Source organism: Panthera tigris, chromosome D1, assembly GCF_018350195.1.
Source record: "Panthera tigris isolate Pti1 chromosome D1, P.tigris_Pti1_mat1.1, whole genome shotgun sequence".
Classification (NCBI taxonomy): Eukaryota; Metazoa; Chordata; class Mammalia; order Carnivora; family Felidae; genus Panthera; species Panthera tigris.
The window spans coordinates 10,303,661-10,374,477 of NC_056669.1; the positions used below are offsets into that span (position 1 = coordinate 10,303,661).

General features: G+C 44.1%; 2 protein-coding genes and 1 long non-coding RNA gene across 6 annotated transcripts; 2 read left to right on the forward strand and 1 right to left on the reverse strand.

The window, feature by feature from the left end:
* Nucleotides 1-1,541: 1,541 nt before the first annotated feature.
* PTS (6-pyruvoyltetrahydropterin synthase) lies at nucleotides 1,542-8,176 on the forward strand. Its single transcript, XM_042957883.1, has 6 exons — nucleotides 1,542-1,653; nucleotides 3,380-3,459; nucleotides 4,653-4,675; nucleotides 5,040-5,096; nucleotides 7,006-7,076; nucleotides 7,270-8,176. Exons 1-6 carry the CDS (start codon nucleotides 1,565-1,567, stop codon nucleotides 7,391-7,393), a joined length of 444 nt encoding a protein of 147 aa, XP_042813817.1. The 5' UTR covers nucleotides 1,542-1,564; the 3' UTR covers nucleotides 7,394-8,176.
* Nucleotides 8,177-8,195: 19 nt separating this feature from the next.
* On the reverse strand, nucleotides 8,196-30,852 carry PLET1 (placenta expressed transcript 1). 4 transcript variants are annotated; one of them, XM_042957881.1, is made up of 4 exons: nucleotides 30,242-30,852; nucleotides 24,810-25,011; nucleotides 21,873-21,934; nucleotides 8,196-8,440 (listed from the first exon to the last, which is right to left on the reverse strand). In XM_042957881.1, exons 1-4 carry the CDS (start codon nucleotides 30,519-30,521, stop codon nucleotides 8,385-8,387), a joined length of 600 nt encoding a protein of 199 aa, XP_042813815.1. In that variant the 5' UTR covers nucleotides 30,522-30,852; the 3' UTR covers nucleotides 8,196-8,384. The 4 variants fall into 4 exon arrangements, 3 of the variants coding, with proteins under 3 accessions (XP_042813815.1, XP_015397988.2, XP_042813816.1); XM_015542502.2 differs by lacking the exon at nucleotides 8,196-8,440 and adding an exon at nucleotides 19,529-19,926; XM_042957882.1 differs by lacking the exons at nucleotides 8,196-8,440; nucleotides 30,242-30,852 and adding exons at nucleotides 19,529-19,926; nucleotides 29,706-29,737.
* On the forward strand, nucleotides 19,977-29,712 carry LOC122231037. The gene is made up of 3 exons (XR_006208145.1): nucleotides 19,977-20,112; nucleotides 21,271-21,372; nucleotides 29,592-29,712. It is a non-coding gene; the product is annotated as an uncharacterized LOC122231037 (long non-coding RNA).
* Nucleotides 30,853-70,817: the final 39,965 nt, after the last annotated feature.

Here is a 70,817-nt window from a genome sequence, read left to right on the forward strand (position 1 = left end):
AGCCTAGTGACTTTATTTTAACTAATTATATCCGCAAAGACCCATTTCCACATAAAGTCATGTTCTGAGGTACTGGGGGCTCAACACACTAATTTTGGGGGGACATGATTCAACACATAACAGGATCACTGACGGTGAATTTGGTGAATACCCTTAATTTAAAAATGTAGAGCAAAGGCTCTGCAAATGCAATGCCATATTTTATTTAAGTAATTGAGTACAGCAATTTCTCAGAAATTCCTTTTGCTTTGTATTTTGATTCCTAAGACTTCATTCAGAAAGAGTCAAGCATTTGTGTAACCATTGACCATTAATTAGACTGCTTATCTCCAATATGGTCAATGCCTGCCAAGTACTGTTTTACTGTAAGTGATCTTGTATGAGTAATTCACTTATATGGGCCTGTGCTTTCTTTAAATTTTTTTTTAATGTTTATTTTTGAGAGAGAGAAAGCAAACAGGGGAGGGGGAGAGAGGGAGACACAGAATCTGAAGCAGGTTCCAGGCTCTGAGCTGTTAGCACAGAGCCTGATGTGGAGCTTGAACTTGTGAACTGCAAGATCATGACCTGAGCTGAAGTCGGACACTTAACTGACTGAGCCACCCAGGTGCCCCTGGGCCCATGCTTTCTTATCCATGAGAGGACTGGACTAGAGTGTTTATCTCAGAAATATCTGAAGTTTAATTCTTTGACGTTTTTACAGCCCACTGGGGGATATAATAAAAATATTTGAAAACATACTAAAAATGTTTGGCTACATGATAATGCAGAAGAAGAGTATGGAGCTGGAGACAGGAGACATTTGAAAGAAATCACGATTTGGGGCCTGTATGCCTGTTACTCTCATGATTTAATCTATCCTTCCTGGAACACTTCCTGGAACTGTTAAGTAGTGTGGATACTCCTTATAAGTAGATGTGGGGAAACATGATCCGTTTACTCCGGAAGTGTCAACATAGGACAGAGAATTGCTAATGTGTGTGTTCATGACTGCATGTGTTCACACTGTGATAAATGGTTTTATGCATGTGTGTGGATGGTAAGGAAAGCTTGAGAATTTCCCTTAGTAAGAAGAATCTTTACAAACAGTCCAAAGGTAATGTCATTTATGAAAGTCAAGTGCTCCTACATGTGCCCTGAAATTCCCGCTCCCTTTTAAGTAGGTTGGCCTTGAGGCCCACCTCTGAGTAACCAGCCAGGGGAGGTTATTATAGCCAGGGCTTTCTAGAAGTGAGTGCGAGGAGCATGTCACAGAGGTCCTTCCAGTATGCAGTGTGGCCAGGCTGACCCTCACGGCCCGAAGTGGCCTGAGGCTGAGCAGACCTTGGAACGAAAGACACTGAGACCTCACCCACGTTTCCTGACTGCTGGTAGGTTTACCTACCTTATCCCCGCTCTTGCTGTCCAAGAGACTGACGGGACGGGACGCTTTACTGCCTCCGGGCCAGCAGAGGGAGCCAGCCGCAGCGCGGAGCCGAGAGCACGTCCCAGGGCGCCGGCCGCACTGCGCAGCCGCGGAACGCTCGGCCTATCCCCGCGGCGAACCGAACCGGGAGGCAACGCGATGAGCGCGGCTGGCGCGGGCGTGGGCGGTCGCCGCTGGGCGCGACTGTCCCGCCTCGTCTCCTTCAGCGCGACCCACCGGCTCCACAGGTGGGGTGTGCCCACAGTGCCCACGCAGGGGGGCGGGGCTCGGGCGCGGGAGCGCAGGTGTGCGAACCGAGGCGCGCTCCCTGCTTCCCTGGCGACCGCGTGACGGTGGCAGCTGGAGTCCAGCGGAGGAGGCCGTGGGCGCGGTGGCACGCGGAGCGGACCGCGCAGGCTTCCTCGCTGGCTCCGAGTCTTGGAGCAACTTCGGGGTTCCTCACATACCCCAGTAGAGCGCGAGGGGTTGCTGCGACAGTCGGAGCAGTGACACAGTGCTCAGGTGACACAGTGCCAGGCACGTGGTGAACATTCCGTAAAAGTGAGCTGCTCCGAGGTGCCAGGAGCGCTAGCCACGTAGCCAGTACAGCTACGACAACGCAAGTTTACCCACTGTTCACGGATGTCGTGAACCCAGGCGATCCCTTTCGTTGAGGCAGCTCTGAGAACAGGGAGCGTGACAGGGATTTGAACCCAGAGCATTCACGACTGCTTGAACGCACCGAGGAGTTGTTGTCGAGGCGCGTTTTGCCTCTCCTTAGCAAGTCCCGCTCTCAGCATAACGTTTCCCGGGCTGTGAAACGAGGATAATCATTTCTAACAAGGGTCATCCGTTCGTTTACTGGGCAGGTATTTGGCCAGCTTGTCAGGTGACAGGTGTTGTGTTAGGCAGCAGCGATCAACACTCACCTGTCCTCGCCTTCTGTCCGGAGCGCGCCATCTGGCCAATCTTGTGGAGGACACAGGGAGGGAATTTTGTGCAAAAGCTTTGTGAACTGTAGCATTCTAAATGTCAGTGGGTGAGCAGGAGGGAATGGGGGAAAATAACAAAGAGGGTCTCAAAAAGGAAGGGGTGGTATAATAGGGCGTTCACATAGGAGGCCTCGTTGAAGATGCATGAACGATTGGACAGGTGGAGTAAAAATTCGTGAAGAAAATTGTTTCCTGGGGGCCCCTGGGTGGCTCAGTGGGTTAAGCATCAGCCCACCGCTCAGGTCTCGATCTCACCGTTGGGATTCCAGTCCCCAGTCCCGCTCTGTGCGGACAGTTCAGAGCCTGGAGTCTGCTTCAGATTCTGTGTCTCCCCCTCTCTCTATCCCTTATCCCACTTGTGCGCGTGCGCTCTCTCCGTCTCTCTCAAAAATAAATAAACTTGGAAAAAATTTAAGAATGAAAATTGTCTTCTGCCTGGAAGAACAGCTGGGTATTGTAATTTTAAAGTTTCACCTAATCTGAATACCCCTCAATGGATTGGTGACGTTGTTTGTGGCAGTAGTTAAGTAAGGCGTTATAATGCAAGGGTGTTAAAGAGGAGCCGCAGTAGGTCACGTAATTATTTTTAAGGAGAAATGAGGTTTTAAACCACGTGAGGACAGGCATCTTTTATGATTGTATGTCCTTGCTTCATTCAATCCATGCCTAGAATGTAATAGGTACCCAGTAAATGCTTGGGGAGTTGAAAAATAGAAGGGCCTTGAGCAGATCAGTTGGAGTCTTACTGTGGAATGAGGGTGTGGACTTTGTTTATGCTAATTTATATGGTACAGTAGCCTAATTAAGGGGCATACACTGGTTCCTGACAGCTGAATAATGAAATCAGAATGATTTATGACTCTCCATTTGGTGAGCTAAAGTAATAATAAATTGTGAAGCTTTTCAAAAGCTAGAGCAAATAATGTAGGGAACAGAGAAGGTATCTGAACTTGTGACGTGTTGATTTTTTTTTTTTTTTCAGCAAATGTCTGAGTAACGAAGAAAACTTGAAACTGTATGGGAAATGCAACAATCCAAATGGCCATGGGCACAATTATAAAGGTGAGGGAAAAGGTGATGAAATTTTAGCCCTTTCAATAAGGATGTAATCGGCAAATATAGTCCTAACGAGTCAGAAACCTTATGGGCAAAGCATGAATATCTTGAGCCTTGAATATGCAGTTACATGGAAGTTCAGAATGAAAAAAATCTGTTGTCTTGGTTGGATGTGTCTTAAATTTTACCTTGTATCTGCTGTGTTAGAGATAATGAATGGTTTAAATAATATTTTTTATCCTTGGCCTTAGTGTACATAATGAGATTTTTTTGGCACCACGTTTCCTCCTAATTAGGTATTGTTGAGGCTAACGTTAAAATTACACCGTATTCTTTGAGTAAATAATGACAGACAAAAGGGAGATACTGGTTAGGAACCTGCTATATGGAAGGAAAATAACTTGGGTCTAAAACTTTGCCAGCAATGTTCCAAGAAAACAATTTATGCTCTAAACAGGTATGAGAGATGCGATTTTTTGAGATAAAGCCGGTATCTCAAAAAACAGCTACGTAAGCCATTGCATATCATGGCATATAGTATGGTAGAGTAAAAAGATTAGAAAAGGTGTCAGAAGATCAGACTTTCTAGTTTAGTTACTGCCTCTTGATCTATGATATTTGTTATTCTTAGTTTGCTCTCTTATCACATAATACCTAATGGCGTTTGCACAGAGCTGAAAAAAAAATATATGTTATTAAATTGTAAAACACTCTGAGCATCATTTTTCAAATGCTTCGTTAACTTACAGAGCATTACCGTAAACTGGATATGTTTGTGTCAGTAAAGGCATCAGAATTTTAGGCCCATTAGTGGTTTTGCTTGCTCAGAAAGGTACCACCCAGCATTGGGCCACCTCGGTGTGTAGCTGGACTTCTTTCTGTACATACTCTGCTTTTACAGGCAGTGATCAAGCGGCATCTCCATCCTACCTAGTGGACATTCCTACCCAGTGCCTCAACCTCATAAATAGAATTTACACCCTTTCTGCCTTTGGCCAAAGCTCCTGCTAAGCCTCTCTGTCTTGGTTGAGTCTTGCTTTCATTAATAAAGATGTTAACTAAAAGACCAGCTGTCTTAGGGAAAATATAGAGTTTTGTAGGGCAGAGATCTAATACTTAATTTATGTTGCTAACTTGTGCTTGGGTGTTATCTGTTGAAATTCATGTGGTTTTTTGGTATTCTGTTTTCTTTCCCATAGTTGTGGTGACAGTTCATGGAGAGGTACGTGCTGAAAATATCTGTGTGCTTTGCGCAGATTGCTGGGCCTTCTCAGCCAACATGATGGATTCTGTGTCGAAAAATTCTGTTCAAATCAATATTGCTTCATTGTTGGCCTTTGTGTATGGTGAGCTGCTGTCATTCCAGACCTTTCCTCTCCCAAAGGGTTATCTTTAATCTGCTATATGTGGACAGATAGAAGATCAGTGGTACCATAAAATGGATACCTGGAGCACCTGGTGATTGTCTCAGAGATGAAGGCAGATGTGGACGCGATTTCTGCACATTGTACAGCCTTTAATAACTTAGCAGAGGTTTAAATATGAAAAGCATATCATACTAATATTCACCTTTGTTTATTCTTCAGATTGATCCTGTTACAGGCATGGTTATGAATATGACCGACCTCAAAGAGTACATGGAGGTAATGTCATGTTGGGTCCTCTAAGTATATTTGATGGCCCCCCTTTTTACTTTCCCAACTAAGTATCTTCAGAGGTTCCATGACCTTGTGAGCAGAATTGGAGGAGTAGTTGGAGGAACTACTCTCATATTTTTCTAAAGGTGTTTGGGTGATTTAAAGGAAATAAGTCACAGTTGAATTGCAGTGATAGGAATACCTGTAACATGCTCATCTTGTATTCCCTGCTGCCATATCCTGATTTCCTCCAGTTAACAGGGATCACATAACAGGAGTTCAATGAAGGACTTGCTGACTGTATCGTTATAGAAGTCCTGCAGTGTCAGAAGCCTTAGAGATGATCTCAACCAACTTCTTCATTCCCTGGATTGAGAGAGGCTGAACTTGCTTTAGGTTGTGTGGTTAGTCTTTTACAAAGTTGGGAGTGGACTCCCTTCAACTCAGCTTTGGTTTTGTTATTATACCATGTCACCTGTCTGTTCAGTTCCACTCTTAACCTCTGCTTCTTATTCTTGTTCTGAAATCCGATATCTGTCTTATAAAAATGCTACTAATGATCATCATTTCTTCCATATTACTTATCATTCATATATTCAGCAAGTTTGCCTACTCCGCATAAGTCTTTGAACTAAGCATCAAGGGTACAAAGATGAGTGAGACACAGCCTTTACCCAGAGAATGCTAACATGACTTTTTCTAGGAGACAAAGAATACTAGGTGCTCAGTAAGTTTCAGTTGGATAAAATGATTAAGAGATTCAGGGAATGAACAAACAGCAATGTGTTCTGAGTACATTAGGAAAGCTATAAAGACAGAGTTTTTGCATTTACTGGAGATTTAAAATATATACACAGAGTGTTGTACAATACAAGACAGCAGTATGGGAAATTTGAGGCGTCTCATGCATGCGGATGGCCAAATACTGGAAGACAGGTTCTCTATACTCTTCGCCACTTTTGTGTACCCGAGGGACACCACATGGTCCCCTTAGTAGAAGTAACTCATCATGGCATGTAATAAAGTTAGATGGGGCCTGTGGAAGAAGCTTCAGTGGGAAAGTTGGGACCCGCACTGGAATTGAATAGGAAACAGTATTTATTTTCTTGATGTCCATGTGGAACTGCCCTTAATTTGATCTGTTTTAAAGGCTGTTTGGCTTAAGGCTTAACTCTTTTTCATATGGTTCTGGTTTTGCTCAAAAAATGATTGCTGTTATTATTAATGTACCCTTCTTGGAACCATACCACTGGAAAATTAGATTGTTTCACAAATGTTTGCATTTTGTACCTTAGCTAAAAGTAAAAAGTTAGAAAGAATAAGGCAATTGCTATTCTTGCCACCAACAAGGGAAAACGTTATGTTAATATATATAAGCATTAGGAAGCAACGGTCTTTATATATTTATATTTTTTCTCCTCTAAGAGTCCAAGATAATTCTTAAATTACTCCTCATAGCAGAAATTTAGAACTACTTACATAATTTCATTCTCAGTCGGCTTTATAAAATGTAACCCTCACTGGATCCTCGTCCTGATGACCTTGTGGCATTGTGCTGAAGCTAAGACTATATGGAGAAGTATTTTTGGTAATTTTTAGACAGAATTCACGAAGTGTTAAACTGAATTCTGAATCACTATGGCTGGTTACAAGAAAGCTGCAGTGAATTTTCCTGTACGTTTTGATTTCTTACATCTTTGCATTTAGTAATGAGGAGAACCAGTCATTATGGAGATTTGGGCCTTGCTTCATTTTCCAACTTTAAGCTTTATTTTGTGAGACACAGATGGAGTCCTTACAAGCACTGAGTTAGTGACTAACTGATAAGGTAAGGCTTCTAGAGGCAAAGATAGAACACTTTGGAATTTGAGTCATAAACGGAACCAGTGATATTTTTCCTTTGTTTTATCTACAGGAGGCAATTATGAAGCCCCTTGATCATAAGAATCTGGATCTAGATGTGCCATACTTTGCAGATATTGTAAGGTGAGTGTGACCATCTTGCCTTATGTAAATAGTAGGAAAGAAGAATTGCTGTTAACATTTTATCTGACTGGTAGGTGGTCCTGAAGTTTTATTTTAACACTATTTTTTAAATCCAGAATTTCTATTCTCTGTAAATATCAAACATGAAATTTTGTTCATTTGCCTTTGATCTTCTTTCCTTTTTTTCCTACAGCACGACAGAAAATGTAGCTGTATATATCTGGGAAAACCTCCAGAAATTTCTTCCTATGGGAGTTCTTTATAAAGTAAAAGTATATGAAACTGACAATAATGTTGTCGTCTATAAAGGAGAGTAGCTTTTAGGAGTTCATACTGTAGAAAGATTAATTTCTTTCCACATTTGAAAAAGGTCTTTATCCTCTTGAACTATTAAAAAGTCATCACAGAATTGTTAGAGCTTCACCTTGTGTTCTGGTGCCTCATTTATTGAAATCATTGTGTGTAAGACCTGTTGTGTATTCAAATATATTTTAAAACAAAATTTGTTAAAGACATTCTGAGTGTCATTTAGAGAATCCTTTATAGATTAAAAATCACTTCATTTTCAGTAAAATGTTATGGTGTGGAATTTAAAAGCAAAATAAATCAATTTTTGTTTTTCCATTATCTCATTTTTTAGTATTCATTTTTTCCTTGGTATAAATATGAATGGCAAAAATGTTTGTAAGACTTACAGTAGGTGAAGCTTAAAAAAAATATATATAGGTGTCCACATAGTCCGGAAACAGACAACATACACTTCTTGATTACTTCTCAGGTGTGCTAAGGGCACAAGATTATTCAGTGAAAATAAGGCATACAATCACTTTAGGTGATGCATTGTAAGTGCATATACAAGGATTGATGGAAATACCAGTTTAGTGCACACTGTTCAAGGCAGTTTTGCACAGCTTGTTGAACTATGAATTGCTAGTGAGGAACAGGACATTCATTGAACATTTATTGGAATATCAGTAAACTATTTATTATGTATAGTTGTCTATGTTTCCAGACCTTATGGCCACCTGAACAATTTTAATTCAGAAACCTGAAGAATAATCATATGTATTAAATCCTATTAAAATAATCAACATGAAAAGGATATCTTACACTGTAACTCATCTCTTACATATAGTTTTTCCTAATGGATCCCATTTTGTTCTTAACATTAAACTTACCTGCTTCAGTTGAACTATATTCTTGGCACCTGGTATCTTTTCTTCATGACTAAATCCGCAAGAAAGGATTTGCTTGCTTCGCACAAAGAAGTGTTCTCATTTGTATTCTAAACTTCTTAAATGTAGGGTTTTATTTCACTCTCCACATAGCAACTAGCACACAATGGATTCTCAGAATGTTGCTACCTGGAAATAGTAGAAAAAAACTTGTGCAGTGACTACTAGAAAAATTTTCAGAGAGGTACCCTTTTGTTTTGGACAGTTAGTAACTAAAGGATATTTTGATAAATTTTGATAGTAATGCCATGCCCATTTAATGATATTTGAATGTGTTTTAGTTATCAAGCACAATTTTTGTTACTTATACTTGTATATTCTGTATTGATTATTTAAAAGACAGGATTTTAATTTCCACAAATACCATGAAAAGTGGGTATTATTCCCATTTTACAGATGAGAAAATTAAATTTCAGTGAGTTTGCTTGCCTAAGATCACTCAGCAAATAAACAGCAGACTGAATGTCTGACACTCAGGGTCTGTCTGACTCCTGAACACAGACTCTAAAAACAGGGTAATGGAATAATGTATGTATATTTCAAGTTTTTTTTTTTAATAAATCTAATTTTATAGATCTGATATCATATTAGAAAAACATTACTTTTCATAGTAGGGTAGACATGGCAGGGGTTTGTCGTTCATAAGTTGCTTCAAGAGAACCTTTTTTTTTCTACTTACTTTCCTTAGGAAAGCGAGAAGTCTGTCTGTCTGACTGTCTATCACACTGAATGGGTGAGTGAATGAGGGCAGGACCAAAGATAGTATATAGGTGGTTTTCTTCTGTCTCCCTAGAACCTGCTGTCAGAGACCTTATCAAGCTGTTTTGTAATTGTTGCTTTACCTTTTTGCATTTTTCACCGCCCTGAATTCCTTGTGGACAAAGTCTTTATTCGAAGCAGAGTATCTAGTAAATAGCACTCAGTAATTTTTGTTTGATTAAATAAATGAATGGCAGATTGGTAGGAACTGTTGAAATTTTGTAGTACCTTATATATAACGGCCCCTTGGTAAATGTTTCTAGAATTGAATAACACGAGAGTTTTGAGGCTTGAATCCTGGCCCTTGTGCTGCCACTATTCAGCTGTGTCCCTCTCATCTCAGAGCCTCAGATTCTTTGCCCATAACATGAATGATTCGACCTGAGGCTTTCTGAAGTTGCTTCTGCCTGTTCTCAGATTTTATATCTCTGTGATTTTAAATACCAAAGAAGTACATAATAAATTAAGAGAAAGAAGAAGATTATTCTGGGGTGGTGACATTTGGAAAAGCTTAGGGAGGTCAGTCCTGAATGGTAGTGAAAGTGATAGGGTAGGAGGGTGGCCTTTGGAATCCAGAGAAAAGCAGGAACACGTACTGAAGGGGCACACATCCACTCGTGGTGGGAATGGACAAAGTGTATTTGGGATGAAGTGAATAGATTGATCTTAAATAGAATAGTAATGAAGTGTGAGTGTGTAATGGGTAGCTAGCTTGGAAATACAGAATGGGGACAGTCTGCGGGCCTTGAATATCCATTTGGTTTCTGTCCTTTGAGCAATAGGGAGCTGTTGAAGTTTCTCTGCTTTTTAAGGAGAATCACCAGCTCGACACAGGGAAGCAAGGGAAACCAGTTGCAGAGCATTTGTGGGGATCCAGACGGGAGGTGATGGTGGCCAGATGCTCGTGGAGCAGGAGGGATGGAGTGACAGGGAGGGAGGGTAGAGCTAAGGTGGTGCACTGCCTCCTGTGGCCTCAGGCATTGTGCTGAACCCTTTCTATTTACCTCACGTTATCTTTGTGACCACCCGGCAGGGGGAGTGGGCTAGTTATCTACTGTAACATAACAGATTACCCCACAGAAGGGTTCAAAACATGATTATCTCACAGTTTGAATGTGCCAGAAATCTGGAGGTGGCTCCCCTGGGACCTCTGGCCCAGGGTCACTCACAGGCTGCAGTCATCTCGGGGATGGATTAGGAAGGGTCGGCTTCTGGCTCACTCGCTCACGGTCACGGGGCTGTTGGTGTGAGGCCTCAGCTCCTTCCTCCCTTGCCTGCCATGGGGGCGCCTGCATAGAGCAGCTTGCTTCCTCAGCACGAGCAGGCCAGAGGGCAGGGAGGGGTGTGCCGCCAGTGAGCACTCTCACCAGCACAGTGGGGGTCCCAGTCTGGTAAGCAAGTCACATTTCTAGATTCTGTTACTTAACAGCAAGTCACTAAATCCACACCACACTGGAGGGAGAGGACTCCATGTACGTTCTAGTGTGTGAAGTATGACGAGGAGGAGAGCAGGAAAGGAGGCTGGGGAGCTAGGCAGGGGCTGTCTGTCATGCTCTTTTTGACGGCAGGGGAATAAAGCACATTTCCTTTTGCAGGAGTGAGTATCAGCAGTGGTTGTTTCCAGTGGAACTCGTGGGTTTTGTGGGTAGATACATATAAATGCCTTTATTTTTTTAATTAAAAAATATTTTTTTCATGTTCATTTATTTTGAGATAGAGATAGAGGGTGTGTGGTGGGAGGGGCAGAGAGAGGGAGACACAGAATCTGTGTGACCATCCTGCAGGGGTAGTGGGCTGGTGACCTATCTGCCTGAAGCAGGCTCCAGGCTCCCAGCTGTCAGCATAGAGCCCCACGTGGGGCTTGAACTCACAAACCGTGAGATCATGACCTGAGCTGAAGTTGGATGCTTAACCAACTGAGTCACCCAGGCACCCCCATATAAAGCTCTTTGAAGCACTTTAAAATTAAAACCAACTCTAAAGTGAGATGTTGAGAAAAGTTACATTGACCATATCGCTATGAACAGAATGACCAGAACTCAGCTATCATTTGTGTTGCCTGAATGGACGCAGTCGCCACCAATGGGTTGTAAAAATGGCCAGAATATGATCAGTTGTGCATATGAGGCCACTAATAGACTAGATCTATGGTAAGTGTCCGTTTTGTTTTTTTAAACTCCAAACTTGTACATTCCTCTTGGAAATAGAATTATTTTAAAGACGGGAAACAGATTGTGCTCATTTTGCTTTTGTTATGTCTGGGATATTTCTAGCCTCCCTTGCACACAGAAAAATCATTGTTAGTTTCACACAATTTAACTTTATAGCAAGATTCTGTTGCAAGACACTTTTGGAGAATGTCCCAGACAAACGCAGTCTCCACATAGCTGCAGAGAGAACTGCTATCACCACAAAAGAAAAGTGAGGGAGTGTGGTTCGTGCACCGCAAGGGTTTTCGGAGCAGCAGTGAGGCTTTCACGCAGCTTGTCAGTTGGTTTGCTTCCTTCAGAAGCCAACCACCTGCCCCCACTGCATTCTGTCACCGTCAAGATGGGAGTATTAACCATTACGAAAAGAATTAGGGGCGCCTGGGAGGCTCACACGGTTAAACATCCGACTCTTGATCTTGGCTTGGGTCATGATCTCACAGTTCGTGGGCTTGAGCCCCACATCGGGCTTTGCTCTGATGGTGTGGTGCCTGCTTGGGATTCTGTCTCTCCTCTGTCTGCCCCTACCCAGCTTGTGTGTGCACACACTCGCGCTTTCTCTCTCAAAATAAATAAACAATAAAAAATAAAAGAAAATAAAGAATTAACATACTGCCCTGTTTTGTCTTCTGGTTGTCAGCTAAAGAAACACCATCCCAGGCTTACATTCTTAAAGATGCCCAAGAAACAAGTTCTCTGTACATCAGCCCAAGGTCAGCTTTGGCCAGCCAGTTTATTAGTGAAAACTCCCAATTTATTATAAGTGAACTCAGTTTAAAAACATTTTTTCATTTTTCATAAATATCTTAGTAAATACGAGCCCTGTGACTGATGACAACCTGAAGAAATAGAAGGGCTAGTGTTGCCTTTTACCTTTTGGAGTTTTATTTGCCTGCAGATGGAACCATGGATGGGTGTCTCACGGGCATCTCAAAGTTCACCATTTTCCAAAAGTGAACTTCTGATTCCTCCTTCAGAATTTATTCTTCCACCAGTCTTCCCTAAAAATGCCGATACCATCCATTCATTTTTCAAGCCAGAAATCTGGGAGTTGTCCTGGATTCCTATCTCTTACTTGTAATCTGTCAGAAAGCTCTGTCAGTTCTTCCTCTAAAATGTGCAGTGATTTTGGTCTCTCCATTTCCAGTGCCACTGACCCCAGTCCAAACCGCTGCCATTTCTTGCCTAGATTATTGACTTGGCCTCTTCGCTGGCCTCCTGGTTCCACTTTGGTTCTCTTCCATACTCCTTTGTTACTTCTTCCCCTCTCTCGTGTCACCCCTTGAAAGCTTCCTTTTTAATTTTAAAATATAATCCAAACTTTATGCTCCGTATGATGTAGCCACTGCATATCCCCAACCTCCAGCTGTCACATTGCCACATTGACCTTTTCTCAAGTCCTAAAGCACTCCAGTTTCATTCCAGCCTCCAGATCTTTGTATTTTCTGCCCTTCTGCCTGGAATGCTGCCCCTTACCCCCACCCCCTTACCTCTTCATAAAACCCATCATTCTCCAGACCCCAGCCTAGATGTACCCCCATTTAAAAAAGCCTTCCTTGATTACCCTGTGTAGGCAGAAATCCTCTGCTATTTTCTATTATAATACCTACACACTCCCCTTTCTTGCAGTGTCAAAACTTTTATCTATATTTCCTTTTGTCTCATTTATTTTGCTTACTAGTTTACTGTCTTTCCCAATCACGGGGATGTTGGCTTCATGAAAGCCAGAGCGCCGTTGTGTTATTATTCGTGTTTCCCCAGGACCTAACCTAGTGCCCACTACCCAGCAGGTGCTGAATAATTAGTCATTGAATGAGTGAACATGCCTGCCATCTCTACAGAAATAGTGGAACCTGGTTTGGTAAAAACTTTGAGATTTAATATCAAACTTTGCGAGTATACTTCAGATAGGTGTTACTCTTTATGTGTTTCATCTCAGAGAACAACCATCACAGAATAAAATCAGATCCCCTAAGTATTTGTCAAAACCTATTTATATGGCAAATTTTATCTTCCTGGAAATTTTCTGTTTCCTTTTGTGGGTCAATTTTGTTTTAGTCCTTGACTACTCTTTTAAGTAAAGACAAGCTAGACCACGCCAATGAAGGATCTTTTAATAAACTGCTGTCTTCACGACCACACCATTATTGGGTAGCAGCCCTTATACAGGTGTGCACCGACAAGTGCTCCCTTTATAATAAATTCAAGATTGGTGGGTAGTCATTGTCCCAGCTTTTGGAGAGTAGGTTTGCCCCAGGCGGAGAGAGCCTCAGTTGGTATTGCAAAGAATGCCTCTTATCTTTCCATGTGTTTGGCTCCTAAGAACAGGGTTTTTTGTAGAGCACAGAACTTAATAGATCTGTGGCAACACTGAGGCAATTACCTGTTTTTTAGCAAACAAGGGCCCAGTTTTGTTGCCATAATAACTTTGAGTAATTCCCAGAGTACTAGGGAGAAAGTTAAGGCTCCATTCTTTTTTTTCTTTTAAGTTTATTTATTTATTTTGAGAGAGCTAGTGGGGGAGAGGCAGAGAGAGAGAGAGAGAGAGAGAGAGAGAGAGAGAGGTGGAGAGAGAGAATCCCAAGCAGTCTCTGCACTGTCTGTGCAGAGCCCGATGCTGGGCTCAAACTCATGTAATGTGAGATCATGACCTGAGCAGAAACCAAGGGTCAGACGCTTAACTGACTGAGCCACCCAGGTTTCCCACCATTCTTCTGGTTTTTTTTTTTAAGTTTATTTATTTTGGGCAGGGGAGGGGCAGAGAGAGAGAATCCCAAGCAGGCTCCGTGCTGTCAGCACAGAGCCCAACGCAGAGCTCTATCTCATAACCCTGAGATCATGATCTGAAGGCTCCATTTTTCTTTTAAATTTTTTTTAACGTTTATTTATTATTGAGAGAGAGAGAGAGACAGAGCTTGAGCAGGGAAGAGGCAGAGAGAGGAGGAGACACAGAATCAGAAGCAGGCTCCAGGCTCCAAGCTGTCAGCACAGAGCCTGATGTGGGGCTCGAACTCACAAACTGTGAGATTATGACCTGAGCCAAAGTCAGACACTTAACCGACTGAGCCACCCAGGCACCCCTGAAGGCTCTATTCTTGAAGGAGAAAACTGTGTTTAGAAGAGGAAACAAATGCAACCTGACCAGATTATGGCATATAATGTTTTCTACCCTCATTTGAGATGGGGTAGTTAACTAACTTAAGGTTCTTGGCATGTGTTGACTTATTGTGAATTAACATCATGCCTACCGCTATGTGTCCAGCATCTCCATCACTGGTGGCCCTTCGAGGCATGAGTCAGCTCAGCTCTAATTCACTGTGAGAGATCTGGGATCTAAGGAGATTAAGTGACTCTTGTTCAGAGTCACTCATTAAGTGAAGGAGCTAGGATTTGAACCTAGGTTTGTTTGTCTTAAAAAAACAAAAAAGAAAGAAAAACATAATTAAAATAACTATTCAAAAAATTTCCCAAGGTTTTTAAATGTGCTCTGTCTACATATTTTGTTAATTTAGCCAAATGCTTTTTGAGTTTGTTGGACTCAGCATCTGAGTCTGAAATTATTTTTATATACAGGTTATATGCATATGCATAGATAAATGTGTAGTTTTTGCATATGTTAAATTATTTCCTATTTCTACCAGGTATATATATTTAACCTCATTCTATCTATATACATAGATACAACTTACATAAAAGCAGGGCTGGGTGCAGGGTGAGTCCATATGTCCCAGTTTCACTGCTGGTCCAAAGTCAAAGAAATATAGCCCAGCTATCAGAAGTAAAATAATTCTAATTTTCACTTTTTTTTCTTTAATGTTTATTTATTTTTGAGAGAGAGACAGACAGAGTGTGAGCAGGGGAGGGACAGAGAGAGAGGGAGACACAGAATCTGAAGCAGGCTCCAGGCTCCGAGCTGTCAGCACAGAGCCTGACGTGGGGCTTGAACTCAGGGACTGCGAGATCATGAACTGAGCTGAAGTCAGACGCTTAACCGACTGAGCCACCCAGGTGCCCCTCTAATTTTCATTTGTATCTCTGGAAGGACATTAAGACAGAAATGGTTTGTAACCAAGAGCAGTTGTTGGGAAATCCCTTGGCCTCTCCGTTCAGCCTCCAGAAGCTCCTTTCTGTGCCAATCCTTATGATACTCTTGCTTTTTCTTCTCACCTTCCCTCCTAACTCTTTATTATGTGGAATAATTCAACTCCTCACCCATTGTTTAGTTTCTCTAGAAGAAAGGAGCTGACCCAGTGTGCTAGGAGACATTTCACTTAGAAGCTTGAAGCATGAAGGTGAAGGTGGGGCCGGAGGGAGAAAGATTGTGGGAAGTCAGACATTGGCCATTTCTTATAAGAATTACAAATTAGTACTTTTAGTCCTTGTTATAGGTACCATTTTATTTGTACAAATTTATATTGGAATAATACTTGGCTTTCTTGTACATCAATGTATCATTTGTAATGCTTTTTCTAGGCATTAAATAATTATATAGTGCTTACTTTGTACCAGGTACTGTTCCAAATGCTTTGTATATGTTAACTGATTTAATCTCCACAACAGCTTATGGGTAGCTACTGTATTTCACCCTATTTTAACAGATGAAGAAACTGAGTCACATAGAAGGTGAGTAACTTGTACAGGGCCCCACAACTAACAAGGGGTAAAATTAAATGAAATTGAACCCAGGCAGTCTGGTCTCAGAAATTAGGCTTTAAGACAATTGCTGAACTACCTCTCGTGTGAAATAAAAATGTTTCACTTAATTATGAATATTTTAAACATTTATTTTAAAAAGTAACGTGGAGGTTGATAGATAATAAAGTAATATCTCAATGTTCTGCCTGTTCTGAATTTTCTTCCCGCTCTGAATAGTTGCTGTGATACCTGGACCACTGACCAGGCTCAGGACTTTTTCTGGTGTGTGAATGAGTGTCTTCGAGGTAATGGGATTTGGAAGATAGCAGTTTTCTCACCTACTTCCTCAGAATGGATGATCACTTCCCTTAAATGGGTAGTCAGTTGCTGCTTCTAACACAGGATAAGAATGCTTTGAGGGGTGCCTAGGTGGCTCAGTCAGTTAAGCATCCGACTTCAACTCAGGTCATGATCTTGAGGTCTGTGAGTTCCAGCCCCGCGTTGGGCTCTGTGCTGACAGCTGGGTGCCTGGAGCCTGCTTCGGGTTCTGTGTCTCCCTCTCTCTCTGCCCCTCCCCTGCCCACACACTCTCTCTCTCTCTCTCAAAAATAAATAAGCATTAAAAACAACTTAAAAAAAAAAGAATGCATCGAGTTCACAAAACACGAAGCCGCAAACAAGAAAACATAAAAGTGGAAGAACAAGGTTGGGCAAGTGAGTGTGGGAGTGAAAACAGTCGATCTTTTGTTCACCTCTTTATTCTCTGCTTGAGGTGCCACCTGTTGGCTTCCTTGGAGTTGCCTGTATGCCTTTGTTTTCCTTGTGTGAGTCACCTCCCTGGTAGTGACCATCAGAGTTAGCTGTTCCTAGACTGAATGTACGTACTTGATCATCCCTTTACTCTTGTTCTGTAGCCACTCACTGGATTCACTTTAGGGACTAAGGACGGCAGATACCTGGGTCCCCTGACACTCAGTCCTGCCTCCTGAGCCCAAGGAAGATAATACTTGTTGAATATAACACTATTTCTGAGCCTGGCTTTTGCTTCAGAATCCTCCTCAACAGTGCTCCCAGCAGTGTCTGCCAATCAGTCAGACGTGGCATAAAGCATCACTGACTTAGCACCGACTTACCATCTCCAACTAGACCCTTAGAACTAGGTCTGGATGTGACAGAGAAATCAAAATGGAGACCTGCCTGCAAGAAGGCTCAGATACCACCTGGGCAACCCTGTGTGTAACAGATGCAAACCGAAGCAAACGAGGGTAAAGCCACTTATGTAAGGTCACTTTTTTACTTAGTAGCCGGACTAGAATTTAACAGGCTTCCTGCCTCCGAACCCAGTGCTCTCGCACAGCTACCTCTGTGTTGTGTGTCAGAGTTCAGCTCTTCCCAGACTTCTTCGAGTCTAAAAGTTTTCCAACTCAAGAGAATATTTTTGCTGAGCCTCCAGTTGTTGTCACACCTTCCACACCGAACCTGAGATGAGGCCAGGCTGGCCCACGACAGGTATATATGAAACTTGTTGGGTCTTGGGTCATCGCAGTTTATCTTACAGGTGGCAGCAGAGAGTGGGGTGTGGAGGACTGTGGGAACACACAGCCTGCTTGTGTCCCTGAGAGACACACATACCTTCCATACCCTCTTCTTGTCATATGACCCTGGGGAGCCAGGTGCCCTGGAGGATGCCAGGTCATGTAGAAGCCGCACAGGGGACCCTTTGAGTGTCCTTGTTAATGGTGCAGGCTCCAAAATGGTAGAAACCAAGCTTCATTACTTATTTAGTGAGTGACTTTGGGCAAATTATTTCTCTCTCTCCTCCCGAGTGTCCTTATCTGTAAAACAGCTCTGTCTCATAGGGTTCTTGTGACGATTAACTGCGATGATACTTTTAAAGGGCTTTAGCACAGCGCCTGGCGTATACTAATGGTGGCTACCCAGTGATGTCACAGAAAATGGCAGAATGGGGAGCTCCAGGAATTGGTCGGTCCACTGCAGAAACCATTCTGCTGGCAAAAACTGTCAGTGAACTTTCTCTACAAACTCTAGGATCTAATATAAAAAAAAACTTCCAGCTATTAGAGGAATGCTTAATGAAGAAAGAGGCTGCTAAATTTTGACATGTAAGAAAATCTATGAGGTCACTAGTTGACTGCTGAGATAATATAGCAGAGATGTCAGTGACCACACTCAACAAAGAGCACAGTCTGCGGGGCGCATGGGTGGCTCAGTCAGTTAGCATCTGACTCTTGACTTTGGCTCAGGTCATGATCTCATAGTTCGTGGGTTCAAGCCTCATGTCGGGCTCTGCACCAACAGCACAGACAGCCTAATAGCCTGCTTGGGATTTCTTTCTCTCCCTCTCTCTCCCTGCCCCTTCCTGGCTTTCTCCCCCTCCCCCCTCTGACTCTCAATAAATAAATAAATAAACATTTAAAAAAATTAAACAAGTAAAAGAGTGGAGTCTGCCCAGAGGAGTTGAGAGATCCCTCAACAGATGGACGGAGGCTCTCAACAAGCAGCAGCATGCCCTGGGAGGGGCAGGGGAGTCTGATTTCCAGAGTCACTGCGTTATAACCTTCACCACGTCCAGATCTCAACAAAAGTTAAAAACCTACAAGTAGGAAAGTATGGCCTATTCTCAGGGAAGAGGAAGAAATTGACAGAAGCTGTCCCCAAGGAAGGCTAGGTGCTGGATGTTGGCATCTTGGAATTTAGGATAATTATTAAAAGTAAACTTTGTTGCTTATCATCAGGGTACTATGGGAAACCCTATGCTTTCTTTTGGTTTTACATTGTGTTATGAATACTGTAAATATTTTGCCCTTTTCTTAGTGGAAATTACCATTAGGGGAAAAATGACCAGTTTGTAACTTGAGGAAAATAAACTTGGGAAAATTTTACCCTTGGATCTGTCTTTGAAAACATAGACACTCCTACTGTTCTGTTAATTTTTTTTTTTTTAATGTTCACATACATGAGTAAAATCAGATAGTATTTTGTACTTTTAGAGTTACCACTCACTAAAGACTTGTATTTGGATTTAACACATTCATTATTCTTGTTTGAAATATAGCTTATTTGGTATGACAAAAAGATAATGTATTTTATACCATAGTAATTCCCCATTCTAGGTTGCTCAGACTTGGTACATTCCTTTTTTCTAGCCCTTCACATGCTACTGGTGTGGCCAATAGCATCAGGGCTGTTCCTTTCTCCTTTCCTTGTTGAGTGACATGAGACATAGAACCTCTGTGTAACCTGAGTGGGTTTGGTCAGAAATCTGAGATCATCTTGAAAGTGAGGAAAGGTTTTTTCCCACAGAGACTGGGGCGTGGAGAAATCATTTGGCAGCGAACAAAAGTTTACGTTGGTCATGGAATTGGCTGTCAGCATGTGAAATCGAAAGCCAGAATTCCAGGTTACACCCAGACCAGGTCTAAGTAGGTAACAACAACAACAACCAAAAACCACAAAAACCCCTAATTTGTGTCCTGAGAGATCCAGTTGAACATCTGTGTGCTACACGTCCACCAGTGAGTGAACTAGCTACCCTCCACCAAGTGATCCCAAGTCTCTGTTTTTTTGTCCAAAGCAGTGGCAGTAGAGTTGTCCATTTGAGAATGTAAAGTCTTCATTTGCACACCTGTCAGAGCCCTGGCTTGGAACTCAATGTAGGAGATGCAGAGGAGGCAGGAATAATTATTTTCCTAGCTTCCTTCTAGGAGAGGAGTTTGCTGGTGAGAAAGACTATCAGGATCTGAATGGCACTTGTGATGGGGCAGAGGAAGGTTTTGTTGGCCAAGCTGGTTGTCCTTGGAGTCAGACGTGGGGTTGTCCTGGTTGTGGAGATATGTCTTGTCATTGGGCTTGGCCTTGGGGTTGTCCTGGTTGTGGAGATGTGTCCTGTCATTGGGTTTGGGCTTGGGGTTGTCCTGGTTGTGGAGATGTGTCCTGTCATTGGGTTTGGGCTTGGGGTTGTCCTGGTTGTGGATATCTGGGAGGTGGTCATCTCTGGAAACAAACAAACAATAGCATCACAATCTCTTTGTTGGGGGGAGGTGGTGGTGGGCAGTAGAGAAAGGAGGCTAATCTGATGGAACGCTGGAGCAAATTTCAGTAGACCCTTCTCAGTTACCAAGTATTTGTAGAGGATGAGGAAAAAGTAGGGGGTACAGAATGTCAAGGAACAAAATGCAAGTAAGAAAGATTCTCTACCCTTAAGGTCTACACAATCCTAAATGGGAAGGAATTTATACAACTACTGAATTTGTTGTTGGGTGGGTAGTCTGTCCTCCTATGTCTTTATGTCCTTAATGTTATATTAGATCAATCAGTGCAAATATCATCCAGAATGGCATAATTTTCTTTTTTTTCCTACTAATTTCAAAGGTTGCATGTAAAGCTTGTAAGAATAGATAATCATTCAGACCTGAGGATGGCTACCCCTGCCCTAAAGCAAGTGCAAAGAGGCCCTGTACAAACCCCTGAATCTCTTTCTGTGGTTTCAGAGGCACTGGTCATTCTCAGATGTGGGGGTCTGACCATCCATGGGTTCTCTGAGGTTGCCTTGCAGAGAAGCAGAGAGAACCAGGCCCTGGGGGTAGTCCAATCCTGGAAAACCTGGAGTATTATAATGATGCCTCCAGGGGTCTATGGATCAAAGAGGACTATATAGAAGAATAAGAAGGGAGGAATCCTGTGATTTGCTCGGGCCCAAGCACTGTCCCCAGCGGGAGGGTGTCTTCCAGTTAGGAGGCCTTGTCTTATCTCATTTAGTGTTTCTCCAGGGTAAATGTTTCTCTAGTATCCCACTGAGCCACAAAGTCTGAACACAACTACTTGAAGGAATCCTGATTAGAAACACACATTTTTTCTTTCTTTCTTAGCATTTACATGAGTGTTCATCTAGAAAATACCCTTCAGGAAGAAAATAATACCCTGGTCTTTCCACAGAGGGGGAGCATCAAAGGAAGCCATGAAGGCATTCATGTAATAGTTTCCTTAGGCAGAATCACTTTAAAATCTCTTGCTGAAAACAGATATCCCTTGTGACCACATTTGCAATGTACAGTCAGCAGGAAAATGGGCATCATACTGCATGTTGGGGGGCTCCCAAAGAAGACTTGTTATCTGGACATTGAGAAAGACTAATATTTATTGTTCTTGGTTGAGCTTTGCATTTTAAAACTTCATTAGTAGTAAAATGTTGTCTTTCTAGTTTTGATGTAAGTCTAAGAAAAGTGGAAAAAAGTATAAGATGTGGACTATGTGTCCTAGTTTTGCCATTTGCTTTCTGTGTGGCTTTGGGCAAGTTACCTATCTTTCTTGGACCTCAGTGTCTCGAATTTGTTTTAGCTCCATAGAAGGAGGTAGGAGAGAAGGAAGAGGACAGAGAAGGGAGGAGAAGGACCAGGAGCTCCAGGATGGTTTGAAGTTGGAGATGACAGCCTGTGAAAGGTCAGTGTAAATCTCTGGTGGTAGTGGTGGTGGCCAGAGGCCACTCTGAGAATGAAGGAAAGTATGAGTATTTCTACACTATCAACCCTTCTTTATGCAAATCTCCCCCTCTTCCCTTCAGCTCCTTGGTTAGAGTCTGCTATACATATGAAGACTTTGTGTGAGTGGGAATTCTTTGTGGAAATTAAAGAAAGAGCTGACTTTCATATCCACCTATGTAGTATTAGACATAATGGCTCCTGAGGAAGCAGTAGTCTGGAGCCACAGGTGACTGAGAGTTAAAGGCCTCTGGGAGTTGGCAGAAATGTTGGGAATGGCTTTTGTTTCCCAGAGGGCATCTGATAAGGGGTTGAGCCGTCTTCTGTAGGTCTCAGGTGTTGGGGGACTCAACTGACATCTGGACAATCATGACCAGAAGACTTTCTAGAACACCCACAAAGTAATTTTCCAGGCTGACTGAATCACTGCCAGATGTGTAAATAGGCCACAGAGGAACTTACCTTTTCTTCTTAGTTGCAGAGAAGAAAATGTAGCCATGTTGTAGAAATTGATAGCAAAGGCTCTGTGGAGGGCAAATCAATAAGAGATCGTGGTGAGGACCTCAGCTGTGGAATTCATGAGTCCTGCTCCCATTTCTTCCTTCCCAGAGGATCCCGACCTTAGTGTTCTCTACAGCATAATCAGCAGATCGTTAAATACTGATCTGGTCTATATTGTCTTGACTAAGATCCTCTGTGGTCTTGCTCCAGCCAAGTTCTTGTCCATCCCCCACCCCACCAATTTCAGCACCCTGAACTCCTTACCAGCTGGTATGTATCTCTGCTCTTTGTTTGAACCACTCTGAACCTCTACTCTTTGTCCAAGCCAGCCCTGCCTGTGATCTCCGTCCTGGTCCCATCTGCCCATATACTCAATAGTAACCTCTGTGAAGTCATTTCTCCCTGTTGTCATTAACCCACACAGAGCTCCATTAGAGAGACATGCTCCTCGACTGCATTGCCTTGCTGTGAGCCTCTTCTGCCACAGGAGGGCCAGCTCCATGGGGACAGGTTCTGTTGTCAGCAATGCCTGACACATAGTAGGTGCTCAATGTTCATTAAATGATTTGTACAGCTTGGTATGTTGTTCTTTTTTTTTTTAAGCTTTTTATTTATTTTGAGAGAGAGGGAGAGGGGGAGGGAGAGGGAGAATGCAAGCAGGGGAGGGGCAGAGAGAGAGAGAGAGAGGGACAGAGAGAATCCCAAGCAGGCTCCATGCTGACAGCGTGCAGCCCCACACAGGTCTCAAACCCACAAACTGTGAGATCATGACCTGAGCCGAAACCAAGAGTTGGATGCTTAACTGACTGAGCCTCCCAGGTGCCCCCTTGGTATGCTATTCTTATTACAGTGATTTCACTGTCAACCCAGTGTCTCGTTCATACATTCAACAGTTAATGAGTGTGCACCACATGCCGATCACTGTGCTTGGTGCTGAGGGGACAGTGGTGGATGAGACAGACATGGTTCTAATCCTTGTAGCACTTACAGTCTCTTCAGGGAGACAGACTTTAAACAAAACAATCAGGAGCGCCTGGGTGGCTCAGTCGGTTTAGTATCTGACTTTGGCTCAGGTCATGATCTCACAGTCCATGGGTTCGAGCCTCCCATCAGGCTCTTTGCTGACAACTCAGAACCAGGAGCTGCTTCGGATTCTGTGTCTCCCTCTCCCTGCTCCTCCCCAACTCGCACTCTCTTTCTCTCAAAAATAAACATTTAAAAACAATTTTTTTAAAGTAAAACAATCAGTGGACGAGTTAAGTAATGGATCCCAGGTGTGCTATGTGTTGTGAAGAAGCAGTGGAAGTTCTGAGGGTGAAAAGCAGGGAGCTGGAACTTGACCTGGGGGTTTAGGGAATGCTTTCTGGAGGAAGTGATGTTCACCCTCTGCAATGATTTCTACAGAGGCCTTGCCTCCCCGGAACTCATTGTGGAGCTCCAGAGGCAGGGGCCTCTTCACATCTCCTTGTGCCCCACCCAGCGCGGTGGAGCTCCCTGCTGTCTGTACCCCCATTATATGTGCTGGTCCCTCCCCTTGTCAGCCGCGTGGGCCAAGGAGGGGTCTGGAGACCATACTGTCTGTGGGGATGTGCTGTTTCTGTGGCAGGTGGTCACCGTTGGGTCTTTCATCTGTTGTTGCATGGAGTGTAGAGGCTTTAATGACATTACGTGTAAGCAGAGTTATCGCCCTGATTAGCTTTGGTTGGCATCTAGGAGACTGCTGTCATCAGGAGGCTGGGATGCAGCAGCTCCCTTGCATTTCCACTCTCAGAAGTCACCGTGGGCAAAACGACTTCTCCAGAGCCAGCCATGTCCCATCAGGCCCCAGGCATGGCAGGAGAAGGCAGGATGGCTCAACAGCATCATCACCATCAGTGTCTGTAGAGACTTGGTGGCTATTGACCGGGTACATGGCTTCATGGTGAGACCTGCCCTTTTGGTACAGAGTGGCAGTCTGAAAGTGTGAGGGCCTCTCAACGTGGGCTCCTAAAGTAACCTGGGTAACATCTCTAGCTGAGAGGAAGGTCGTTTTGTTAAAGTGGAATGTGAGCACCGGCTGGCCTCGCCTCGGAATCTGAGTGTGTCCATTCGGTGTGACACTAGGAAGCCAGTGTTATTACATGATCATCACACTTGCCATTTTCAAAACGAATCTGTTTTAAAAAATGGTCCTCTGGAATTTGATGCAAACATGTGCCCAGTGGCAAAGATTCTTTGCTTGTCCAAACTTTAGTCAGGCTCCAAACCTTCTCCCAGGCCTATCTGTGCACTTCCTTGTAAAATCTGGTTTCAGCAAGAACACTTCTAAGTCAGTTGAGCAATTACCTCTCACCCTTCACCCCTAACACCTGGTTCTTCCTCCTCTACCACCCCAGATAATATCTGCTCACCTTGGCCTGCCTTCTGCAAGAATCCTGTTAGGTCAGTTTAGCCAGAATCCCCCTTACAGGCCTTGTTGATTCTTCTTAGTGACCCCCCCCCAACCCCCCCACCCTGCTTCTTGGCTGTAAATTCCCACTTGCCCACATGGTATTCAGAATTGAGCCTTATTCTATCTTAGGTTCTTCTGTTGCGACAGTCCTGAATAAATTCGGTTTTCATTTGTTTGTTAGCTTGGTTTGCTTTAACCACTGTCTAGCTCTGGATTTCTTCAAAACCAGATCTTTCTGTCTATGTTGAGCCTGCCCTGGGGGGAGGGGGGTGCGTGTGTGTGCGCATGAACTGTAGGTAAAATGTTGGACAGAATGGTGAGGCAGAAAAAGAGCACAGCTACTAAATTCTCCACTTCGTGTCTGGGGTGCATTTTGAGCCATCTCAGGTCAGTGTAAAGCTGCATAAACCCCATCTGCAAAAAGCCCATAAAAGCCCAAAGCAAATCACACGGTGACAGGTTCTTACTGTAGCTCGATTGTGGTTATGTTTTCGGAGTTAGGAGATACCCAGTTTGCTGTGAAGAGCTTGTCATTCAAGTTCTCCAGGTGATACAGGGCGCTGCTGTTGCAAAGCTCATCTGCTTTTTCCCAGAGGCCTAGTGAGGTGTTGTTCTCATCCACTGCTCGCAGGACCACAGAGCTGATATTGGCATTCACAGGAACCCATACTACGAGGGAATGACAAGGAAACAATCAGCCGCCATCTGTGGCATGTGACAGGGGGATGAAGGTCATGAAATCAAAATTTAGTGTGCAAAAAGAAAGTTACAAATAGGATGTGCATATAATACAATCCCATTTTAAAGGAAGTTGATGAAAAAAGTCTGGAAGGAAATATAAGATATTAACTATGGTGCGGGAGTGCAAGCTGGTGCAGTCACTCTGGACAACAGTATGGAGGTTCCTCAAAAAACTAAAAATAGAACTAGCCTACAAGCCAGCAATTGCACTACTAGGCATTTATCCAAGGGATACAAGTGTGCTGTTTTGAAAGGACACATGCACCCCCATGTTTATAGCAGCACTATCGACAATAGCCAAAGTATGGTAAGAGCCCAAATGTCCATCAATGGATGAATGGATAAAGAAGATGTGGTATGTATATATACAATGGAGTATTACTCAGCAATCAAAAAGAATGAAATCTTGCCATTTGCAACTACGTGGATGGAACTGGAGGGTATTATGCTAAGTGAAAGTATCAGTCAGAGAAAGACAAAAATCATATGACTTCACTCATATGAGGACTTTAAGACACAGAACAGATGAACACAAGGGAAGGGAAAAAAATAATATAAAAACAGGGAGGGGGACAAAACATAAGAGACTCATAAATATGGAGAACAAGCTGAGGGTTACTGGAGGGGTTGTGGGTGGGGGGATGGGCTAAATGGGTAACGGGCATTAAGAAATCTACTCCTGAAATCATTGTTGCACTACATGCTAACTAATTTGGATGTAAATTAAAAAAATAAAATCAAAGATATTAAGTATGATTTCTTGGTAGTGGGATTATAGATTATTTTTATTTTCTTCCTAGTGCATTTTTGTGTTTTCCGAATTTTTTATAGTAAAAGGTAAAAGAAGACCAGTACTCTGGCCCTGGTTTTGCTATATAATAGGGGTGAGCTCGTGGATGGCTCTTAATCTGTGGAGCCAGGTTCCTATCAGCCAGTTGAAGGGGATAGCCTCTTCTCCCCTTCTGTCAGGGTGAGTGGAGAGTGGGGAGAGATGTGGTTGATGCATGAGAAAGGGTCAAGTGGGCCCCCTGGGAAGTCGGTCATGAAATAAGGGCCTGTTAGTGACAAGTCAAAGCAGAGCCCATTTCCTGGTCCTCTTGGTCTCTATTGTCAAGTGTGAGGGAAGGGATGGGGTCTCTGAGCCCCAGTACCTATCACATAACCCTAGGGTTTCTTGACCTTCCCCAATCAGGTGAGTCTTCCGTGTTGATCTAGCCTGGGGTGCACTCACAGGCTAGATTCCAGCATCCTGATGGGTAGTGGAGAGGGAATTTCAAGAGAATGTTTCAGTCTGTCCATTTTCTCCCTCAGAAGATCCCTTCTGAGGGGTGCCTGGGTGGCTCAGTTGGTTAAGTGCCCGACTCTGGATTTTAGCTCAGGTCATGATCTTGCGGTTCGTGAGATCGAGCCCCGAGTCAGGCTCTGTGCTGCAGCAGATTCTCTCTCTCTGCAGATTCTCTCTCTCCCTCTCTCTGCCCCTCCCCAGCTAGCTCTCTCTCTCAAAATAAATATATTAACATTAAAAAAATAACAATAAGATCCCTTCTGAAAGAATTTCTCAATGCCAAAGGGCTGTTCTCCAGGTCCCTGTCAGCCACTCACATTCATTCAAAGACTTCTCCTTACAAAGCATAGAATATCAAGCCTGTAGCACAATAGGGTCAGACAGTCCTAGATGAGAACTGTAGCTCTTACATTTAGGAGCAAGCCATTTCGTCTCTCAGCCTCGGTTTCCTTGTTCATCACTCACTCCACAAATATTTCTTGAATGCCCACTTGGCCCCAGGGCTGGTCCTACGTCTGGGGATAATGATATTATCCCTCCTTGTTACATGGAGATCAAGATACCTTATCTTACAAGTTTCCTAGGAGTAGCACAGAGAGTAGTGTTAAGACTTTAACACGTGATGGGTGTTGGATGAATGGCCATTGTTATTTATTTATTTATTTAAGCACAAAACATTTCTCTTTGTTTTTGCCAGTCACGGGGGCGGGGGGGGGGGGGGGGTTGGTGGTGGTGGTGCACTGAGCCAAACCCCACAGGCCCAGACTTGCCCGGCAAGAACCTGGCTGCTGTTGTAGACATACGCAGGGTGGAGGGCTCTACGATGCTGTCCGGTAGATTTCACCAAGTCTGTCAGTTCTGGGGGCATGCTCTTGCCTGTGCTCTTGCTTCTCCTTGCTCTCTCTCTCTCCCTCTGGCTTCCTGCCTCCTTTCTTCCCTCCCAGGCATCTGTCATCTGGGTTTCTGGCCTCCACCTTCTCTGTTTAGACCATAGCCAGATCAGATTCCACACACACTTCCTTCTGGATACAGTACTCTCCAAAACCATCCAAGTGCCCTTCTTTCTAGAGGATCTAAACATTTCTGCTTTTATATTTTCACTTCTCTTGATTATAGGACCCAGCACATGGCTTTCATGGTCCTCCTAGTCTGGCTCACTGTGTTTTCTGCCCTCCTGCCCTCAGGGCAGCCAGCCTTCTTCTGGCTCCGCAGATGCACCCGGCCATCACCTGCCCTGGCCTTTGTTCCTGTCTGACCACCTATCTGGGATTCTGCCTTCTCATCACATATTCCATCCCCGCTTACCCTCCAGGACCCTGCCTATGTCCCACCTCCTGGCCAGTTCAGCCCACTTTCCCTCTCTCTCCTGAAACATTTATGTTTATATTTATGGAATTGAGTCCTTAACTACATCCTGGCTTGTACTAGATACTGTGGTTTCATCCATGTCAGTATCTGGCCCGTCCAGTGCTGGGCACCTGGAGGGTACCAGATAACTACTCACTGATTGATTTAAAAAGTTGTGCACCCAAGGTGGTACAGTGCCCTTAAAGATGAAGGGTCAGGAAAAAGGCAAGCAAGTTACATCCCTCTTGCCCACTGAAGGGAAAAATGGAGGCCGATGCTTACACAGCAAAATCTTAATATTGTCACTGCATCACAGGTTTCTTTCCCTGATACCAAGACAAACCTAGGAAACCTCTCCTAAGATAACACCTAGGCTGCCATTGTGCCATGGGACATGCCATGTGGTCTATATATGACCTGCCAATGTTGACACAAACCCTGAAATTAAAAAAATATTCAAAATGAAAATAAGGAGAAGCTGTTGGCCTTTGTGGGTATGTATGTACCCAGTCTCCCCAAAGGTCCCACATCCCAGAGGAGGCCTGCAATGACACCCTTACAAGGAGATCACAGAGCTTGTTGTGTAATCCTAGGTGTGGAGTCTGACACTTCACATCTCCGTGAGCATAGGATTTTGACTCCCAACTTAAATCATTCACATAGTGATTCAGTTTATCATAGAACTTTTAGCACATTTCTGTTCTGAGCTGAAGTCAGACGAAACTTGGAGAAGTGCCCGGCACATAGTAGGTGTTCGGTGAACCGGAGCTCCTCTCCTCCTTCCTCACCCCCCTGCTCTACCCAGCACCTATGTAAATGCCTGATTTCCCTCTCACACAGTGTATTCCCCTGCGAGGGGTCTCATGGATCCTCTCCTGACTGTTCTTTCTCCTACTTCCCTACTTTCAGAAGGCCCCCATGCTACATGTCTCTCCCCCAACATCTTCACAAGATAGATTTCTTTTTCTTTGATTTCAGCAGCAGAATCCCTCACCTTGTGATATGTTATCTTAAGTCCGGGGTCTGTGATCTCTTTTGTAGCTGTTTCTCTGACCTGCCCCAGGTCCTTCTCTGTAGATAAGGTCATACATATGCCTTCCTGTCCTCATCTTGAATTATAAGATTATCTGCCCTGGCTTGGTAGGATAGGACCCACTGTCTGAAGGAGTGGGATACAGTGACCTGAGTCACAACGGAGGCCCTTAGTGACAATCCCGATGGAAAAAAAAAAAAGGAAAAAGGACAAGACAGGATGAGCATGGGAAGGCAGACCATGGTCATTCTCCTGCCGAAGTCAGGACTCTGTAGTTTATGGGTGTAATATCCACCCTGGTGCTCCCTGAAAAATTGGGGTCGAGTTCTAGGATAGTAGGATGACATAGTAATGAGACAGCAGTCCCCGAAGCTGGACAGCCTGGCTGAATGGAGCTGGACAGATCTCAGCTGTTAACTTGGGTTCAGATATTAACAGTGCTCCTTCCTGTGACCTTGGGTAAAAACTTTAACTCTCCTGTGCCACAGTTCTCATCTGGGAAGACAATAGCATTTACCCTTGGAACAGCACCCAGCACATAATGAGTGGTCTCAGTGCTCAGTACCGTAAGTGAGAGGCGTATGGTGCAGTGGTTAGGGGCCGGGTGTCTCAAGCTAGGCTGCTCGGGTTTCTATCACAGTGCCACCATCTAAGTAGCTCTGTGACCTGAGCAAGTGACTATCACCTCTGCCTCTGTTTTCTCATCTGTGAAATGGGAATGACTGTGGTATGTATCTGCCTCACAGGTTATTGTGAGGAATAAATGCACGAATACCTGTAAACCACCATATTAAGTGTTGTTATTATGAACGTAATTAGAAAGCACCTGCCTTGACTTATAAGGTTTGGCTGATCCAAAATGGGATATTTGGAGAATGTTCCTCGGCACCTCGAAGAGAAGCATCAGATTGGGAAGGAAAGACCAAGATTCAGGAGCCAGACAGTTCTGCCACTTACTTGCTGCAGTGGAACCCTGAGCCATCACCTCACTTCTCTCGGCTTCAGGCTGCTTGTGAACCAGGTGGGAGAGTAACACTGTCCCTGCCTAACTCGCTCGAGTTTCCTCCCACAGACTGAAGGTGAACAGCGCCTCCTCGCATGCAACATGCCATCATCCACAGGGACATTGTTCTCTCAAATGGATGTGAACAGACTACAGACTGTGATGCAGATACTACCCCTGAAAATAATAAAATGCCCATTTTCTTTAAGTCAGAGAATTTGCCTCAGGTGAGCTCTTGCTGGGGCTCAGTTAACCTGGGTGTCGGGACGTCATGGCCCCCTGGTTCAGGTTTGCGCAGAGAACAGGCAGAAACAGCCCCACCCAGCTAACTCTATCACATGTTCTCTTTCTTTCTGTTTCTGCCCCCACTTCCCTTTGGGCCAAAGACACATGTTTTATGTGATTGAGCGCAGGAATGGAGGGGTGTGCTCTGAAGTTCTGATGAACTCCCTATAGAAGGCAAAGGACGACAGAGAGAACGGCTTCTCACCTGTGTAGTTTCTGTTGCTGTCATAGACATCTGAATTGACCATGATGCCTGGGCCAGTGGTGGTGACCTCACTGAAGAACATGCATTTGTCAATTTCACCTGCAGAGCTGGCAGAAGAACACAGCAGTCCGAAGCATAGAAACAGCCCGAGTGGCAGCAGTGTGGAGCCAAGGACTGCCATGGTCTTGACTGGTTTGGAGACGGCTGGGCCAGGTACTAGGAAATACCTGCGACTCACCTCTTTATATGCTCCGGGGTTGGAGCTTCTGCGTGAGGTCATAAATGCAAATCTCCTTCCCACTCCTCCCTAAAATGAACTGGTGTCTGGAATTCGGCCCAGAATCTCACCACGAATGAATCTCCTGCTATTCGTCAGCATGACCCTTTACCAATTCCAGTTTTGCTCAAGAAGGGGAAGGCACTGATCACGGTTCTGTTCTGCACCTCATTCATCTCGGCGTCTGCTATTTGACACAAGCTGTGGAGAATAGGCTGAGTGCTGGCAAAGTGAAATCCAGAGTGGAGTGATCATCACATACCTGGCCCATTTAGAAGCTCCACTCTTCGGGCGCCTGGGTGGCTCAGTCAGGGAAGTGTCTGACTTTGGCTCAGGTCATGATCCCCCAGTTCGTGGGTTCAAGCCCAGCGTCGGGCTCTATGCTGACAGCTCAGAGCCTGGAGCCTGCTTTGGACTCTGTGTCTCCTTCTCTCTCTGCTCCTCCCCCACTCACGCTCTGTCTCTCTCTCTCTCAAAAATAAATAAACATTAAAAAAAATTAAATAGAAGCTCCACTCTTTTCCCTATAGGGAATCCAGGTGTAAAAGCTCTCTTTTCTTGGAATATTACATATCCTTTTCTAGCTTTCCTTTATCGAACATGTCTCCAATCCCCATCCATTTTGTGACTAGCATAGAATTAGGAAGACCGTGCTTTTGGATTTATATTTATTTTCTGGAAAGAAACAGCTTTGGTCCACCTTGCTCCTGACATGTTCCTCCATAGCACCATAGCACAAGGGAAATACTAAAAAATCAGAAAATATGTTTTCTTATATCTCTCCTCTGATTTTTATGATTTATTTTCTGAAAGAGTACTATGTGAGTAGAAATGAAACCAAAAAATGTAGAATTGAATCAAGGTGATATTTATAAATGTTTCTTTGAGAGAAGCACTTACAGAATGGTAGAGCAAGGACCTCTGAAAAATCTACTCCTCCAGCAAAGCAATGAGAACACCAGCAAAAATGGTCAAAATCAATTTTTTCAGAACTCTAGAAATTGACCAAAGGCTTGCAAAAATCTGAGGAGCATTTGTTTAAGAAAAATGGCAGAATCTCATTAAGCACAGTGAGCACTGTGGCATTTTAGCTTGCCTTATTCCCACCCCTCTCTCCACACCTCTGCAATAGCCTTAGAAACCAACAGCTTTGGGACACCTCGGTGGCTCAGTCAGTTGAGTTTCCAGCTTCAACTCAGGTCATGATCTCACAGTTCATGAGTTCAATCCCTAGGTCAGGCTCTGTGCTGACAGCTCAGAGTCTGGAGTCTGCTTCGGATTCTGTGTCTCCCTCTCTCTCTGCCCATCCCGCATTCATGCTCTGTCTCTGTCTCTCTCTAAGATAAGTAAACATTAAAAAAAAAAACCCAACAGCTTTGCCATTATGGGAGCCATGAAAACCAGCAAACTAGCAGCCAGTGGAAGAGGGCAGAATGGGTTTGGAGTGCTCCAAAAGTCTCATTTCCAGAGAATTGTCACTATGTGACCTATCTGGAAATTGCCTGTAAATCAGAAATCTCAGGTTTCATTAGCTGACCACCAGGTGAACTGAGCAGAGACTTCAGTGGCCACACATGATAAAGAAGACAGATGGGGCACCTGGGTGGCTCAGTCAGTTGAGCGTTTGACTCTTGATTTTGGCTCAGGTCATGGTCCCAGGATCATGGGCTCTGTAGGGCTGAGCTCCGCTCTGCTGATTGTGGAGCTTACTTGGGATTTTCTCTCTCTCCCTCTGCCCCTCTCCCCCACTTGCTTGCTCACTCTCTCTAAAATAAAAAATAATAATAATAAAAAGAAGATAGACCTCACAGAATTAATTTGTAAAAGTCACTAAACAGACAAAAGTAGCAGTAGCAACAAACAATAATACCAACAGAAACTACAACAAACCCTGGGAGGGAGGGGTATCACATATCCAGAATGACCACATTATATTTTTTAAATGTCCAGTTTTCAACAAAAGATTACAAGACCTACAAAGGAACAAGAAAGTCTGGTCGGTGCACAGAAAAAAAAAAAAACTGTCCTTAAGGAAGCCTATATATTAGACTTAGTAGACAAAGATGTTATCTCAAGTATTATAAATACGTTCAAAAAGTAAAAGAAACCATGTCTAGAAGGTGAAAGGAAAGTATGAGAATAATGTCTCATCAAATAAATAATATTATTAAAGACATAAAAATGATTTAAAAGAAAACAAATAGAAATTCTGCCATGGAAAAGTATGACTGAAATGAAAATTTCAGTATAAGCACTTAACAATAGATTTTAACTAGAAAGAGAAAGTATCATTTAACTTGAAGATATTCAATTAAAATACTGGAAAATTTAACCAAATAAATGTGAGACTTTTATACTGAAAACTATAACACAGGACCCCGAATAGCCAAAATGATCTTGGAAAAACAACAATAACAACAAAGTTGGACTTAAACAGCCTACAATTTCAAAACTTAGTATTTAAGCTATAGTTACCAAGATAATGTGATAATGGGATAAGGATAGACATATATAAACCAATGGAAAAGAATTGAGAGTCCAGAAATAAACCCATACACTTATAATCAACTGATTTTTGATAAGGGTGCCAAGACAATCTGATGGGGGAAAGAATAGTCTTTTCAACAAATGGAATAACTGGATATCGACATGCAAAAAATGAAACTGAACCCATAACTCATACTATATAAAAAATTAGCTTAAAGTGGGTAAAAAATCTAAATGTAAGTGTTTATACAACCTGCCCCCCCCCCCAAAAAAAAACACGTATAACATTTCATGGCCTTGGATTAGGCAACACTTTAATAGATATAATGCCTAAAGCATAAGCAACCAAAGAAAAAATAGGTAAATTGGACTTCATCAAAACTAAAAGCTTTCATTCTACAAAGAACACTATCAAGAAAGTGCAAGGATAATCCAAATAATGGGAGAAAATATTGCAAATCATCTATCTGGTAAGGGCCTAGTATCCAGAGTATATAAAGAACACTTACAACTCAACAATAAAAAGACAAGTATCCCAACTTAAAAATGGGCAATGAGTACTTTCTCCAAAGAATATACACAAAAGTGAAAGAGTATGTTAAAAGATGCTCAGCATCATTAGTTATTAGGAAAATGCAAATAAAACCACAAAGAGATACCACTCCACGGACAGCGGGATGGCTAAATGACATAACGAGTGTCCGCAAGGATATGGAAAATCTGTAACCCTTCTGCATTGCTGATGGGAATGTAGTCAATTTGGAAAAACAGTTTGGCAATTCTTCAAAAAAATTAAACAGAGAGTTACTATTACATGACCCAGCAACTCCACTCATAGTTATGTACTCAAGAGAATTCAGAACATATGTCCACACAAAAACTTGGACGTGAGTGTTCATAGGAGTGTTATTCCTAAAGCCAAAAGGTGGGAAACAACCCAAGTGCCCATTTACTCTTGAATAGATGCAAGAATAAGGTATATCCAACAATGGAATTTTACTCAACTACAAAAGGGAATGAAGTACTGATAAATGCTACAACATGGATGAGCGTTGAAAACATTATGCTAAGTGAAAGAAGCCAGACACAAAAGACCACATATTGTATGATAGCACTTATATGAAATATCCAGGATAGGCAAACTGATAGAGACAAAGTATTTTCCAGGGACAGGGTGGGGGTGGATGGTGGGAGGGGTGGGAGGGAGGAACAGGGAGAATGAGAAGTGACTGCTAATTGGTTTGGGGGTTCTTTTTGGGGTGATGGAAGTACTCTGGAATTAGTTACGATAGTTTCATCATTGTGTGAATATACTAAAATCCAGTGAAATGAATTTTATGGTATGTGATTTAGATTTCAGTGAAAATATTTATTTATATAATATTATGTGTAAGCAAGATAGGGATAGTAGAAAGAATGCAGCAGAACTTTATTATTAGATACTGTTTAGGAACCTGGCTTTGGGAGAGTTTTAATCTATCTGAACTTCATTTTTCATTTCTGAAAATTGGGGCATTAATACAAATCTTACATATTTTAATGTATGTTAAATGAGAAATATATGTAAACTGTTTTGGGGGATGGATGGAGTGGGTCTGGTACACAGTAGGTGTATAACACATGTTGATTTGTTCTCTCCCTTCTTTCCGCTCTTTCTTTCTTCCTTCCAGCTTTCCGTCCTTCCTTCCTTCCTGCCTGTCTGCCTACCTGCCTGCCAGATTAAGGTAGTGGGTCAGGAGAAAAGAAAATATAGGAGTTTTGCTGTTGATATGGAGACAGTAGTCTAAACCTCCCTGTGAATTGAGGGCAGACGATTGGGGCAGAGCGGGGAAACTGACAAGCAGAATTGTTCCATTCATTTAGTACATTGTGGCGCTCAGCCCAAGAGAGAGCCTGTATGAAGTCATCAACACTGCCTTTAGAGAGGAGGGAGCTGTTGGCTACAGGGACAGCTGTTGACAAAACAAAATTGATCTTTGATTCCTCCAGAAGGGACTTGAGTTTTCTTGAGGATAGACCACAAGAAAACTTGTTGAAAAAAAAATACATGTATTTGGACTTCCCACTATTCCTTCACCCCTTTCTCTGTAATTTTGGATTCTAGTTCCTGGAAATTCATACTTTTTAAAAAGCTCCATAGATGATTCTAGAACAGTTCTTTTTATCTTGAATGTGCATTCAGATCACACGGAGCATCTTGCTAACATGCAGTTTCTGATTCAGTAGGTCTGGTGAGGGGTCTGGGACTCCTCATTTATAACAGGCTCCCAGGTAATGCCAAGACATTGCTGATCCCTGGAGTTCACCCTACATAGCCAGGGTTTAGAAGCTGATGTAAGTAAACCAGGTTGGAACTGAATGTCAGACTAGTTGTTAAGGTCGGAAAAGCTGTGTTCTGTGACTGTACTGGGTACCCCAAAGTTTCTAGTTGGCCCAGAGCTTATATGCTGATACTTCATGCTATAGAATGTGGTGGGCACTTCCATACCTCATTGGTCTCTTTAGAAAGGAGAGCTTTCAGAGAGCAGAGAGAAGCTAGTCTTCCTAAGGTTAGAGTCTAAAGAGAGCTTCCCTAAAATTCCCCAGGAGCAACCGCACTGGTGAATGCAGGGATCATCAGCCTGAGGCACCTTGGCTGGTTTTGATCTAGTCTCCTGGGTGTGTCAGAGGTGGGAGGGATGCAGCATTCCCACCAAGGAGAATAGAGCAGAGACTTTAGAGTCACAGAGGCCTCCGTTTGAATCCTGCCCCTCACGTTGTAACCTTGGACTGTACTGACCTGTTCTGAAAGTCAATTCTTTAAGTCCTTTTATGGAGTTAATAAAACAAACCTTGCAGGATCACATCAAGGTGTAAGAGAGAATGCAGGTAACATGCCTGCCATAGTCTGCCTTTGGTACATGGTGGTTCTTAGCTACCCATGGAAGGGTAGGGTGCATATTTGAGAGGAAGGGCTACCAGGGAGAGGGAGGGTCCTGGAGAATGTTTATAATACTCTCATTTGTTTACCAACAATGGATGCTTCCGTCAGCACGTTGACTTAGGGATAATTGGGTTGTACCTTTTGGCTTTTTGGATCAGGGTAGTGGGTGTTGTGCTTTTGAGGATCCCATGGTGTGGTTCCTTATGCCTTAGAGGGTAATCTAGTGGTCAGCTGTTTAGAAGATACAACTCATCCTTCTCATTCCCCGAGGCTTACAAATTCTTAGAGAGAGAACACACTATTGTATATGACATTAAGAATTTTCAAGCTGGGGCACCTGGGTGGCTCAGTCGGTTAAGCGGCCGACTTCGGCTCAGGTCATGATCTCGCGGTCCGTGAGTTCGAGCCCCGCATCGGGCTCTGTGCTGACAGCTCAGAGCCTGGAGCCTGTTTCGGATTCTGTGTCTCCCTCTCTCTGACCCTCCCCGTTCATGCTCTGTCTCTCTCTGTCTCAAAAATAAATAAACGTTAAAAAAAAAAATTAAAAAAAAAAAAAGAATTTTCAAGCTGATCAAGCCCTAAGAGACCATTTTAATCAAATTTCCTCGTTTATGTCTGAGAAAACTGTACACAGAAAGATTAAACTTGCCCAAGGCTATAGCCGTACTTAGTGGCAGTGTCAGGGTTAGGACCACATTGCCTGCCTCCTTCCATCTAGCCAGGTGCTTTCTCCACTGTATAGATTTACCACCCTGTTAATACATGCCTGTTCCTACTTAGCCTTTGAGATTCAGATGGGCCAAAGTCAAGGTCTGGTACCTTTTAGATTTAATATTTAATACATCATTATAATTCAATATACTATATGATTTTAAATTTTTAATTTAATATTTTATTTTAATATGTGTGTATACTTTGTGGTGTATTTGGGTCTCTTGCTAGTCTATTTGCATTTTATAGAACTTGGAGAGAAATGTACTATTGCAATAATTATTATCTTTGCTTAGTACCTTTTGTTGGTCACAACTTTGGCTTCATATAAGCCTAAATTGTGTGTCAGGAGCATAGTTGGTTTGGCACAGTGCTTTACCCACATTGCCTCATTTGCATCTTTGGTCAGTGGACTAGGGTTGCTGGGCATTGAGTCAACTGCTCAAGGTCATACAGCTTTAGGGGAAAATAACTCCTGCCTTACAGTCAATTGTGGTCAGACTCCAGGCTGCCAGCAGTTTGTCTTTGTGGAATAAGAGGAATGAGAACAAAATGATGAGATTTTGAAAGAGAATGTAAAAATTTATTTAACTTAAGGGCTTGCCTTTTATTCGAGCATTACAGCTTTTTGATATTTTCTTATAAAAATGTCTTTCCGGTTGTGAAATTATGGTCATTGTAGCTTGTAGGTAGGAGAGCCTCCTCTTTCATCTTTTCTTCTTCTTTTTTTTTTAATGTCCTTATTTGGCAAAATGAACAATTGGCATCTTTTCTAGGTCCCTGAAGTCCAGAGTCTGGAGACTGGGGATCTATGATGATTTACTTTGTATAGTAACATCTAGAAATGCCTTGTGTTATTGTGGCAAGAAGCAGGGATTGTTGGCATTTAAGTAGGAGCTGGAAAGTTGTTTCGGGAAGTGTTCAAAGACCGCCTTCTCAATAAGTGGGAGATTGAATCCTTTTTTTCCCCCCCTGTTCTCTATATTAGGTTTCCAGAACTTAATCACAGTTGAAAGTTTATGCCCTTTGACGCCATCTTCCTTTAACTTTGAGACCCTGGAAAGCACCATTCTAATCTGTGCTACTATTAATTTAATTTTTATTTTTAGGTTCCACATATAAGTGACATCATGCAGTATTTGTTTTTCTGTGGGTGGCTTATTTCATTTAGCATTACGTCCTCCAGTTTTATTCATGCCACAGATAGTAGGATTTCCTTCTTTTGTAAAGCCTGAATAGTATTTCAGTGTGTGTGTGTGTGTGTCTGTGTGTGTGTGTGTGTGTAATTCATATATATATATATATGTATATATTTCACAATTTCTTTATCCGTTCATCTGTCAACAGACACTTTTGTTGTTTCCATGTCTTGGTGACTATGAATAATGAACATGGGAATGCAAATATCTCCTAGAGAAAGTGGTTTTATTTCCTGTGGATATATACCCAGAAGTGGGACTGCTAGATCATATGGCAGCTGTATTTTTAATGTTTTTTCCTCCTTATTGTTTCCCATAATGGTTATGTCAGTTTACCATTAACTTTTAAATGTTGCCAGGAGGTATTTTCTTTTTCCTTTCTTGAATTGAAGTGTAATTAACATGCAATGTTATATTAGTTTCAGGTATACAATATAAAGATTCAGCAATTCTGTACATTACTGAGTGCTCACAGGGAAGTTGAAACTTTTAAGCTCCTGTTTCTAACATTAACATATGTAGTCACCCCAAAATCAGAAGTTGGTTTCATCCATTTTTAGGCAGAAAAAGAAGCATTGGGGGCACTTGGTGTCTGGTCGAAGAGTGGGTTGGTGGGTGAGGAAGTGAAATAAGACAAGAAGAGAAGTTAGGGCTCAGTGCTTCCAAATCCCCAAACAGAAGAGGAAGTAGAAAAGGGATCCCCAGCAGAGGGAGGAAGCAGGTTTGGATGCCCCCTTTCTCTGGCCAGCCAGCGGGAGTTCCTGCCTGGAAAGACAAGGCTGTCTGTGCGCCTGGGAGGAAGTGCACTGCAGGGCGCCCAGGTCCGTTACCCCTGGAGAGAAATGGCTTTCCTTAGTTCTTCTGTGCTACACTTTGGCACATCTCTGGAGGGCACAGCATTTTACCAAGAAATTCAAATGTGTTGTTGTGACTGCATAACTGGACAGTTCAATAGTGAAAACATACAGGACAGTTTCATCAGTGGGCCATGAACCCAACTCTCAAGGATGGGGGGTGGGCCAGTGTGGAGATCTGACAGAATGTGGTAGAGGCAGCTCTCCAGAGGCAAAGTCAAGGAAACATGCTACTCACGGGAATCCCCTTACATCCAGTTCTTTACAAGTGTGTTGATTTTCTCATATCCTACTTTGTTCCTGTAGGATTTAAGGTAACTTACAGAAATACAAGGTTTAATAAGTAAGGAATAAAAGATATAGGGAAAATAAGGGTAGAAAGAACACGATAATAAGAGGAAGGTGGGGTTCGTTATTTCAGAAATGTTTGCTGGACGTCTCTACAGATGTGGTCCTGTTGTTGGCACGGAGAGAAGACAAGCCTCTGCCTCTGTGGAGTTGTTGATGTGCTGATGTAGCACACAGCAAGGCTACTGACACGCAGCCCTGAATCCAGCCCATAACTTTCCCTTTTCAACATCATTCCATTAGTTGAGTCACGGGAGCATCCTTTAATTCCCTTAGATGCTACTGACTTCTGCCATTAATCATGAACTGTGATTTCTTTTTTCTTCTGGTATTGATTTGATACTATGTATTAGCATTTAAATATCATAACTGTATACTATAGCATCTTATTTTTCTAAAAACAAAGCAAATGGCTCTCCTGATAACAGAGTCTATTTCCAGCCTTGTGTACAAATGCAATTTTGTCACTTAAGTAATTTGTTAATATGTTAATTTCAGAGTTCTCTGTAGCTGTTTCCTGAAACTTTGAGAAGCACTATCTTAAGAAATTAAAGTCTTGGGGCACCTGGGTGGCTCGGTTGGTTGAGTGTCTGACTCTTGGTTTCGGCTCAGGTCATGGTCTCGTGGTTCATTGGTTGGAGCCCCGCCTGTAGCACAGAGTCTGATGGGATCCTCTCTCCTCACTCTCTGCCCCTCCCCCCTCACTCTCCCTGTCTCTCTCTCAAAATAAACTTAAAAAAAAAAGAAATTAAAGTCTTGTTCAATGAACATCTTTTTTTTTTTTTAACGTTTTTTTATTTTTGAGAGACAGAGGGAGACAGAGCACAAGCAGGGGAGGGTCAGAAAGAGAGAGGAAGACACAAAATCCAAAGCATGCTCCAGGCTCCAAGCTGCCAGCAAAGAGCCTGACGTGGGGCTTGAATGCACGAACCATGAGATCATGACCTAAACCCATGAATCGTGAGATGATGACCTGAGCCAAAGTCAGATGCTCAATCAACTGAGCCACCCAGGCGCCCCAATGAGCATCTTTCAATTGAGAATTATCACTTCAAAGATTTTTAAAATAATATGGGTAAAGGTTATTTTTAAGTGATCATTGAAATTGAAACATAAAATCTAAAAATTCTAATGACACTTGTGGATCCTGAGAATACAATAGATGCCATTTGGAGATGTACTGATTTATTTAAATTATTTGTAATGTATTGATTATTAATGATTAATATATCATATTTTAAGAACTGATATAAATATTATCACTATTTTATTTTTTGGCATCAACACAATTATGTAAGAGGTGATGCATATTACCTTTTCTATGAGTACATTTTTGGATCCTCACAATATATATTCTCAAGCCAGAGATTATAATCTAGTTGGTGCACAGTAGGGCCAGACATCTGCATTTCAAAAGCTCTGTAGTTCTTGTCAGGTGGCCCGGGTTGAGAACTGCTCTGCTAGATGTTGTGGAGAAAACAAATCAGACATCAGGCTCTCAAGAGCCTGGTGACAAGTGAGAGCAGAGAAAGAAGTGACTATTTTTGAGCCCTCTTAAGCAGAACTTTGTGATAGAGTTGCTTTCTAGCTGTTGTATTTAATTCTCACCACAATCCTGAGCAGGGAAACCTTACCTTCATTTTACAGCAACTAAGACCTGGCAGTTGACCGGAAGCTGATACGTAAAGGAGCTAAGATATAAAAATATTTGTTTGGGACTATGAGCAGGGATTTGAACCCAGGCCTTTTTTTTTGGGCTGTGGATTCCCTCCAGTGTATGACATCTACTATGAAAGATTCTATAAGCAGAAAGGGATTCTATAAGCAGAAAGAGAGAGAGGGGGGGACAAAGGACTTGAAGCAAGCTCTGTGCTGACAGCAGAGAGCCCGATGTGGAGCTTGAACTTACAAACCATGGGATCATGACCAGAGCCAAAGTCCACTGCTTAACCGACTGAGCCACCCAGGTGCCTCTGTACTATCATTTTTATTTGCTTAGTCTAGAGCAGTGTTTCTCAACTGGGGGTGATTTTGCTGCCCAGGGGCATTTGGTCGTGTCTGAAGGCATTTTTGGTTGTCACAGCTGGTGGTGGTGGGATTGCTCCTGACATCTAGTGAGTAGAAGCGAGAGGTGATATAACACATCCTGTAGTGCACCAGACAGCCCCCACCACAAGGAGATATCCAGCCCCAAATGTCACTAGTGCTGAGGTTGTGAAACCTTGCTTTAGAGGAACGGAAATTACCGGATATGTGGAGTATTAATGGTTTTAATAATAACAAGTAAATGCTATTTATTAAACATCCATGGTGTTCTGAAACCTTTGATTTATGTTCTTGGTATCACTTCCAAAGGAACATTAAAAATGATTTCTAACTTCAGGAAGCTTCCACACCTATGGAAAACCGAGAGAGATCTGGGAATTTGAGCTTCTATCAAAAGGGAAAATTCACAGTCCATACAAGGAGAAGGAGATACGCACAGCAGCAGGGAAGATGGCCCCTTCTGCATGGGTGGGTAAGAGCAGGATATCTCAAGTCGGGAAGAAAAGGTCTGTGTTGTGTACCTACTTCTCCATTGGCTATCCATGTGACCTTGAACCAATACATTGAACTGCTCTATTCTCTGGTTTGTAAAATGGGGATAATGGTAGTACTTATTCATAAGGTTTTTGGGGAGCTTTTAATGAGATGATATGTGTAAAGTGCAATGTCTGGCGTAGAGAGAGCACTCATTAAATTCTTATTTTTCTTGTTATTTATTAGAGAGATTCCACTGAGGTGGTGCCTGGGAGCTGCTCATACCTCCTCCAGAGGGGAATTCCAAGGATCGCAGGCTTCACCCCATCCTTGAGCAATGAAAGGTGAGTCAGGGCTCCAGGACATGGCCTGTCCAGCTGGTAATGAGCCATCTGTCACAGCTGAGTGGCGATGGAGCTGGGCTTGGTTGGCTAAGGGGAAGGCAGAAAGGAGGAGTAACAAATTCTTTTCTCTTGTGAAACTTTGTAAACTGAAGGCCTTTATCTCAGTCCACAGAGGAGCAGCAGAGTAGGGAGCAGGTGTGTGAATCTCTTCATTGGTAAATGAGAACTATGTTTTAGAGCTGAGGCTGCCCTAGCTTCCTTCCCCAGGCAGGAAGTGAGCTCCCTTGTTCCCACAATCCTTTAGGGGAGAGGATAGGTTGGCTTGGCCCTCCAGAGAGTAGGGTGAGGACAGAGAACTGGGGGTGTTCTTGCCGTGGACACTTGGCAGATTCTCAGATTCTCTGCTGATGAGGTCATTTCTGCCTCTTCACCTTTGTTTGACATGGGGTTTACCAGAGAAGGGCACCCTATCCTTATCCTTTGTTACACACACCCTTGCCGCCTTTTCGTTTTGTCAACACAGGATGGTATTTTTAGTTTTCTTTCACTGATATCATTGCAACCTTATGTCCTTGTTCCTTCCTCATCCAGGGCCATATATCTTCTAGACTAGGAGTTCCAGAGGGAGGTGTGTGGGGACGGCCATGTTTGATATGTGCAGGCATGGGGCCATTAGCTGGATCTAACAGCCTCTTCTTTTGCTGTTGTGTGATTTCATGGGTTCCTGGACCTGGGCTTTCCTTGTCTTGTCTTGTGTCTATCTTGACTCCTTTCGTTGGCTGCGTTCTGTTTCAGGTTGTAGGAAAGGCTGTTGGAGGGTGGGTGGCTGAGAATAGGGACCTCCCAGGAGGGGTGAGGGACATGGCAGCTCTTTTCAACACAGATCCCTATTTATTTATCTTCTAACATCCTTTGGATATTCCATGTCTCGATCTATGCCAGGAACTTCCTGGAGGCTTGTTTCCGAGAGAGGGGCTTATTTCTAAGAGGGGACAGAGAAAATGGTTGCTAAGCATGGTTGTGAGTATTTGTGGAAGCATTAGCTACCTCGGGCCCAGCATGTAGAATCTAGTGGGCAGCTCAGTCCTGGCACTGCCAGAAGTTTATAATATCAGGACTCTGCTTGGAACCAGCAATGCTAGGACTTTAAGCCCATATTCTTCTGATCCCCCAAATCTCGCCCACCTTCATTTCCTTAGATTGCTGGTATACACCATCACCCTTAGGTGGTACACTGATATATCATTCTCATTTCCATTTCTGTGCTTAGCTTACGTTTTCCAAGTTATGTTTCTTCCTTCCTTCCTCCCTCTTTCCCTCCCTCCCTTCCTCCTTTCTTTCTTGCTTTCTTTCTTTCTATTTATATCTTTTAAATTAAAAAATATTTAAGTTTATTTATTGATAAAGGGGCAGAGAGAGAGGGAGACAGAGAATCCCAAGCAGGCTCTGCACTGACAGTGCAGATTTCGAACTGTGAGATCATGACCTGAGCTGAAATTAAGAGTTGGACGCTCAACCGACTGAGCCACCCTGGCGACCCCCAGGTTGTGTTTCAAAGAGCAGAGGCCTTAGAGTTGGTTTAAATTACTGCTCCCCCAACTACTAGTGTGTAACTTGCTTCTTCATTTGTAATAGCTGCCTCATTGCCCTACTGTGGCAATCAATTCAACAATTATTGTGTGAGTCTATGTGTCAGGCGTTGTGCTTAGCACTGGGAGCTGGAGGAGGGGGCACAGAGACCAATACCCAGTTACTTGATCCTTATTTTTGAATTTCATTTAATGTTGGGAGGTAGGCCCATAAACAAATAATTTCTTTTTTTAAATATGAATTTATTGTCAATTTGGTTTCTATACAACACCCAGTGCTCATCCCAACAGGTGCCCTCCTCAAAACAGTGGACAAATGCCAAGAGCTAAGCATAGGATGTCTTAGGAATACAAGGGAAAGGCAAGAGTGCTTTATGGAGAAAATGGGGGACAAGCTATTTTGAAGGATGCAGGTCAGTTGGGGGTGGGTGTTATTGGATGAGAGAAGTGTGGGGGTAGGAAACAGTGTGATGAGAGCAGGGCATTACTGAAACATAATGTTTGAGACAAGAAGTGTTTTGGCTGATGCTGAAGAATGAACAGAGGCCAAAATCACTGAGGCCTTAGAGGTCATGTCAAAAATTTAAGACTCTATCATACAGGCAACGGGGTTTTCAAGCAGGAGGGTGACATGACCAGGTCTGAGTTTAGATCAGTCATTTTAGTGATTATGTGGGGAGTGAATGTGAGATTGAAAAATCTGGAATCAGTCCAACTAGGAGGCTGTTGTAATAGTCCAGGTGAGTGATGATGAGCTATCACAAAATAATCATGAAGTGGAGGCCGTAGAAGGGAGGGGACAGAGTTTAAATATTAAGGCAATATAAAGGGCAGATTTTAGAGATAGATTGCTGGGGAGAGGGTGGAGTTAGGGTGACTCCAGGTGTCTGGCTTTACTGGATGGGAGGATGACGGTACCGTTGACTAAAATGGGGATCACAGAAGGAGCAGTTTTGGGGCAAGGGTGGAGATGGTGAGTTATGTCTCCTTGGAGATGCCTGTGGAGTATCTCAGTGGTGATGTCTAGCATGCAGTTGTATTGATAAACCTGACGTTCAGGAATAAAACCCCAGCTAGGGTAGAGACTTGCGAGTTATCAGGGTATCGGTGATAGGGAAATCCCAACAATGGAAGCTTTTGTCCAGGTGCACTGTGTGGAATGTGAAAAGCAGTAGTTTAAGGACTGATTGGCAGGGAATCCCAATGATTAAATGGTGGGTGGAAGAGGAATCCAAGGTGGAGACCCACGCTGACAGAGAGAGAGTGGCATTGCAGTCACAGGGGAGTAGACAGTTTCAAGAAAGAGTAAGCACTAGGGTCAAATGCAACAGTAAGAAAAGTATAGAAATTATCCAGTGAATTTGACCATGGGAAGGTATTGATTTTTCACTAAGGGGCAGTGAATAGAGGATCTGAGGCTGCAATGGAATGAGTTGGGAGGGGAAGGGAGATGGTGGGGAGAGCAAGTATAGGTTTTAGTAGAGAAGGAAGGAGGGAGATAAGATGGGGCCAGGAGACCCAGCGGAAGGAAGGTTTTTGTTTGTTTTTAAATGTTGCAAAAGTGGAACATATTTATAGGCTAAGAGGCAGGAAACCCTAGAGAAGGGTGGGGAGGTTGCAAGCTAAGGGGAGAAACTGAGGAGTACAGTTTCTAAGGGTGGGGAACATAGATGGAGGGCTGGCCTAGGGCAAGGAGAAGAACCCTCATCCTGGGAGACTGTAGATAAGGAAAAGGAGGAGCACAGAGATTGATCAGAGCATAGTGGGGACTGGAAAGTTCAGGCAGCTCTCATTTTATGGCTTCAATAATCTCATAAAGATATGAAGAGACGTGTGGTGCCTGAGTGGCTCAGTGGGTTGAGCATCCAACTCTTGATTTTAGCTCAGGCCATGATCTCACAGTTTGTGGGACTGAGCCCCACATCAGGCTCTGTGCTGACAGTGTGGAGGCTGCTTGGGATTCTCTCTCTCTTTCTCCCTCTCTCTCTGCCCTTCCCCACTTATTCTCTCTCTCAAAATAAATAAATAAATAAACAAAAAAAAATATAAGAAGAGATGTTGTCTGTCAAGAACGACGGCCTTTGGGGTTGGGTGGGAGAGATTTGAAGGGGGCTCTAGAGATTGGAACAGTTCCTGACGGTGGGAGAGATAGTCTATAAAGCACATGTTAAAGTATCCTTGATCTGCAGCACTCACAACCCAGTTGAGTTTGGAGACTATGGTGCTGTTGTAGAGTTGTGTGCTTTTCTTCAGCAGCACTTGGCCTGGGCAAGGGAGGGTAGAAGGCAGATCATGGGATTCTTTAGGGTTGGATTTTTTTCCCATAAAAATGAGATTGAAGGTAGATGCTTGTGAGAGAATGGTTCAGGTGGTCACCTATGTGGTCTAGGCTGAGCAGGCAGCAAATGAAGGACTCAGGGTATCCGGGGTCTCTGTGATACTGAGGGGTAGGCAAGAGCCACACAGGAAATGGATTGCTGTTTGGGGCTGGACTGTTGGAATTTAAGATTTCCAATGAGGGGCAATTCTGACAAGGTTCCTGGATGTGGGGAATCTGAAGGGAATGAAGATGAGGAGGTTCGTGAGCTGTGAGACTACTGTGTTCGGCAAATTATGGACATCCAGCAAGGTGGTAGGGAGAGATGAAAAATCTCAGCCTTCACTGATGCGATTGGAAGCCGATATAACCATGGGGCCAAGTCTCAAAATGGCAGGGACTTTTATAGGAAGAGGAAGAGTAAAGGTTTGGAAATGGCACTGGGGAGTTAAGACAGCAACTCCGTTCTTGATCTTGATGCCATTGGGGAGTGGGATGTTGACCAATCTCCATGGAACGTCACAAGGAAGCATTCAGGCTGGACTTGGTGTAGTTTGTGCTAGGTCTGAGGAGGGATGGGGCTGAAATCTGAGCTTTCACCACACTTTGGGTCCTGGAGGGTAACTTTTAACCAATGTGACCTCCATCCCCAGAAAGGCCACTTCTTTCTAATTTGCCCAAGGTGCCATAGAGGCTAGTGGTGACCCTGGGGAGTGGTGTCCTCAGCAAAGTTGGATTTCTTCTGAGATCACAGGGTAAGGTCACAGGAAAAAGGTAAAGAATGTAGGAGAGTTTATTAGGCTTTGGGGGCTTTGAATGACACACAGGAAATATTGCTGAGAGAGGGAAAGAGAGAGACAGGGAGAGGAAGGGTGGAGGAGCACTGAGGTGTCCTGAGGAGGAGGGGTGACTGGGGGGACTTTCACTGGGGACAGTGACTGGGTCAGCTGCCTCTGAGGCATTAATAGACTGGTGATTCCAAGGATCCAAAGAGACCGGTGATTCCTGGGGCCAGGCTGGAGCTCCACAATGATCCCATCTCGATAGACCACTGTGGTCTGTGGACATCTGCATCATGTCACAGGATACTTATTAAAATGCATGTTCCTGTCTTTTTTCTCAGCCCCAAAGTGATTCTTAAGCACCTTCAAGTTTGAAAACCCTAACTGGGAGTCTTGGTGGTCTTGGGTGCAGAGTGCCTACTGGCATTCAGTGACGACTCATAGGTATGACACCTAATACAGGGCCTGTCTGGTCAATGGTTGTCATACACACTGCGACCACTTGGTTCTATTGGTGACCTCTGGGAGGGCATGAAGGCACAGCACCTTAGTGGTCTTTATTATTGGCCAATACCCGTGCTAGTACACGTGGGATGGGGGGGGGCAAATATGGCTTCACTTTTCCCTTCTAGTACCTCAGTCACACTTCTGGGAACCCCCTTTTTTCTCTCATCTCCTCCTTTCCTCTTCCACAAGCCTCTCAGTCTTTCCTGTCTGCCAGGGCCTTGCCGTGTGTCCAAGGGCCAGCATTGTCCTGGAGGCCAGTGTGTGGATGATGGGCAGAGGCCAGTGCTGAAGGCCCCCTCTACTTCCTTCAATCTACACCTTTTCTCTCTATTGCCCAAGGCTCCTCAGAAGTGGGTGGAGGGGAAAAGGAAAGAGAGGCGCAGGGGGACCAAGGACCCTGGCCACCTAGTCACCTGAGTCTTACACTCCAGGTCCATCCCAGCCCCACTATGGCGGCCATCTCTCTCCAACCCTCCAAACCCTCACTAATCTGAAACACTCCTGAAATTTGAATCAGAATTAAAATTAATTCCATGAAGTAAATGTTTATTTAGCTGAGCCGGCCTTAGATGTTTGGGCAATGCAGATAAAATGCATCAGTGCACAGTAAAGGGGAAACTCAGGGACATGGTGGTATTGTGAGATGTGCCTTAGAGAAAAGAGAAGGGAGACCCAGCATGGGCTTCATGTGCACCTGCAGCAAGTGGAGCCAAGGGGAAGGGGGCCCAGAGGGCCTGGGAATGGGATAGCCTGTGGGAGGGGAAAAGAGAAGGCAAGTGTATGAAATGAGTCTTGTTCTGCCTCCATGTGGGGGGCCGGTTTCCTGAGCCAGACCCTCAGGTGGGGTGGTAGGAGATGATCATGAGGTTTGCAGGGTCCCGGAAGGGCAGGAAGGGCATGTGAACATCAGTAAGGCATGAGAAAGTGAAAAACAAACAAACCTCAAATGCTTGAACCTCCCTGCATGTTCAGCCATGTGAACGAACTGGCAGATGGAAAGCCTAGGATCCTGACCGTTGAAGGTAGTGAGGTGGTTTATTTACTCAAACCAATAAGTTAATACCATTCATTTAAATTTAATATATAGTCCTATAAGCTTGTATGTGGGTTTCTGTGTTTCTGACGCTGTCAGGCATGCAGTGGACTAATATGGGGGTAGGGGTGGGCAGTGGGTAGAGGACTTGGCGGCCGGCCACTGTTTTACAACACTGGATAATTGTGAAGGAAGTATGAAATCATTCACCGACAAGACGTGACGAGCATATGAGTAATAATACACCATCCCTGCCCTCTGGGGCTCTCAGGTGATCCAGGAAATAAGGCTTGTGGACAACTCACAATAGTTTAAGACTGGCCCAAAAAGCCATAGTGGATGTGGGGAGGCAGTCCCAAGAAAGAACAGGGGAGGGAGGAATTAAATCCAAACATTTTGGGTGTTGGTTTGCTCCCTCCACAACTGGATTGCAAAGTCTCAGAGGGCAAATACTGTACCTTCCTTTTGTGTCTCCCGTGATACTCTGCATCAGTATCTGTTCAATATCTGTTCGCTCTTCTTCATTTTAACACCTGTAGGGCATACCACGTGCTCTGTGTATGTTAGGTGTGTGGTTTTTGTTAAGTGAGTAAAATTAATTTTTCCTGTCTTTTCTCCCCTTCTTTCACTTCCCTCCCATCTCCCAAGGATTTATATAGTAAATACTTGTTAAAATGAGTCATGAAGGGTGCCTGGGTGGTTCAGGCTGGTTGAGCATCCAACTCCTGATTTTGGATCAGGTCATGATCTCACAGTTTGTGAGATCGAGCCCCATGTTGGGCTCTGTGCTGATGGTGCAGAGACTGCTTGGGATTCTCTCCCTCTCCCTCTCTCTCTGCCCCTCCCTTGCTCACACATACACACACACTCTCTCTCTCTCTCAGAATAAATAAACAATAAAATAAAATAATATAAAATAAAATGCATCATGAAATTGTCAATGACATTAGAAGTTCAACTTCACTGATAAGAAATTTCATGTATTACATCAACAGAGATTAATAGAACTAAGATAATTTTCCACATTAATGAGGTTGCAGGTAGACTGAACTTTTATACATGATTAAAGGGAGAACAATTGTTCAGCTTTTTGGGGGAAGGCAACCTGACACTATTTGTCAATAGCTTTAAGAAGGCAGATCTCCTTCCATCTAGGTGTTCAGCCTCTCTGAATTTACCCTAAGGAAATAATTACTGCTGAGGGCAAAGAAGATAATCACAGCATTGTTCCTGAGAGTGAATGCTGAAAACATCTTAGATGCTAACCAATGGGGGACTGTGTGATTAGTGCCTTGAAGCAACTTATAATAACGTGGTAGAAAAGTATTTGAAAAATGAAATGAGAACATGTTAAAGCAGAATTAAGTAAAAAAAAAAAAAAAATTACAAAAAATCCAGGTCAGAAAGCTAGTGTGGTAGGAATTTTGTGTTTTTTCTAGCTATATGGCCTCCAGCAGGTCACTTGACCTCTTTGGGCTTTAGCTTCTTTTCTGTAAAAGGGGGACATTGCTCTCTGCCCTATAAGGTTGCCATGAGGATTGGTGATATGGCTGTGGAACACTTGGTCTTAGCCTGCGTATCAATCAGGTGCTCAGTTCGTGATGGATATTATTACTCAATTTTTGTAAAAAAAAAAAAAAGTGTATTTGTACAGTAAAAGGAAAACCAGTAGAAGTTATAGTGAAATGTTAGCAGTGTTGTCTCCAGCTGGTGATATTGTAGTGATTTTTTGCTCCTTCTTTAGGCTTTGCCCTTTTCCCAAATTTTCTACAATGAACACTATGGGAATTATATTAATATTATAATTGGAAGCAAAGTACTTAGAAAAGAAATGGTCGTAACCTTGTATTTAAAACATTAGAATTAAAGAGGGGCTCCTGGGTGGCTCAGTCGGTTAAGTGTCTGACTGCAGCTCAGATCATGATGTCAGGGTTAGTGAGTTGGAGCCCGCACCGGGCTCTCAGCTGTCAGCACGGAGCCTGCTTCAGACCTTCCACCTGTCCCCTCCATCTCTCTCTCCCTCCTCTGCTCTCTCTGAAAAATAAATAAACATTTAAAAAAATTAGAGTCAAAGAGATGAATTACTGATCCCATCTATGTTAGAATTATAAGAGACCTAGCAGTTTTTTGTTTAACTTCATTTTACAGTAGAGGAACTGAGGCATGTCGCGAGGGATTTCACATTTCCCGAGCCAGGGCTTTTTAAACTACACTAGTCTGTCTTTGAGGACATGGGGCTCAAGAGAGGGGCTGCTGTAGGCCTGGCTGTTCCCCCAAACCATTGGTGCCCCCAGTAGAATCCTGCATCTTCCAAATCCCTTCTTGGATCTCCCAGTGAGAGACTTGTGCCTCCTTTCCTCTCCCCAGGCAGTGTACTATCAGACAGAATTCATTACTGCAATCTACTTTTTCCTACCAGACAAGTTTGACCAAGTTCCTTCTCCAAATTTCATTTTTTTTCTCAAGTGGAAACAGCGATGTCACTGGACATCCTTTGGATTGTTTCCAGCCTACATGCCTCTCCTGGGTGCTATTCATTCTCACGTGGATGTCCTACAGGCACTTTCAGCTCCTTGTGCCTAAAACGGAATTACTGTCTTCCTTCCCAAACCCGGTTCTCCTCCCATATTGTGCCATAGAAAAGAGCAGACCCAGAATCCTGGATGACATTCTCTACACCTCCTCCTTCTCACCCCTTATTGATTAGACCCCTTACTGATTAGTTGTTAAGTCTCCCTGATGCAGCCCACATCACTCAATCAGTATTGATTAGCCCGAGGCATGCTCTGTCCAGATAGTGGGTCGGTAGGAGGAAAGACCTATGATGAATCAGACCTGTCCTTACGAAGCTAATCCTTGGCTTCACCATAAGCAAAGAAGAGATAGTGGGCTTTGAGATAAAGGGGAAGATATTTCTAGGGGTCCTTGGGGGAAGAGAAGAGGAGGCATTTTATCTGGACCTTGAGGCTAGTGTAAGATTTGGACATGTGGAAAGAGGAAGAGAATTTCAGACAGGAGAGCAGGGAAAAGGCCCAGGAAATGTGCAGGAAGCACTTGAGCTCTCTTGAAGGATGATGTGAAGACAAGAGGAAAGGAGGGCTGGTGTGGGTCTGTGGAAGGACTTGACTTACATATATAGGCTTCTGAACTACAGAGCCCAGGGTCACAGGGGCCAAAGGTCAGAGTAGCCAGCAGAGGACATTCCAAGGACATCCTTTTCACTCCTAGGGGCTGGTGATGCTGTACAGTTGACCCTTGAACAGCATGGGTTTGAACTGTGTGGCTCTACTCATACACAGATTTTTGTTTCTTTTTGATAAACACAGGACTGTATATGTATTTTCTCTTCCTCATGATTTTATTCATAACATTTTCTTTTCTCTTGTTTATTTTTTGTGTGTGTGTGAGAGAGAGAATACAGTATATGATGTATATAACCTACAAAATGTGTTACTCAACTTTATATTATTGGTAAGGCTCTGGTCAACAGTAGGCTCTTAGTTAAGTTTTGGGGGGAGTGAGAAGTTATATGGGGATTTTTGACTGCAGTGGATTGGCACCCCTCCCCACTGACAACTGTACTTGGAATTATCAAGATTTGATTTTTTGCAAATCTGGTGTGAATCATTATCTCATTGTTTCACATATATTTCCTTTATATTGATGAATATAAGCTTTTGATGTGTTCTTTCTCACATTTATAGTGTGGTCATTTTGGCTTTCTGTTCTGTGAAGTGCCTCTTTCTATCCTCTGCTCATTTCTCTGGTTGTTTGTCATTTTCTCATTGATTTGTAGGAGTTTTTTTTTATAGTACTGGACACTGAACATTTATTGGTTGTCTGTGTTATATCTTTCTTCAAAAATGGCTTGTCTTTTACCTTTCATTGTGGTGTGTTTTGCTGAGCATACATCTTTAATTTTAAAATAGTCATATTTGTAATCTTTTCTTTTATGAGCAGGGTTTTTTTTAGTTAGTTTTTTTTTTTTTAAGAAATCCTCTCCTTTTGTGAGATTTTAAAAAGGTATCCCCTTATATTTTCTTCTAAAGTTTGGAAGTTTTACATGTCACATTTTGGTCTTGAATTGACCAGGGAATAATTTTTGTGATTGTGGGAGATAAAAATCCATTTTTTTTTTCACGTATGGATAACCAATTACACCAACACCATTTACTGAAGAGGCCATTCTATCTCCAGGAACCTGTAATGCCAGTTATGGGGATGGGGTGGGGTATTTAGGGAGAAGGCTAGAGAAATTCTCTGATGACCGATGCTTTAGTAGAGAGATGAATGAATGGAGGAGTGAATGAACCATGCAGTTATCTGGGGGATGCTTCCCCTGGGCAGAGGGGAAAGCAAGTGCAAATGCCCTGTGGTGGAGTACCTTCGGTGTTGGAGGAAAGGAAGGGGGGCCAGTGCAGTGGAAGAGAGCGAGAGTGGAGGCTGGCATGGGAGGTGGCAATGGCGTGCTTGCTGCGACCAGATCAGGAAGGAGCTTGTAGAACATAGTGCTTTGGAGTTTGCTCTAAATGTGATTGGCAGCCACAGGAGGGCTGTGAGCAAGGGATGGCATGACCAGATTTATGTTTTACAGTGATCACATTGGCCCCTGCATGGAGACTCAGCTGTGAGGGGGCTCACGATCAGTTAGATTGGTGGTGGTGGCTTGGATCATGGTGGCAGGGACAGGGAGGGTGGACGCTCAGGTTCAAAGTATTCTTTGAAGGTTGAGCCAAGAGAATCTGCTGATGGATTAGATGTGGGGTGTGAAAGAAAGGGGGGAACAAGGTAAGACTTGCTCATCGTTTCCTTCATTCTCTTCTGAAACTCCTCCTGGGTGTTTGTTAGAGTCTCTTAATCCATCTGCCATCTTAACTCATCGTTCCTATCCTTGGTCTCTTGGTGCTCTGGCTACATTGTGGGTGAATTCTACAGTGCCTTCTTTCAGTTTACTCATTCCCTCTCTGTGCCCAGCACAGGATTTTTGGTGGCTGTTTGAGTTTTAAATTCAATTACTGTGTTTTTTAGTCCCGTGATTAAAAATAGTTTTTCATGTCCACCTGTTTTGGTTTCATATTTTTTTGTTCTTTTTGAAGTAGATATCGAGAGGTAGAGGTGGATGTGTCTCGGGCTGAACCCTAGGGATCTACAGGAATGGCCCAGTGCTTACGTCCGTCAGTCCTGACCACAGCAAGGACTGGGTGCCAGCCCTTTGCCCTCCCTCCCCCATCGTGCCTGGAGAGGGGTGCTGGTGCCTCCCCAACTGTGAATCCCACCACAGGTTGCTAGGTAGTACAGCTGCAGTCACTGGGCTCGGACCTCCCACTAAGAACACGGCCCAGGCTCTGCCGCATCGTTCTGCCGTTGAATCCCAGCCTCTCCTCCAGGAAGAGGTGGATGCTTCTCTGGTCGGCAACCTCAAAGCCCCTCAGTCTGAGAGTCCAGGTCCTTCTAGAGTCTGATGTCTGGCCTCTGGCCGGGCTAGACCTCCTTGTGCCACCAGGGGAGAAGAGGGCCATGGGGACCTGCACACACACTCCTGCTCTTCTCTGTGAGTTTTCCCCAGCGAGGGCTGCTCCAGAAGGCCAGCTGCATGTGCTGCCTGGCCGTTTGCCCTTTCCCGTGGTGGACGTTAACGCCTACGTTCATCTCTCAGCCATCCTCCACATGCTTATGTATGCCTGCTATGCTGTTTCCTAAAACTGATTTCACGTGGCTTGGTTTATGTTCAGGTTGTTGCTGGTTTTGGCTGTTAAGCTTTAGCATTTGATTTCTGCATGTATTTTGTAATTTTGGATTTGCAGGCTCATTTGGAATGGGAAGCTTTCAGATTTTTTTTCTTTCTCTTCCTATGTGTTCTCTAGGCCTAGAAGTGTTGTAGCTTCCTGCTGGCTTCCTGAAACGCTGGTCCAAAAAAATAAAAAAAAAATTAAATTAAATTAAAAAAGGCCTCCATGCTGGTAGCAGGTGAATGGGAAAGGTGGGGATGGCACAGGGAGTGGCCCGGCTCAGTTCCTGGAAGGAATGCTTTGTCCTCCAGCTCCCCAGGCCCATGGCTCCCTAGGAAGCTGTCACCCCAGGCAGCACTCGGCAGCAGTTTTTTGCAGCTTCCTTTTTGATTGGGGGTAACCTCAACCCAAAGTTGACTTGAAGCAGGGGAACACTTGTAGTTCTTCTTCTTTTGTTGTTGTTGTTGTTGTTGTTGACCAAGGCAGGGTAAGAGCCCATTTGGCTCCTGAGAGGATGCTGCCTAAAAGAGGAAGAATGCAAAGTGGTCCTTCCACAAAATCTGGTAAGAATCCCCCCTGGTAGGGGACTGGCTAGGACATGTTTCATAAGGAAGTGTCTCCCTCTAGTGGCCGCAAGGGTATATTTCAAGATGCTGTCCTCTGTTCTTTGCTCTTGGAGAGTTTCCTTGAAGCTCTAGAAGATCCACCAACATGGGGGTGGGAGAGCCATAGATTACAAAGCCCTCCATCTGGTCATCTGATTAAAATGAATGGATTCTATCGTCACTGATGAGAGAGAGAGAGCTCCCCATCAGTTTCCATGTTTCTCCTCATTTTTCCAAGCCAAAATTTGCAAATGGTTACACGTATGTTAATTAGTGTTATTCCTGGAAACTCCAGAACGGTTGTCGTCCTTTCCGGTAGCTTCCTTATTAAGTGGTCCCTTTCATGGTCTTCTCTAAGAGGTTTAGCAGAGCTGTTCTTTCGGTTGTTGTAAACAGGCTACTCCACAGCAGTTGGCGGGAAGTAGGGGAGGAGGAGGTTGACAGGACAGCAGAGCAACAGAGGGAACCTATGTCCCAGAGCCCGCTTTCTGGGTCTAAGCTCACACTGGAGCAATAGTCTGGTTTTTGCCCTGGTTCTACCCAGTAAGGTGGCCTGCCTTCTCTCACTATCTGCTGCTGACCTTGCCTGAGTTCTGCTCTAGGGCTAGTTCCCCCACCCCATCGTGGTCCCTCTGACATCTCTCCGCTCTCTGCACCTTATGGCATTTCAGTCTTAGCACACACCGCCAGCTAACTTATTCCCTTGGTATTTCCCAGTTCTGTTTCCTGAGACAGAATCCTAATTGATGCCCCCCACCTTTTTTGTGGTGCTTGGGCACATCAAAGGTCTCTGGCCAGCCAGCGAATTGGCCCTTTGGGAGTTTGCTTCCATTGCAATCAGCTGGGCCGGGGAGGGTGTGATACAAAACAGAACTGGCTGGAGTTGACTTTGTAGCCAGGCCGTTTCCTTTAAAAGGGCATGGCTGTGGCAAACCATAGGACTGTCCCATTTGGAAACTCACCTGCGGCTGCAGTGAGTTGGAGCCCCGGTCTGGGAACTGAGTGATTTGGTCTGCCTTGTTGGGGGCTGGGAGCTCCCACCGAATGGAAGCTTCAGGATATCTCTTGGTGGGATTCATCTTCTCCATTTGTCCTGCTCTGTTTCCCGTTCTCATTGTGTGGTCAATGTTAAACAGGGGCACAAAGAATGGCTTGTGTGTCCCTGAGGTGGGCATGATCATGACATACTTTATGGGCAGGTTGATTGGTCGCCTGATGAGGGGCGATGTCACATTGGGGCATAGGGGATAGGGAATGTGGATGGCACTGTGCCATTTGTTCAGACTTAAAGGGCACTTCTTCCCCAAGACACTTCACTGACATCTTCCAGAAAGCTGTTGAAGTAACCAAACCTATGATGAGCACAGGGTGAGAGGGGTCCTCACGAGTTGTGCATTGCAAAACTTGTCGTACTGTTAGTGGCTGCCTTGCTCTGCCCACATTGAGCAGCGTCTACATCTCCCTTGCCTCGCATTTCAGGTATCCTTGCAAAGGTCTCATATGGCTGTGGCACAGGGGCCCCCGTCACTCAGGGGACACAAGGGTATAGGTTTGGGGATGTGGAAAACTTTTGGGGGAAAAGTAGGGGAGAGTTAACATTCATTGAGCACTTCCTACATGCTAGGTGCTATGCTGTATTGTGTCCTTGTTCATACTTTTGTATCATATCTGTGTTGTGGCTCTCATTATTCCTGTTTTACCGCTAAGGAAACTGGGCTCAGAGGTTCAGCCAGAGCTGCTACAAGTTGTATGTTTGCACTGCTCCTGGAGACGCTTTTCACTTTGTACTTAAAGTGGCCACATTGGTTATGGCCAAATTATAGAAAGAGCCCAAATGCCCATCAGCTGATGAATCGATAAAGAAGCTGTGGTATACACACACACACACACACACACACACACACACACACACTGGGATACTGCTCGGCAATGAAAAAGAATGCAACATTCTTGCCATTTGCAACAACGTGGATGGAACTGGAGGGTATTATGCTGAGTGAAATAAGTCAGTCAGAGAAAAAGATATCATATGTTCTCGCTCCTATGTGGAATTTGAGAAACTTAACAGAAGATCGTGGGGGAAGGGAAGGAAAAAAATAGTTACAAACTGAGAGAGTCAAATGTAAGAGACTCTTAAATACAGAGAACCTACTTGGGGGTTGATGGGGAGGTGGTTGGGGAGGCAGGGAAAATGGGTGATGGACGTTGAGGTTGGTGCTTGTTGGGATGTTGTACGTAAGTGATGAATCATCAATGAGACACAGAGCCCACTGCAGGCTGTGTTGGGCTGGATCGTGACCAGAACGACATGGCTCTGGGGTGTGATGCAGTCAATCTGAAAACTGGATGGAGTTCTGAGTTAGAGGTTCTGTATCCCACAGAACTTTGGTGTTAATTGGCCTGGCATGGACCTCTGCATCTCAGTTTTTAAAAGCTCCCAGGTGGATTCTAATGAGCAGCCAGGGTTGAGAAGCACCAGTCAAGACTAGTCCTTCATCGTACAGAAGAAGAGGACAGGTGCTCTGGGAAGGCAGGTACTAGCTCACACTGCTCAGCTGAGGGGCAGGGAAAGGGGGAGGCAAAATGAAGGAGGAAAGAGGTGCATGGCCTATTGGATGAAAGGAGGCCATACTTGTCTCTTGGCACAGGTGGTGCAGGGAGGTAATTTGTTATTCACCGGGAGGCTCAGGACTGACTCTTAACCAGCGCGTTCTGTGAGACTGATCCTTAGAGGGTATCGTCACTATTGTGTGAGGAAACCAGATGTGACTCACGCCAGGAAATTGCCTGCTCTTGTTATCGTTAACGGGAAAGGCAAAGCCATTGTAAGAAAAACATCCAGGAATACAGTGTCTTGAAGAATACCGAGGTTTATTTCTCTCACATTTAATAGTCCACGGTGAGTAGATGGGCTCATTTATGCCATCAGAGGATTCAGGAACCCAGCACCACCGCAGGGCTTTAGCACTGCTGACTGAAGCTGGGATGCTGGCTCTTCTGGGTTCCAGAAAGAATGTGGAGGAACCCGTGGAGGTATTTTAAGTGGCAGGTGTCACTTTTGCTCATTTTCCAGTGGTGAGAACTTTGTCTCATGGAAGCAAGGGCATTGGGAAATGTGGTCCCTTCTTGGTAGCCAGCACCCAGCTCTACATCTATTCCTATAAAAGGAGAAGGCAGATTTTGGTGACCAACGAATGTCTCCATGGAAGACCTCAAGGGAATTTATTCCTGGTGCCCTCTTGTAACCACTCTTCCAGGGAGTGGAACTATTTTCTTGCCATGAAATAGTTTCAAGCACCTCCAGTGAATCGGGCAGGTATGGGAGCGGGAACACAGCCCAGGGGGCCCTGGGTTAGATGTTTTCCATCAGGGAACATTCCCCAGAGGCGGCAACATCTGGACTGAGTTTTGAACATGAGTAGGACACAGTAGGCAGAAGACACAGCCATGAAGAGGGTCAGTGGCCAAGGGGCAAGGGATGGCTTGAATGTGACAGAGTGGTGGAGGTGGGCTGGAGAGAAGAGCAGAGCTGGACCACACAGACTCTGAGCAAGTGAAATAACACAAACTTTCAGCTGGTGGTTTCGAGGAGAGAATCTGTTGGCATCTCCCTGTGAAAGGACACTTTGGTGGGATTGGGCCCCCCAGTTTTAACCTTTATTAAAAAGACAGTAAGAAAAATCTGGACTGAGCTTTTTACCTCACCTGAACTGCACTTCTGACTTCCCCCATGTGAGGTTAGTTAAGAAGGGATCAGCCAGGCCTTGGGAGATGCACCGTTGTGTGATGTTATGAGATGGTTTTGCTTGAGCCCGTCTGGACTGTGCCGTAGTAGAAGTGGTGTCCTCTGGAAGGGAAGGGTTGTGGAAGGGAGCGATGCACAGCATTGTGGTTATGGGAGGTAGGCCAGGTGAGGTACCATCTCTGACTCAGCCGGGAGCATGTAGGTGCCTGGCACATTCCTGGTGGTGGGAGAGGAGAGGCTCCTGGCCGTGAAGGTGGGTGGTGTGACATGGGATGCAGGTGGTGAGGGGCCTTTGGCTGCACTGAGGTCTCTGTAGGTTCCTCTAGTCCTTCAGGAAATTCATGAAATGTAGCTGGTCTCAGACATGCCATGTGGTATTGGACGAGGGTGGATTCCATAGTTAGGGCTGAGAAGGAAGCATCTGAGGAGGGCCCTTTCTCTGGTGGCCAGAGTGGTAGTTATGGTGGTGGCCCTGGTTGGGGGCCGCCGTGCTTTGCAGAGCAATGAGCTCAGGGGCACCATGGTGGAGGCCTGGTAGGGAGGCCAGCCTAGAAGGTCTTCCACTGCAGGGGCCTGTTCTTGAGTTCCCGTGCGGCAGCCCTGGCCCCTCTCAGAGACCCCTGCCGGACGTGCTGACAGGTTGGTTGGTGGGAGCTTAGAACCTAAGCCCCAGGTGGTAACAGTTTGGGGATTGAAAGTAAGTTTGATCTGGCTTTGTAGTTACTGGTGATGAGGTCTAGAATATTCTACTTGTGCTCTTGTTAACCACCACCCCCTCATGCCCTCATGCCCCTCTTGGATTGTAAAAACCCATTCTTCTATAAGTTCTTGCCTTTCTGTTTCTCAACTTTGTGTCTCTTTGTGTCTTCCTCCCTGCTTGTTCTCTCTGTGTCTCTGTTTCTCTCTCATTTCTCCCCATGACATTGCCCGTGGGCAGACAGTCAGTCACCCCATGCTTCCAGTGTTTGTTCTCTCTCCGGCCTCTCCGGCCTCTGCTACAGACAAGGCACCGTTTCTCCACAAGCAGCGGGGAGACTGTCTGCCTTTCTTGTGAGCTGCTGCCTCTCCCTCTCATTGCTGGCTTCAGGAGGTCTCTGTAGGCCCTCACACCAGACCAGCTTCCGGCTCATGATGAAAAGGGGGGTGCTCTGCTCTTCTGAGATAAAGCGTCAGGGGCAGAGCCTAATGACTAATGCCTGAAGCCCAGGGTCTCTGGTGCTGGCTTCCCAGGGCAGGCAATTGGAAACTTTGCTATTAAGAGCCATCTCCTTTGTTCCTACACATTGCTGCTTTCTTGTTACCGGGTCCATGTTAATTGCTTTTCTGACGATTTTTCTGTCAAGCTATTTTTGCTGTAAAGGAGTCTGGGGTTGCTGCTGCATGTGGAGGTGGTGTCATAAGCCCCAGAGGGTGCAGTCATGGTGACCTGATGCAGAGCCCGGGAGGCTCCACACAGGATAGAAGATAATGAAGTTGAGTCACGAAGAGTTTGTTTTAAGCCATCAGTGATGTAGGCTCAGAGCCTTAAGCAATGATAGCAGCCTGTAGCCAAGCCTTTCTCAGGGTGTCATTCTCGTGGTGTGTGTGGTTTTAGCAGGCCACTCTTCCAGGGAAGGGGCCTCAGGAGGCAGGCGCCTGTGTGCTGGACTAGATGACTTCTAGGTTTCCCAAGACCCCATGGATACCAGCGCAGCACAGAGACTAGCACTGTGGTGTCCCGTCTCCTCAACCCCACATCAGAGTGTGTGGGTGGGGGACTCAGTAACTTGGTGATCACAAATATTAAGCAACATCCTTCTATGTGCCAGGCATGGTGCCGAGGACTGGGGACACCACTGTGGGCAAGTCACAGCTGCCACCTCAGAACAGCCTCCAGTCTGGCTGTAGGGACAGACCCACACACATGCAATTAGAAGGCAGTGTGGTCAGCCCCAGTTACACTGAGCACAGAGGAGAGGTACTTACCCAGTGAGGGCCAGAGCAGGCTTCCTGGAGGAGGAATCAAGGGAACTGAGTCTAGAAGAATAAGCAGGCATGAGCTAGGCCAGGTAAAAGGGGTTGTAAAGGCAAGGAGAGGAAAGGTGAATTGTTTTCTTGCCTGCACCAGCCAGTTTAAGAATAATATGGTAGAAGCCAGCCATAGAAGAAGGGAAAATGACAAAGCGCTGGTCTTTTGACTTTACAGACCAAAGTTTAATCTCCTGTCCTTTGTACAAGGGCCTCAGACTCTGTGTCCAGCTGGCCAGTGTCTGACCTGTGTGTCCCTTTCATAGTTCCTTTCACGTTGTGGCAACCTGAAATTTCTGGCACTGCAGGTGAGCAGGTCCTGATAATCCCTGCCTCACTCAGAGACTGTCTAAAATGTGTGCCCTGTGGTACCCAGTGCAGTGCCCATCAAATCCTTTCCTGCGGCTGTGTGTTAGCCCCCTACCTGTCAGGGTGATCAACGGGAACTTGGCAGAGGCAGCCACCAGTCACACGTGACATTAAGTTTACAGCAGAACACGGGCCTGGCCACAAGATGAGGCTGTGGGAGGCCTCCCTGTGTCAGCTCCCAGCTGGGGAATCAGAGAGGCATGACCTTCCTGGGGAACAGGGACATCTCTCCTGGTCTCTCCTGGGGGGAGATGTGTGGGGGGACTGGAACCTCTAGAGGGTGAATTCCACTGTGGGCCACTTTCTCTTCTAAGGACTCTGGGAACTAGCCTTGAGGGTCTGTTTCCTTTGCTGCTGGCCTCAGCTTTTCTGGGCAAATAATGGAAAGTCCACGGGAGGTGGTGTGGTTTTATGAAAAGTCAGCTGGACCTGAATTTGAATCTTAGCTCTGCCATTCAGCTGTGCAGCCTTGAACATGTCTCTGAACCTTTTTTTTTTAATTAAAAAAAAGTTTATTCATTTTGAGAGACAGAGAGAGAGAGACAGAGAGAGAGAGAGACAGAGAGCATGAGCAGGGAAGGGGCAGAGAGAGAGGGAGAGAGAGAGAGAATGCCAAGCAGGCTCTGCACTGGTCAGTGGGGAGCCCAGCCAAGGGCTTGAACTCACAAACCACAAGATCATGGCCTGAACTGTAACCAAGAGCCAGACTCTTGACTGACTGAGCCACTCAGGTGCCCCACACTTCTCTGAATCTTGATTTCCTGGGGATTAATCACATCTATTTTTTTTAACGGCTGTTGTGAAGATCAAAGCATAGCACATCTAAAGCACATTCTTCAAACCTTTATCTCCCTGGGCTCAGTGTAGTGGCTGCATTCATTCATTAAACAATTATCGATTGTCTACTTATTGCTACGCATTATTCTAGGTTCTGGGGAAACAGTAACGAACAATATTCCCTGCTTTCATAAAGCTCACTTGATTCTGATAAGGAAGCTAGAAAGTAAATAAACTAATAAATAAACAGGATATCTTCAGCTAGTGATAAGAGCTAGAAAGACAAGGAAACAGGCTGGCAGAGCAGAGAGGGATTTGGTAGGAAGCCTGAGAAGGCTTCAGGGAATGGGTGCTTTTAAACCAAGATATGAAGGCTGAGAAGGAGTCTGCCTCTTGGCAGGACCTGGGGAAGAGTGTTCTGGGCAGAGAAAATAGTGAGGAGGAATGTGTGCTGAGAAGGGAAGGTGCCTGGTGTATAACAAGCGTCATGAACTCTGAGGAGCATGGCATGAGATGAGGTAGTGACCTGGAGCTAAGTCCTTGCATGTTTCCAGACTGTGCTGAGATGTCCCGGGGCCCTGCAGTGAATTCAAGGGCTCCACAGGATATGTTAAATGTTTAAGGCGACACTTAACATCTGTTGGATCCCATGTAAACTACCAACTAGTCAGGATAATTTGCGGTTTCACCATTAGATTGCTTTACATGCTTTTTGATGATATCATATCTTCATGAAGCTGTCTTTTTACTGGTGGCTGTGGTCAAATGCAAGCACCATGCATCTATCAATATAGAATAGGAAATAAGGGTGGCAGTGTCTAATCTGATTCCAAGGTTTGAGGTGCTGTGTAGTACCCAACCAGCACTCACATCCCATTAGTAAGTAGTTGGTTATTTAAGAATGCAATAAAAATAATTTTTTCCAACTTATATGTATTTTTTCTAATGGCTATTCAGTTATTAGGACATAAAGACTTATTATATTGTTTGGGCTTAACTACTTAAGAACCGACCCTTAGGTATTTCTTTTGGCCTAGGGGGACTGTGAAAATAATTACTGAGCCACTAAGGCCTTAGGAACAGAGAAGTTTGGAAACCCACCCTGGGCTAGGTCAGAGGCACTCTCAGGGAAATCCTTTTCAGGCACTGGGCCTGATATTAGGTGTGTGTCTTTGCACAGACTCAGGAGTGTGTGTTTGTGAGTTTGCAAGCATCTGGAAAAGGTTATGTAAGTTTTCTCACTCTGGGTCCCTGGCCTTCCTGTGGGGACCATTAGGATCACCTGGGGAACTCTGCCAAATAACAGTTTACTGTTCTCAGCCCTGGATATTCTAATTCGGTGTGTTTGGCAGAGGGGTCTGAGTTTAGAAACCTGTGCTCTCATTCGCATTCCTTTAGGCAGCCAGGATGGCCCAGATTTGGGGGTCTGGTTGTTATCAGGTGCACCTGCGGGCCAGGCTGTGGTGAGGAGTGGAGGGAACTGTGGGGCCCCGCAGAACCTTAGAGGAGGTCGGCGCTGGCAGCACCCATCCCCATATCCGTCCTATGTGCACAGAGGCAGTGACCCGAAAGGAAGGCGCTTCCTCCGTAGGAAGTTCCAGTGGGGGAAAGTCCTCGCTCTCCCAGGCCCACTGATCACGCACCTCTCCCCGGCCGAGCGCCCGCAGACCCAGATGCCTGGGGAGGGTTTTGGGGTAGAGTGGCAGGGGAGGGTCGGGATGGCTGGGTGCGGCTGGGAGAGGGCGGCCGAGAGGTGGCAGCAGCCGCCCAGCGGAGCCTCCGGGCCTGTCGTGGACGCGCGGGCGGCTCGGGGACGCGCAAGTGGCTCGGGGACGCCTCTGCTCGGGGACGCGCGGGTGGTTCTGGGAGAGGGCGGCTCCGGGACTCGGGAGAGGAGGAGGCACGGAGCGCTCCGACCGAGTCTGGGTTCTCGGAGTGCGGCGGCCTGTTGACGTCAGAGCCCAGCCTGGTCTCTACACACAGTTTGTGGGGGAACCACACATTGAGTTAGGTAACACGTACATGAGCCAAGGCCCTCGGTACACAGATGAAGAACCACGGTCTCAATATAGTGTGACGTGAATTTTTTTTTTTTTTTTTTTTTTTGGTGGCAGTGGTGGGGGGGGGAGGGAGATTTAAAAATAACTCCATTGCTGGTGTCTAAAATTTTGCTATTACAGGTGCATTCTCATGTCTTAAGTATTGTTCTCTAAGCTATGGGAAGGAGCAGTGCATTAGACCTGACCTCTTTAGGGTCAATCAGTGACTTAATGTAATCTCTCCTGGCAAGAGAAGGGTTACCCCAGAGTACTCAAGAAACAAAGAAGACTGAGGGCTCAAAGGTACTTGCCAGTCAAACCTTGGAGACCAGGGCAGTCTCTGGGAATGTCGCAGCACCTTTTATGTTGGAGAAAGAGCAGCCCCATATCCATTTTGTGAATGTTTTAGGGAGGATTAATGAGGTACTAGCACAGGGTGGTTGGTCCAGTGCACTGCATTATTATTATTATTATTATTATTATTATTATTATTATTTTGTAAAAGAGAAAGCACCTATACTAATCCTTTATACATTATGAAATCAATCCCTCCACTCCCTTTTTTTCCTTTAAAATATATTTTATTGTCAACTTAGCCGACATACAATGTGGTCTTGGCTCCGGAAGTAGATTGCTGTGATACATCACTTACATATAACACCCACTGCTCATCCCAACAAGTGCCCTCCTCCATGCCCATCACCCATTTTTCCTGTACTCCCATCCCCTACCCCCATCAACCCTCAGTTTGTTCTATTTGAGAGTCTCTTGTGGTTTGCCTCCCTCTCAGTGTGTAACTTTTTTCCCCCTTACGACCCCCATGGTCTTCTGTTAAGTTTCTCCAGTTCCACATATGAGTGAGAACATACGATATCTGTCTTTCTCTGAGTTATTTCACTTAGCATAATACCCTCCAGTTCCATCCATATTGCTGCAAATGCCAAGATTTCATTCTTTTTCATTGCCGAGTAGTATTCCATTGTATATATAAACCACAGCTTTTTTATCCATTTATCAGTCACTGGGCTCTTTCCATAATTTGATAGCACTGCTATATACATTGGAGTACATGTGCCCCTATGAGTTAGCACTCCTGTATCCTCTGGATAAATTCCTGGTAGTGCTACTGCTGGGTCATAGTATAATTCTATTTTTAATTTTTTGAGGAACCTCCACACTGTTTTCCAGACCTCCACTCTCTTTCTTTCTATCTTCTCTCTTTGAATTAGGGAAATGGTGTGGTATGGCACAATGAACTTTTAAGCCAGAAGTTCCTGGCTTGGAGACCTCTCTCTGCCACCCCTTCACTGGCTGTGTAATTCTAGAAAACAGTCTTTTAATTCTGGGAAAAAAAGCCTCAGTATTCTCACCTGTAACATTGGAAAAATGGTGCCCGTTGGATGTTTGTCCCGAGCGTCAAGTTAAATAGTTGATGGAAAACACTTGGTGTATGTATTGACCTCAGGCCTAGGTCCTGTGTGTGTAACAATAGTATCTTGGAGAGCTTCCTCCACTCCGCTCCGCTCCGCTCCGGTTGAATTTTCGTGTGTTTCTCAGTGACACCAGCGACTCTGTTGAACAAGGCTGTCTGGCCTGAGGACTCTCCCATCTTACACTGACCTCAGGTATAGAGGGCGCCACCTTGATGCAGAATTCAGTATCTTTTCATGCCAGATTGTAGGAGTCTTTTACCAGAAGAAATAGAAAGTATTAGTAGGCAGTAAGATCTAAACATCATTTGAAGACCGGTTCTCCACAGGGTTCTTCAAGGAATTTAACATTTGTTTATCCTTATAACAAATTAAAATGTTTCCTGTGTGTTGTCCAGAGGTCTTCAAACCAAATATGCAGAAGCTGGGAAGAAGCTTCATTTGTCTTTTTAAGGAAAGTCCCCTACTGTCTTATGTAATGTGTTTCTAAAAATGTATGTGAACACCAATCAATATTTCTCTGATTGTTTAATTGAGAATGAAATGGCACTTGTAGGCTCGCAACTGTGTAGGACAAAGACTTTTGTATATTTTTATTTCTCTCTGTTCCCCCTTCCTACCTGAAAGTTTATTAGTTAAATATGGGTTTGGGATCTGGGTTATTATTAAATATTTGTTGTTGTTGTATGTGTCCTGGCTCTATTTTGACATATATTCTTTCTTGTAACTGTATTTAAACAATCATTTTAGACCCATCTCTCTGTTTAATAATTGGTTTCACTGCTCACTGCTAGTCCTTTTATATTCTGATATTTTCATTTTTGAGCTCCTAATGTTAATGCATCACTTGTGCAGTTGTAATATATTTTAAAGTGATTGAAAGAGGAATGTGTGAGTGGCAGACATTTTGAGCTCTTACCAATGTCTTTCTGTTGTTCCCTCTCAAAAACGAAACTTACCCATGAATAAAATTCTTGAGTCTAAGTCTTTTTCTTGTCCAAACTGTAGACATTGCTCTATCATTGTAGAAGAGAAAACCAAGGGCAGCATGGTTTTTATTCCTTTATAGACATTTACCTCTTTTTTTTTTTTTTTGGTGTGGATGTATATGGAAAAATATGTTTTTTATTTGTTTATAATTTTAAAACTTGTCAGAATATTCCTGGATTACCTGGATCCTGGTGAGCCCATTTCATCCCAGTCAGCTTCCCCTCTTCCCATTCTTTTTCAGAAAGTTTTCTTTAATTATATCTTGAATGATTGCTTCTCTTTTGATTGTTCTGGATTTTTCTTCAGCAGTACAATTTTTCGGCTGAATCTCTATTCCTGGTCTTCCATGGCAAAGATTTTCTTTTTTAAATTTCTATATATTATTGAATCTAAGATGGTATTGACTATAAGAAGCACTATTTTATGTACAACTAGAGGAAGGAAAAATGCTGCCAATAAGCTATGCCATCATGCCATAATTACAGTCCTGTGAAATCAGTAAATTGATCACACACAAGTCCTTCCTTGTTTTCAAATGTTTCATCTATTTTGGGGGATTTATTAGTTTCTCCTGCCTTCAACTGCATTGTTTGGGATGTCACAGACAGTCCATTTTGCATGCATCTCAGTGACAAAACCTAGTTTGTACTTCAAGAAAACTTCTCTCTTTCTTTGATCCTATCAAGTGCTTGGTTTTTCTTTAAAAACAAAAAAGCAATTGCAGTTATTGCTCCAATAATATACTTGCTTCAGTCATATCAGATTATCTCCTGCTGGTCTAATTCCATGCCTTTCTGCATACACAATAACTTCTTGTTTCAATGCCAAATCATAGTGTAATTCTTTTAGAAGACATTTCAAATGGCAATTAAACTCACATGTAATCACAACAATGTACATAACTCAATTAAAGTGCTTACAACATGAATAGCTGAGACTAAAGTTTGCCCATGGCCAGGACTTGCTAGCCTCACCGTGACAGCTCCCCGGTCCAAATGATTGTAAGATGTCACTGATAGTAAGACTTAACCTGATTTCCAAAGTGTTAACATGTGGGAAAATGGATGTCTTTAGGATCAGTGAAACAGGATAGTTCAATTCTTTGTTCCCTTCTCTGCATTTTGAAAGCATTTCTCGAGTTTGCCATCCATAATACTTACTTGACCTTCTGCCATGTAAATTCCACTCATTTACTGCTTTATATATGGCTTTTAATTTTTATTCAATACTTTTATTTTATTGGAAAAAAATTTTAAGTCAAAAGCAGCTTCCTTTCCATCTGTCCTTGGCCTCCATCAGTCAAATTCTCCTTTATAAGCCTGAAGCCCCATGATATTTACCAGGCATCTGGGTTCCCCAGTGATGTATGTGATTTATAGGACTTCCTCATAAGAATGTTCAGTGAACTCTCATCCATGCTTTACCCCTTTCCCTACCCCTCCCTTCCAGATAAGTGCCAGGAAATGACAAGGACAACCTTGGAGGCCACATGATGAAGAACTTTTGTTAGCCTGGGTGCCCCTGGGTGGAGAGCTGCTCTTGAAAACTGGGAACATTTGCCTTGGGCTGTTTTGTAAGTAACAGATCAACTTTTATTATATTTCGTCTGGTATACAAATATTGAATGTATGTGTACAGCAGCTGAAGTTACTGTGATAACACATATTCTGAAATCACCAGGTATCTTTTTTAGAAAAGATTTCTTTAAGAATGGCTCTGAATTTTGCTTTCTTAAAATTTTTTTTTATTGTTGCTGGTAAAAGAAGAGTAATTTTACAGTGAAACTATCTCAAACAAGGTAATGAAGTTATTATTGGATTTTAACACTCCCATCATTTCTGCCAAAAAAAAAAAAAGTTTCAGGATACAGTTTTTCCCCAGTGGATGTGTGGTGTTCTGATTGGCTCAGACATTTGATAAAAGAGAACTCTCACAAAGGGCTGAAACTTGGATGGGTAATAACTGAATATTGTTTTAATATTGTTTTGGATGAACTATTTTAAAAACTCTACTCTTAAAATTTTAAACTAATTTCTACCTCTTGTGTCCTAAAAGTTCTGTCTCATTGTTTATTTTATTTTTATTTTTTATTAAAAAAAATTTTTAATGTTTATTTATATCTTGAGAGAGAGAGAGCAAAACAGAGTGTGAGCAGGGGAGGGGCAGAGAGAGAGGGAGAACAGAAACTGAAGCAGGCTCCAGGCTCTGAGCTGTCAGCACAGAGCTCAATGCAGGGCTTCAACCCACAAACCACTAGATCATGAACTGAGTCGAAGTTGGATGCTTAACCAACTGAGCCACCCAGGTGCCCCTCATTGTTTATTTTAAAAGAATCACAATTAGGCTTAGCATAGCAAAAGAGCCCTACCCTGCCATTGCATTTTTGTAAGAACCTAAAATATCATCTCTTGTGGAAATCTGTGAAAGTTATCCTCATCTCTCTTTATTTCAGCTTGTTTTCCATATGGTTTTCAGTTTAACTTCACAGGGCCACATTATGTTTTTCATATTATAGATGCCAATTTCCCAAAATTTTCTTCTGGTTTCTATAGCAAATCATCTTCAGAGGTGTGCTCTTTTTCTTAGTCTTCTGGGTGATGCTCTTTTTCTCAAATGTGGCACTGTCCTTCTGTAGACCCCATGCGGATCTCCCCTCGACCCTGACCCCCTTCACTTTACTTACCTTTAAGCAGGTAGTGCTCTATGGAGACTTGGTGCTTGCTAACACAGAGGAAGTGTGGGTTGTCCTTGGCTTTGCTCACTACCCTACTTTTTAGGTCTGTAGCTAGAGGGCCAGTTGAGGTGCACAGCTTCCTTGTAGCTCCCAGAACTGATGGGATTCATCTTGATGAATGATGAACTGATGAACTGTTGTGGGATCTCCTCCTACTTCTGCCTGTAACATTCAGAACTCACGGAGTATGCACAAATCTTACTCACCAGCACAGACTGCCTTCATCCTGCCTGCAAAGCATCATATGTGGAATAAATACGTTCCACAATGTGATGGGCCATTGCTAGTCCTCTTCTACTTCCTGCTCCATGCCTTTCCGGGAATTGTATTCTGTGAATGGATGTAGTTATATTGGGCAAGATGCAAAAGTTTGCTGGCCCAGGCCCAAAGTAGCACCCGGAGTAAAAAACCAGATTTTTGGTAGCTTTGGCCCTGGGTCTTTTAGCTGGGGGTGGAAAGTAGGAGAAAGGCAAAGTCTTCCCATAATTTTTTAGGTGGATGAGACTACCCTGTTTATAAGGTGAAACATGGATTGGGGCTCCTGGGTGGCTCAGTCGAGTAAGCGTCTGACTCTTGGTTTCACCTCAGGTTATGATTTTATGGTTTATGGGTTTGAGCCCCACATTGGGCTTTGTGCTGGCAGCCTGGAGCCTGCCTGAGATTCTCTCTCCCTCTCTCTGCACCTCCCCTGCTCTCTTTCTCTCTCAAAATAAATAAACATTAAAAAAAATCAAGTAGAAACATGGATTATTTGTCTCAATGCAGCTCAGCTTCATTAGCTTTATTTAATTAACAGAAACTCCTTCTAGATTCTGGTTAACAGGTTGTTGATTAGTCTTCATTTTCAGTGTTGTGAATTTTGTCTTTTTTCTATGTCATAAGTAATTTAGGGAGAAGTTTAGAGACACATCCTCAGGAGTATCTAGCCAGATGCCATTTTAAGCTCTAAGTGGACCTGGTTTTATTTTATTTTATTTTTTAAGTTAGGTCTAGAGGCTACTTCAGTTTACTTACCATGTTCCGCTTAACTTAAAGCACTTCATGTAGCTTCCAGTGGGTCCAAAGTTGTCTTCAGATACTTTTCTAAATTCTGTTGCAGGGGCCTTTGGAGGAAGCAGGGGTGAACTTTTTTCAGTAGCATGTAGCCATGTCAAACAATCATCAAAGTGGGGGTTATTTCTCTGACCTGAGGTCTTTTTCAAAGTTCTTTTGGCTGTTAATAACAGAAACCAACTACAGCCAATTGTAGGATAGTGGGGGACAGGGCAGAAAGAAAGAAAAGAAAAGGGAAAAAACAGAGTATATTGGGACGCAGGAAGATGTTGCAGAATCTAAGGACAGTTGGGCCTCTTAAGAGTTGGGACTAGGAGCTCTGAAGCTGTTAGGGACACAGACCCTTCATTCACTTTCTTCCTCCACTTCCCTCCAAAAGAAACATTAACTGTAAACAAAGTCCTGTTCAGGATGTACCTGTGACTTCACTTCTCTGTATGTGTGGGATGAAATGGATGCCCTATAGCTCCTGAGTTTTCCTTGTCTCCATTCAAGTAACCCAGCTCAGACGGATGGATGCTACTTCCTGGAGCCTACCCTCACTCCAGACTCCAGGGAGAGAGAGAAATTGATGGGGCTGGCCCGGGTCAGGTGACCACTTTGACCACCCAGTCAACAGTGGTTGGGTGTGTGAAGGCACCTGCATATGTATGTGAAGGTACCAGCCTGACTGCTGGCTCCACCTAAGGGTGGGGGGCAGTTCCCAAAGAAAGAGGCCCATTGTGATCTGGGCAGATGCCTGAAAGGTGCCTGCCACTCTCGATGTTTGGAATAAGCCCATTAGGTCCTGTCCTGAGGGGAACTGGGATGGCGGCTGTGATCCTCCTCTCAGGCCTGTGGGTTACTTGGGTGGAAAGGAGCACTGGTCTTCCCACTGAGCTGTGGGTCTTGGGGCTCTCGTGAAGAGTTTGCTCTCGTGAGTAATTTACAAGGCTGCACACCTGCATCTCCAGCTGTCTGCCATTGCGTTCTCCCTGGCATTGTTCCCACCCCCCTCCAGTCAGGAAGATTGTTAATATGAGATCTACATTTTGCAAACTTTCTTTCTAGCAATGACTTTATTTGGAAATTAAATCTTCCTTTGATGCTAAAGCAGGACCAGTCACAACTGGACGTGGCACACCTGCTACCATTTGTTTTTTTCTGTGGAGGTAGAAGTGGAGATACGTTTCTCATGGCTACACTCAGTGGAACTCAGCCACAGTTA

Bases quoted from the DNA above. Each gene is read 5' to 3' on its own strand.
- PTS (XM_042957883.1), top strand. From the start codon at position 1,565: ATGAGCGCGGCTGGCGCGGGCGTGGGCGGTCGCCGCTGGGCGCGACTG. The intron at 1,654-3,379 runs GTGGGGTGTGCC...TTTTTTTTTCAG, and splicing joins GCGACCCACCGGCTCCACAG to CAAATGTCTGAGTAACGAAG. The intron at 5,097-7,005 runs GTAATGTCATGT...TTTTATCTACAG, and splicing joins ACCTCAAAGAGTACATGGAG to GAGGCAATTATGAAGCCCCT.
- PLET1 (XM_015542502.2), bottom strand. From the start codon at position 30,521: ATGACCTCACGCAGAAGCTCCAACCCCGGAGCATATAAAGAGGTGAGT. The intron at 25,012-30,241 runs GTGAGAAGCCGT...ATTCCCTCGTAG, and splicing joins CAGCAACAGAAACTACACAG to TATGGGTTCCTGTGAATGCC. The intron at 19,927-21,872 runs GTAAGTTCCTCT...GTTTGTTTCCAG, and splicing joins TCTGCAACTAAGAAGAAAAG to AGATGACCACCTCCCAGATA.